Consider the following 72,089-nt stretch of genomic DNA (forward strand, 5'->3'; position numbering starts at 1 on the left):
GTCACTGACTCTCACGTAGTCATTTATATACTCCAACTCTCTCATGCACTGCATTTTACATATGAAGCTACTTGGACGTGTAGCACTGAGCTATCCATTCACTCACCAACACACCCATAAACACACTCACCTACCCATACAGCTGTTTCCACATGTATTCTTGAACCCATACACTGAGTGAATAAAGAACTCACACATCTATGCACAAAGTCACACACCTCCCACCCACCCACACACACGCAGGCACCCATACAAATACTCAGGCAACCAATCAATAACCCATATAGACACTCATGTAGCTACTCATCAACCAATGCAGCAGCTTACACAGCAATAGACAGACTGATACAGACATTGACACATTTTAGTCACTAACCCATGAATTCAGTAAGACACATTTAATCATTTACTTATATAGTCAGTCATGCACCTACTAAATCCTCCATCCACACACTTATACACCCACTTATTTTTCAATATACCTTGGCCAATATATTTATAAAACATATTTAAACTTTACAGACATACACAGTCACTAGATGATGTAATCAGTGATGCCATTTGAGATGTAATCAGTGATGTCATCAGTGATGTCACTGACCATGTCATGAATGATGTAATATGTGACATCATTAGCAGTGCATTGCGGGGGGGTGAGTTAAAGTTAGCTCAACACATTATAATGGCCGAATTTCTATGGTTTTGTATGAGTGAAATGTGCAACTAACTATAACGTCCCTGAAACCTATGTTTTTTTCAGTGAATATACATATATATAAATATAAAGCCATAGGAAACTTCTGACACAGCTACAGTCCGAACTGCTGAACGGAATTAGACCAAATTTGGCTGAAAGGTAGCTCTTTGTCCAGAGCGCAGTCTTTCTGTTAAATGATGAAAATCTGTTCAGTAGTTCCTGAGAAATTCATATATTTAAAATAATTAATGCCTGGTGGCAACAAAGGATCCTCGAACCCTCACGATCTCTAGACTGACTCTGATTGGCTGGCAATAGTTCCAACCAGGAAGTGTTGGCAGCCATCTTGTGACTTAGTTGAAACGAGTTGCAAGAAAGAACGTGAAAAGACTAGAAAAGGGGGCCAGGTAGAAACACCCTGACCCCCTAGGCATGCTCAAGGAGTCCCACAGGGACCCTGAAGAATAAAAAAAGGAAACATTTTTTTTGTTTAAAACTAAGTGCGGTCTCCCGTACTTAGTTGTATTGAAGCCCCCGGGTGGGTCAGGTCCTGGGGGCAATGTTTAATGATGATGCAGAGGCCCAGAGGGGCCCCCGCAACCCCAGGTACCGTCACCTCCCAGGTGATTTACCAATGGGTGGGGGCCCTAGTTGGCCCCCCAAGGCCCGGGGACCTCCACCTTCCTGGGGCTACTTTTAAAAAATGAAGTGTGAGGGTCCTACAGCCCCCCACACTGCCCTGGGGACCACATCAAGTCAGTGCTGGGGTCCGTTGTGGGCCCAAGGGACCACCACCTCCCCGGGCTGCACACAATGTGGGAGGGGGGCTGCGTGGCCTCCTTCAGGAGCCCTCTTTGGCCTGGAGAACCGCCACCCCCCAGGGTCAGGTCTTGCAATGTCCTGTGGTGCCCACCCCCAGGACATTGCAGATTGCTATGGCGTCATGCCATCCCATAGCAAACATCTGCTTCACTTCATTGAAGCGAGAGCTGGAAAACAGCTCCCTTTGCCCAAAATCAATGCCGGCTCTCCCAGGAGATGGGGAGCCGACAGGGACCGTGGGGGCATAGGGGCTCCCCCTGCGGTCCCTAACATCATGGCCATGCCCCAGGGGATGGGGTCCCCAGGGCCAGAAGTTGCCCAAGTAGGTGGCCGCACAAGTCCCGTTATATATATATTATTTTTTTGGAGGATTGGCCAGGCCTAGGGGATGGGGTTCCCAGGGCCGATATTGGGCAATGGAAGTCGGGGAGGCAGTAATTATTATTTTTCTCTCGTGGTAGGAGTCTCGACCCTATCGCAGTTCTCAGCACGGCCCCCCAGTGTAGCGTCGCAGTGGATTCATGAATCCATCCTAAACAAAAATGTAGTAGTATATAATTGAGATGGTAGTGTTGCATTTGTGAACTTTTTTTTATAGAGCTAGTGCGATTGAAGTTAATAATCATATTAAAGTTGCTAGAGTTAGTTTGAAACAATAGAAAACATTTAAAATTGAACGTTAAATTTGAAAAGTGTATTGTGTTTTAGTACATTGAATTCTTGCTTTTGTTTAACAAATTCACAACGGGGTCGCGAATCTGGAAAATATTTAAAAAGAGTATTTATGTTAAAAAAAATATTAGCTGTTGGGTTATAGGTAAGGGTGGGCGTCAAATTCTGTTCCGCTTGCGGAATTTGCAAATGCGAAGATTTCCATGATCTGCGGCATAGCGGAGATTATTTTCATGTTCGCGGTCGAATTACCGGGATCCCTGCGTTCACCGGCGAGTTTTCTGATCCGTTCGTGTGTGCCGCGAGATGTTGGTAGCCGGTCGCGCAATCATGCGAGATTTTGCGATCCCGAACACGTCATTCACAGCGCCATCGGACACTGTGAGATGTCTGCGATCGCAAACACGTCATTTACCACCGTGTAAAACTTCTGTAAATGATGATTTGAATGAGAAAAATCTCCTCAGATTGACATTTGGCTGCCCTTTTTTGTGCAAGGAGTCCTTTTTAAAAAATAAATTTGGGGGGAGAGGGAGGAAGTGCCACAGAGTCTCCAACATCCTGCTCCTGTCCAGCAGGCACCTCCCACTGCTTTTTCCATCTCCTGTTCATTCTGCCTTTGGATTTTGAGCTGGAAGGATCACTCTTTGTGTCTGCAGCATCATTATTTGAGGACTTTTGAATTCGATATTTTACAAGTAAGTTGCTGCAACTACAATTTTGGTACTTATCATTATTTTTTTTTATTGTTGTGGGTAGCCAGTAGGCCCAGAGCTAGTCATGGGTGGGTGCATGATGAAGCAACTGTTCCTTTGGTGTGTGTTGAATTTATTTCAAACATCATTTAGGGCATGGATGGCATTGGGTTGATGTGCGAAATGTGTATCTTTGGGGGTATTTCTGTTCTTCTTGGGTGTGTTAAAAAAAATGCCTTTGTTGTGTGTGGTATGTTGTTGTGTACCTTGCAAGCATTGTTTTTCAGGCCTCCTGCTTGTTGCTTGTGATTTTGTGAGTGTCCATGTGGCTGGTGACGATTTCTGGTGGTAGTTTTTAGTGTGCTGCTTTTGCCATATAGGCCCGAATGTTATTCGTTTGTGGCCTAGGCTTCTTGTTGTTGTGGGCCTGGCCATAAGGCTGGCAGCCATTTTGAAGCCAGGCTGTGTGCTTCTTGCTATGGGCCTGCATTGTCTGTCTTCATTTTCTTGTAGTGTGTGGGCCTGGCCATGTGGCTGGTGGCCATTTTGAAGGCCGGTAGTGGGCTTTTGCCATAGGCCTGCAAGCTTGTGGCCTAGTCTGCCAACAGGCCTTTCATCCAGTAGGCTCAGAGGTAGTCACGGGTGCATGATACAGCTGTTGCTGTGTGTTCTGTTGAAGTTAAACAACATTTAGGGCATGGATGGCCTTGGATTGAATTGCAAAATGTGTATTTTGGGGGGTATTTCTGTTCTTTTTGGGTGTGTGTTAAATAAATGCCTGTGTGGTGTGTACCTTGCAGCCCTTGCTTAGCCCAGTGGATTTTCGTTTTTGCATTTTATTGCATTAAAGGCAAAGCAGTGTGGTTAAGCAGCATGTATCCTTTGCCTGGCTATTATAGGCATTTTGCCAGTACATTGTTTCCAGGCCTCCAGCTTGGTGCTTGTGATTTTGTAAGTGTCCATGTAGCTATTGGCCATTTCTGGTGGGAGCTAAAAGCAAAGAAGCCATGAGAAGAACATCAGTGAAATATTGCATTTGTTGTAGTGGTTCAATTACTACTAGTACAAACAAACAAATAAAAGATACAACTTAGTGTAGCCATTTGTGAGACATTGTTCTTCTCATGGCTTCTTTGCTTTTAGGTGCACAAAAAGACATAGGAGGAGGTGTCATCATCATCACCCATTGTGCTGCCAGACAGAAGTCCTGCTGTGCACCACGTCATGTCCACGTGTGACCACAGACATCTCTGCAACTTATGCACCTGCGTCCTGCTGACATCTGAAGAAGATGGCCCCAAAGAAAGATAGCAGGTCCTCCAGTACCAAGAAAGTTGTCGGTGAGAAGAAGGAACAGAAAAAGGAAGTGGCACTTACCAAGACTGGTGTGCCACCCCAGATGTTTTTTAGGAAACAAAAAATTACGCCTGCAGCAGTGTTGTCCGGGGACCAAGCTGGGAGCAGCACCTCTGCATCAGCGGGCCAGACCCACCAACCTAGGCCCAAGTCCATGAGTGTCGCAGAGGTATCCAGTCTACTAACGAGCAGCGATGTTGAAATGTCATTATCGAAAGTAGTACACAATCAATGCAGGCAGAAACTCAGCAGATAAGTGGGCAGCAGCAGGCACTGCAGCAGGCGCAGCAGCCGCAAGAACAGCAACAGCCACAAGAACAGCAGTAGCCGCAAGAATGGCAGCAGCCACAGCCCACAATAGTTGTTGTTCCTCCTGAAGTAGGGGCATTTCAGGAGATCGAGCTTCCTGCAGACAAAGAGGGGCAAGCCACTGTTTCAGAAGATCCATTGTCTTCCAGACCCCTAGCAAAGAAAAGGAGGGTTAGTCCATCATCTTCATCTTCAAGCCCCGCTTCTGATGATCTTAATGCCACTTGGAAGGCAACAGCTCAGTCTGAGAGTGATGCATGCCACAAGACAAGGCAAGTGAAAAGGAAGGTTCCAGAAAGCCTTACAGTTATGGAGGTAGATCTACAAGAGGGGGATGATGATGATGAGCCAGTCATCACGAGCATCACTCCCGGCCCCGAGGAGATGTAGACCAACATTATTATCCCATCCAAAATCGCTGCGAGGTATGCAGCACGGATACCTCCAACACAGGTAACAACAACACGACCTCCAGCTTCCATATTTGCAAAGGCCCGGCAGGGACCTACATCCAGCTCAACCACCACCTCAGTAGGTAATGGTAGTGTAACTGCAGAGAAAAAATTCCAGGCACACCCTCCAGTTCATCTGGTATTGAAAGTGGCACATCCAGCAGTGCCAGAAAGTTCTCCTCCCCAGTTTGGGGCTTCTTTTTGGTTAGCAGTAAGGAGGAGAACATTGCCATATGCTCAATTTGTCGACAGGCTGTTAGGCGGGGTAAGCTTGGAAAAAACTATGGTACCGGAGGCCAAACAAGTCATCTCAAAATACACCACAACATCCAGTGGGAGGCTCACCTACTTTGCTTAGAAAAAAGTCAAACTGAACCCATTGCTGTTGTTGGGGATGAAGAATTAGGGGAAGATATGATCGCGGTGGAAGGTGAACAAGAGGGAGACATTTCTAGCCCTGTCCCCAGCACTGTAGAGGTACTGCCCACATCCTCAGCAACATCTCAGTGGCACTGCAGTAAGAGTCATACTCAGAGTCAGACTGAGACACCAAGGCGACCGAGTATTGTAATGAAAACAAGTTCGTCGTTGAGCCTAACTGGGTTCAAGAAAACAGCTGCCCCACAAAGTAAAAAAATACAGCCTACCATTCTCAGCATGTTTAGGTCTGAGGGGCAGTACGAACGCAGCCACCCAACGGCACTGTTGTACAATGCGAAGCTGGATAAAATGTTAGCGCTGGACCTTCTCTCTTTTTCATTTGTGGAAGGGATTGGGTTTCCTTGAATTTGTGTCAGCCATCTGCCCTAAATGAAAGGTTCCCAGCCGGTCCTATTTCGCAAGAGTTGCTGTTCCAGCACTACCTCACGATGTGCTGGAATTGGTTGGACAAGCATTGAAGCAGAGTGCTGGTCACAATATCCACCTGACAACAGATATGTGGACCAGTTGCCAAGCCACTGATTACATGTGCATCACTGCACACTGGGTCTCTTTTGTGGGGGTTAGAGATAAGCTATCTGAAGTAGGTGCTGTTAATACAGCTGAGATCTTTAATGCTACTTGGAAACATGCAACCGTAGCCATGTCCGCCATGGAGAAATCTCATAGTGCTGTAAACATTTTGGAAGAGTTTCACAGCAAGGTCTTTGAATGGCTACGCCCAAGAGGGCTTCAGATTAGATTTGTTTCCACAGATAATGGCAGTAATGTACTTAAGGCCATGCAGCTTGGTTCCTATTTCAGTGTGCCGTGTTTGGCGTACGGCATTAACATTATAGTTCAAGACTTTCTGAAAAAAAGAAGCCGTAGTCAGCAACTTACTGACCACCTGTCGAAGAATAAGCACTAATTTCAGCCATTCTTTTAAAGCTAGGAAGCAGCTGAGGTCATTCACATGACTATAGAATGCCAGTCAAAGCACTCATCCAGGAGGTGGCAACATGTTGGAACTCAACTTATTGCATGCTTGACCGTCTGTTTGAGCAGTACAGACCAATCAATGAATATGTCATGGGAAGAGGGGATGCTACTGTGAAAGGCATGACCCTTCAGATGGACCAATGATGCCTAGTAAAATGCCTGACTGAGATGCTTCTTCCTTTCGAGGTCTTCACACGTGAATTCAGCAAGGAGGACTGTACTATGGGCCAAGCTATCCCACTGTTGCAAATGCTAGAGCAATAGTTGAAGGAGGTGTCTGAAGTGTACAAAGGTGTAGATGAAAAAAAAGAACCATATGAGTTGGTGGAGAGCTTATACCGTCGCTTAGCTGACAATACAAGGGTGCAAAATAAGATTTTGGCACAAGAACATTACATTTGTGCCACAATTCTGGATCCACGGTCCAAATCGGCACTGAAAAGTAATACATTAATTCCTTTTTCTGAAGTGGATGTTGCCCGGTACAAAACTTGGATAGCTGAGGCAGCCAGTAAGTTGGAAAATGAACGGCTGGTAATCAAAAGCCCGCTCCATACACCCACAACCACAACAAGTACTGCAGCAGTGCATCTGGCGTCAAGTTCAACTTTGGAGCCTGAGAGCAGTGCGTTTGGCTCAGAACACTCACCAAAACTATCGACAACAGCTAGAACCGGATCATCAGCCCCAGTAAAATCAGTAAAGGATTGGTATTTACAGCAAGGACTTGCTAGGTCCAGTGCTGATGCTAAGACAAAAGGGGCCGAACAAAGTGTAGCACCCTTGAACATTGAGCGGATGGTCCAGGCCCAGTGCACATTGATCAAAGCCCATTGCGGTATTGGTATGGGAAAAGGGGACAATGGCCACTGCTCAGCAGACTGGCTATAAACTATCTGGCTTGCACTGTCGCAAGTGTCTCTTCTGAACGTGTTTTCAGTGCTGCTGGTTCCATTGTAACAGTGAGAAGGACCAGTCTCTCAGCGAAAAACGTGGAGAGGTTAACCATGATCCAAATGAATCAGCACTTTATACCACCGAATTACACAATACATAAATCAACACAGGAAGATGAGGACTTCGGCTCAGGTGAGGGAAGTAGCGTCTTAGATTATGATTACCTACTTCTGGTTGAACCCCCTGAGCTTGAAGACGAGCTACACTTCCCTTACAACTAGACTTCACTTCTTACTGTCTTTCTCCCTTGTTGACTTTCATTTGTGTGTCTGTCTTTCTGGTTGGAAACTTTGAATCACAACAAATCCATCACCACGGTATTCCAGTCTTTTATTGCCATATATGAGTTTCAGCTTTCTGCATTTCAGTCCACTCCTCCGAGTCCTGCTCCTCCATCCTCCTGAATCGCCATAAATCTATTGCCCTCAAGCCAGATGATTAGCATAATAGAAGAAAATCTTGCCTCGTTGAGTCCCTCCAAAAGAAGTGGAACATGATGATGACTACTATAGCTATCCTCCTTTCCGAGCAGAGAAAGACTGCCCATTAACTGAAGATGAGAAGGAACAGGTAATGAACCAAATGATGACATGCATTGGACGCTGACTGAGTGGTTTGTGTTGTTGTTGTTTGTAGTGCATGAAGGTATTAATTGTGTACTATTATCTAATCTACACACTAAAAGTAACTCAAGGCAATGTTTGTTTTCCTTCTCGTTTTTTAATAACAAATTTGTACTTCTACTGAAGGCCGATCCATTGCATTTGGAATATGGAAAGGGGACTCAATCTGTACAATGCACACTGAGTTGGACAACACCATGATGATGACCACAGTGACATAATATCTTCGCAGTCACTCAGTAGGATCCAAGATGATTGATGGAATAACTCAGGGTGTTTCATGAGTGGAAAAAAAGGTAAACAAGTCAACAACAACAACTGCAGACCTACATGTCTGAGTAGTGGTGGAGTCGAGTGTGGTGGTATGACTGAGAGCGGTGCATTGAGTTAGTCACTTAATTTGTAAAATGCTATGTTGCTGTATATTATGTGCTTTGTCTGCCTCTGTCCCCCCCAAAAAGTACGCAAAATGGAGGAGGGGTCACAGCGGGTGCCATGGGGCTGCTGTGTCCAGTTGTTGTTGGAGGTTAATGCTGGAAACAGACTAGAGTAGACATGATGTATCCATGCCACCTCTGAAAGTGTTCTTGTTGCACTCCACCGTAATTGATGCTTTTTTTTTCGACTTGATCTTCAATATGCCTTTTGTTTTTCCATCTACATTTACAGGCCGGTCCTTACCCTGTGCTATACTGGGAAAAAGAACTCACACTTACCTGACCAATAAATCTGCATCTGCCAGGCAGGCAGTAGCGTCACCCAAGATTGATGGTCGGAGCGTCCATGGAAGGGAGGACCAAGAGGAATGCCGAGATGCAACTCCCCATTTTGACAAGGATAACATACAGTAACAATATCAACTTTCATCATCTTTTAAATAATTTGAATAATTTGTTGTCTTCAATCATTAGTACTGTGTGTTGTTGTTATTAGTATGTTTGCTCTCTGCTTATAATTCAATCTATTCCTACAGCTATTCTTGAATTTCCTTTGCTATCTTTAATAGTAAGCCCGTGTAGGTACAACAGAACAGAAACTGTATGTAATTCGGGTCTCTGAGGGCATACAGGCAAGGCAAATTGCATAATATACTGCTGCCCTGTACTGTCTAATTGTAGTTAGTAAGTACTTCATTAACCATCAAGTTATCATCATCAACATGCATGCATTTCCTTTTTCTCCCTTAACAGATTTATGGATATGGTTGTCTGCCAAGATTGTTTTTTCTTTTGTGGTCGTCCATGCGTACTGTTTTTCTTTGTAAAACCTTTCCCTAAACCCCCTTCCCAACCATTCATCAAACCCTAACCCTCTTCCCCCGGGCTGTGTGACTTATTGAGGTGTAACTAAATTAAATGGACACCAATATTTTATCACACGCTTGCTGGTGCAGATGTGGAAAAAGCAACACTAATTCAATTTCAAAGCAAGGCGAGGATCTTCTTCTGCTTGTCTACCCATGAGCAGTATATATTTGCGAGGTAATTTTTTTACCAAAGGAACCTAATCCATCAGTTTTAATTGCCGGCATAGATTGGATTTGTTGTCATCCTCCTACACAGCACTAATGGTTATGCTTGTGTTGAGTGTACTGTAGGTATGCCTAGTCGAGGGACTCGACACAACTAGAGTTTGTAACTCTATGTACTAGGCTATCCGCACCGCCATTATGTTTTATTGGATTTTTGCACATTATTGTTTGGCAGTAAGTTCTGTACTGTACTTCGTTTTACTAGTCCTCCAACAGTCTCTCTCAGGCGACCTACTGTCTCATTTTCTTTTTTTGCAAATGCTACTGCCAGTGTCTACTACTACTACCACCACAACCAATGGCATGTTGGAAAAGAAAACCATCATCTTCATGCAGCCATCACTGTGCCTAAGTTAAACAGCACAAGTAAGAGAAGAAGTTGGGGGAGGCATATTTAATAATGGGAATTTTTTCATTAATTCAATTTCACACACCCCTTTGAGTCCAGTTGCAGAATGCATATACTCGGAGGAGAGATTGACAGTACTAGTAGGACAAGTCACTGAGTGAGGAGAACCGCATCTATCTGTTTGTATCTTACAAAGTCAGCCAATTATTCAAATTAAACACTGGCTGTGGCCCTGCACCAGCAAGGAAACAGTGTGACGTAAAACAGTAACCCCACCCACAAAATATTAACAACATCGTATGTAAAGTATAAATATATAATTTAATCCCCTAACAAAATCAAACTATGTAAAAAAAAAAACAACACCTGACCCACCCCTCTCCCAAACCCCAACCAATGTCCGGAACGAAAAAGTCCAATTGTCCAACGAAAGTTAACCCCAACGCCTGATTCCCACCCATCAAAAGAAGAACATGGACTTGCTCCTCTAGCCGAGCGATGCGGCGCTACAACACGCGCAATTACATCCACGGGGGGCAGCATTGATGTAAGATGGGCGGTGGCGGGCAGCTGCAAGACGGTGGCGCCATAACGCCGGAGTGGGCGGCTGGGACCCGGGACATTGGAGGAGGCTGCTGCTGCCTCCTGCTCCTCCTCTGCCAAAATCACCAGCCACCAGTATTTCCTTAGTATGGCCTCCAGCTTCCGGCGCCGGGCCTTGGCTGCCAACTCCTTCCTGTCGGGTTTCCCTTTGGAAGGAGTAGCTATATCAAGAAAAAAACACGACTATTGTAAAGTATACTCTTAGCAAAGCACTGCAGTAAGACAAATTAATTCTACACATAGTGGCACAGTTGCACTAGCAAGCACAGTGCATAACATTTGTGGTATGTCTCTATCCTCCCACTTCCTCGGCCTCTAACATTTGTGGGAGTTTCAGGCATTCAACCACCCATGCATCTGATTCCTATCAGCCACCTATGCATGCATGCATCTCATCTATCCTTCTCTGTCAGTCATAAATATTAACTCTCGCCCGTCCTTCTTCCTTCCACCCTTCTTTCCCTTTTCTTTAAACCCATCCATCAAGGTCATCTGATCTGACTATTAGTCTTCTCCATAAAACTTTCACAGCTGAGTTGAAGTCAGATAGAAGAGGCCATTGGTTACTCAACGCTCCCGCCGCTAATGCTTTTACTAATGCTAAGTAAAGGGTGTCTACAACCGTTCACAACAACATCTTACTTAATATGTCTCAACAGTACAGTATGCCGTACACCCTTGCAGTGAGTGTAATGCGTTGTCAATAAGTAAGGATTAGGAATATAACTTACAATAACCTGCCACTGCTGTTGGCTCACCCCTTGCAGCTCCTCCTGCAACTGCCACCTCTTCTCCTCCCTCGGCAGCCACGTCGCCTTCACCACTGGCCCCGGCACTGGTGGACGGTAGTACGCCTAGAAAAAACAACACACATTTTTTAGATGCCATATACATCTCCCCCTATTTTTCACTAGCAAGATTGAAAAAAAAGATAATACATACATATACAACAGACATCACTAGTACAAATCAGGTAGTAGAGTAGACACTAATAGAGTTATATGGTGCCTAGGGTCATTCAAGTCTTTGTTTAGCTAGCCCGAGCCATGCAACCATTCTACCTTTGTGTCTTTTATTTTTGCGCACGTTACCTCGCAGCTTGTTGCGTAAGACGACTTTCAGTATACATGAGCTCATACTGCTACAGTATGAGCGCTGCGTACAAGGTTGAAAAACAAGCCACTTTGTTACGGAGTTCTGGTGTTAGTCCATATTGCTTATCCATTAAAATGCTACACTTTTTGGCACGACTGAGAAATGCTTGCAATATAGTACTGACGCGCACCATTTTTCTATTAACCGCTTCAGTGCCCATGACGAGATGGTCTCGTCATGGAGCGTGGTTGCGCTGTGCCCATGACGAGACTATCTCGTCATGAACCCCGCCCGCTAATGCAACGGCCGGCACAGGGCGGGGAAAGGGCGTGGCACTGAAGGGGTTAACAGAAGGAAGATTCCCTTCTACGAACCAGAGCTTTGCAGAGCTTATGATGTAACCAGTACTAGGTTCTTCTAAGGTGAGGGGTCCCCAGAATTCACTTAGAGATCTTCATTTATAATTTTATATAAACTATCTTCCTAACAAGGGTAAGGTGGTGATTCCACCACTGTTCAGTTGTCATGATTGTGTCTTTTGTCTTCTACTTGTAGTTGTTGTAAGTGTAACAAACTGTAACAATGTTTATTGTTTTAATCTTATGCATTTTGCTGTTGGTGGTGCATTATTGAAAAACATACAGAGCTTGTCAGTTGAAAATAAATCTTTTGAACTTATATAGACTCAGTGGTATTTGGTGTGGACAATGTGCATGTGCATTGCTTCTGCAACTGAGAGGTCGGGAGTGTTCTAATCTGGGTTGTCTATTCATTCACTATGGGGAGTTCGGAGAGCTAATAGTAATGAGACACTGTCTATAGCTAGTCGGTCAGGGGATTATAGTGGGCTCTCTGATTGAGGTGTGAGGAAGGTCCAACCTCCCATCACCAACGTCCTATTTTCTTGTGCAAAGATCTGTATGTGCAGAATCCCTACAACAATAGTAGTATGTCCTATCCTATCAAAAATAGTAAAATCTGGTTGGGCATTTTATTGGTGGGAATTGTCAAAGCCTCAAGATTAAGAAAGCCTCAAGATTCAGAAGACTTGAAGTAGTAGATGAGGACAACTCAAAGGACTGGACTCAACGGCTAGAGCTATTGGTGAATCAGAGTTTTATTTAAAAAAAAGCATTAGGAAACAGAAACAATAGTTCAGAAAAAATAAGGTGCACGAAAAGTTAGGGAATAATAATTATTAATATTAGCAACAGGAAGACTAACTGGGGCCATCCGCAGAACCCTCGATAGAGGAGCGGTCCTGGTTCTGTTCCTCCTGTGCCTGGTGTTCGTGGCCAGCTGCTCCCGCCGACTCTGACCCAGTCTTGTTGCCCCTGGATGCTGATCATGAAAGATATAAGAAAGAAAGAGACAAACATTGATTATTGGTGTGAAACAAATAAAATATTGGTAAAAACGGTCAAAAAAACATTTATGGAAACAACAATTGCAATAAAATTGAGCTATCTAATTTGGTCTACTAGTAGTATCGGGGGATTTTTGGACTGACTAGTTATTATTTATCAACACTATTCCAACACTAATCCAGTGTTCCATTCTAATTCCAGAATACCAACTAAGCCTAAGTACCACCTGACCTAGCCCACTTCTTCCAGGTGGCACAATTTTCCACTAAGTCTGCATTTCCAGTTATTTTAGTCCTCAAAAATGCATAAATGGTGGACAAATTGTTGTTTGGTTGCTGCTGATGTTCTGCTAGTGCTAAGCCTCTATTACCACTCACTAAACAAACTACAAAAGGTTCTACTAAGGACTGGGGTAAGCAGCACGTGACGTAACAGAAGGTGCGTCACGAAGACCAGTAAAAAATTACCAACTCATACTAATAAGTAACTAAACCTAAGTATCAATCCACCACTATCTCTTAGTGACAGGAGGGCAAAGGAAGGACTAGACTCTCTAGCATTATCTAACTTAAGTTCTCTAAAAGAAACTCTTACATAATCACGCTAAGTGAGCGCAAAGTTGCAAACAAGTGCGATTAGTAGCACCGAGCACCTGTGTCATAACAATCACAGAAGATTTTTAAACGTAATTTACCTGCAATGTAAGCAGCAGCATTCTTGCTGGTCGGTAAAAAAATATATTTGCAATATATAAAACAGAGCAGAAGAACAGACACAAAGTAGTAATATTAAATAGCTACTCACCAAGCCCCGGGACCTCCACTCCTAGCAGGTCCTGGTGCTGGTCCAGGATATTATACCACCGGTGGGTCAACTGGTTTTGGGTGTGCCTGACACCAGAGCAGCGAAACACTGCCCTGTGCACCTTTCCCCAACGCTGCCGATGCTCCCGGAGCCCTACTCAGACCCAGGCCTGCCACCTGCTGCCAGGGTTAAGGGGAGGTGGCGCTGGACAAAAAAAAACTGTGCGGCCACCTCGGCCTCACTGAATAAGGCCCGTCGCTGCACCTCGGGTTGGCGCCACCGTCCGCAAGGAAGGCGGTTGCTGCTGTGGCTACGGCTACGAGCCCTGCAGCCCTTTACCTTGGTTCCGGGTAGTAGGACAGGGCGGAAAAGAAAAGGTAGGAATGAAAAAAGTAAGTAAAAGAAATGAAAAAAGTAGGTAATAGAAAAAGAGTGAAAAAGTATTGAAAAATACACAAAAAATTGGAAAAACTCAAAATATAGAATCAGGAAAATAGAGAGATAGATAATAAATAAAAAAAGTTCAAAAAAAGTTTCCACAAACAAAGGATTGAAAAGATACGGGGAGGATTGAAAAGCTGGTCCAGAAGCATAGCAATAGAGTGAAAAACAAGATGTCCACGCCCATTGCGACCGCGGGTGCAAGTTTGCGTGATATTTTCCCATCGAGCGCGCACAAAGCATCGCTAACACGTAATACGCGTTCCAGAACAGGAAATACTTATCGTGAGCAGGCGGGAGCATGCAATACGCGACCCGGAACAGGAAATAAGCATTGCGAGCATGCATTACGCGACCCGGAACAGGAAATAACCATCACGAGCGGGCGGGACAAGTGAAAAACAAGATGGCTGCGCCCATTAGCGACCTCATGGGCAAGTTTACGATCGTGAGCACACAAAACACATCGCGAACGGGTGGGAAAAGCAAGGATTTAAAGCAATTTTGCGATAATTTGATTGGGCCAGCTACGCAAATTCCGCCCACCCCTAGTTATAGGGTGGCTCTAAAAAGAGCTGATGTGTTCATTATGACTTTGTTGGAGTAACATTTAAGTGCGGATGCACAGTTTAAGGTTGTTGAGAAACACTCTATTTGCTTCATCTGTGAAATGAACTCCATCACTTCTGTAGATGTCATGCATATCAAAATGTAGATTGTTGTTATAGATGGAGCCCATCCTATGGTCTCTGAGGTAAGCAGAAACAGCTTTATTGACTTTCTTCCTAGCTTTCTCAATCTGTGGACAGAATTGATTTGACCACTTCCATTTCTGTCTTATAATAGAGTATACAAAGACAGTTTGAGGACATCAATTGTGCAAAGGTTTCCTTCATTAGGATTTCCAGCCCTATTCCAGTCAAGGTGCCCAGGTTATTGCCACCACAGTGCACAATCATGAGGTAAGGGGGTTGGAGATGCAAAAATGTATTAAGCAAAGGCATCAATTGGTGCCACTTTGATCCTCTCCGTGCAATCCATTTCATATCCACATTTTGAAAACCTAAATCTTTGTCAATACCTCTGTGTTCAGCATACCTTTTACACCAGAAAACACAAGTGTGCTCTGCAATCCATAATGCAAGCATTCTGGCGGGATGTTTGGATAGAATGAAAAGATGTCTGCAGCTGTGGTAGTCAGTTGGTAGAATGAGAGGTATCTAAAATAGTGGAGAATATGCTGTTTTTGAGAAAACCGATAACTGATTGGTTGGTCATCAACATTGTGCACTCAAAAATAGGATGTATGGTACTCTCCTGAAGGAGCATGTTCTGATTGGTTATTAAAAAATGTTTGAAAGGTACGGTAGATAGGATAAAGTATTATTTAGCAAAAGTCAACCACACCTGCTATTTGCATTTGTAAGTTTGTGTGCTGAATTTGAAAATGTGGTATACTTGCAATATTCTGGTACAGTTGAATGTTAAAGAAGGTGTTAATATGGAAACTAGGACTAAACAGCATGGGGAACTTATATATAAGTGATATGCTACTAAATTAAGTTTTCCCAAATCAGTAGTATGTTTAGAAGTAGTGTGTTGTTAAAACATAATACTAGTATTATTGGAAATAGGTTTTTTTACTCTTGTGAGGGTTTGCGGCTCCGTCGCGACGCTACTCTGCAGCACCGTGGTGGAGTCGCGACTCCAGTAAATTACATTGCCAGTTAGGGCACTTTTAGAAGACACTTATAAAGGGATAATATGTCAAACCAATAGAAATGTGTTTCAGAATTTGAAATATTAAAGGAAGCATCTTGATTTGTTACTTACATTTATTTGTGTGCAGAAAGAGAGGAAAAGTTTGCCATTACTGGTTTTACCTTGTGGAGGGTGGTGCATTACATTTATTGTGTGAAAAAGATAATCTTTTCTGAGTTTCTGATATTTCATACTCTGCAATACTATTTGAAAGATGAGATACAAATTTTTAAGGTGTGTTTTGTATTATGTAGTAGTGCTTCACTCTTTGTAGTGATATCTTTAACTTTGAAAAGCACTATTTTTAAAGTTTGGAAATTATTAGAGAAATGTGATGTTTGAAATATGTTACGAAATGTGCAAATGTATATTGTAGTTTGTTTCATTGTACTGTGATGAAGATTGAAATAGGTTGTGTACAGTAATATGTGTGCTTTGGTAAATGGATTAGTGATTATGGTATTTCGTATGAGTCTTTGAAAAGATATAATTGAAGTACGCCATATAAATGTAGGTGTCTGCTTGAAATGAGAAGTGCAGTCTGTCACATTTAAAGGACTGCATGGTCCTGTGACTGAGGTATGTCTCTACTTGTATACGTATTTTCACTTGTGTTATGCATCTGAAGATCCTAGACGTACAAAACACAGGTATACATCTCTTTGTATGTTTCTTTTATATATGATGCCACTAGTAAAAGGTACAAACACATGCATAAATGCTTGCAGGAATATGGTGAGACTTACAACAGTGATATGCAAAGGGTAGCTGTTTTATATTTGACTAGGCCCAACACTCTGAGTAGTTTCTGAATAGTAAAGCTGGAAGAGAAAATTGAGGTTGAAGACATGTTGGTAGAGGGATTAGTGATTAGGCTATTTCGTATAAGTCAGTGGAAAGGTACACTTGAGGTATGCTGCATAAATGTAGGTGTCTACTTGAAATGGGAAATGCAGTCTGTCAAGTTTAAAGGACTGCTTGGTCTAGTGACTGAGTTATGTCTCTACTTGTACATATATTTTCACATGTGTTATACATCTCAAGATGCTAGATGTATAAAACACAGGTATACAACTAGTTGTCTGTATCTTTTATGGATGATGCCACTAGCAAAAGGTACAGACACATGCATGTATGTTTTAAGGAATATGGTGAGACTTAAAAAAGGCACATGCAAAGGAATGCTGTTTTATATTTGGCTAGGCTTAACACTCTGAGTAGTTGCTGAATAATGAAGTTGCTGCACAAAAGTGAGGTTTAAGACATGTTGACAGAGGGATTCGTGATTAGGCTACTTCATATGAGTCTGTGGAAAGGTACACTTGAAGTATGCAGGATAAATGTAGTTGTGTGCTTGAAATGGGAAGTGCAGTCTGTCAAGTTTAAAGGACTGCATGGTCTAGTGACTGAGGTATGTCTCTACTTGCACATGTACTTTCACACGTGTTATTCATATGAAGATGCTAGACGTATAAAACACAGGTATACACCTATTTCTATGTTTCTATTATGTATGATGCCACTAGCAAAAGGTACAGACACTGCATGCATGCTTTCAGAAATATTGTGAGACTCACAACAGTGAAATGTGAAGGGTTGCTGTTTTATAAATGGATAGGCCCAAAACTCTGAGTTGTCGCTGAATAGTAAAGCTGGAAGAGAAAAGTGAGGTTTGAGACATGTTGGCAGAGGTATTAGTGATTAGGCTACTTTGTATGAGTCTGCGGAAAGGTACACTTGAAGTGCGCTGGATAAATGTAGGTGTCTGCCTGAAATGGGAAGTGCAGTCTTTCAAGTTTAAAGGACTGCATGTTCTTGTGACTGACGTGCGTATCTTCTTGTACATGTATGTTCACTCATGTTATGTATCTGAAGATCCTAGGTGTATAAAACACAGGTATACTTGTACTTGCAATGCTTCTTTTATGTATGATGCTACTAGCAAAAAGGTACAGACACATGCGTGCATGCGTTCAGGAATATGGTGAGACTTACAACAGTGATATGCGAAGGGTTGCTGTTTTATATATGGCTAGGCCCAACACTCTGAATAGATGCTGAATAGTGAAGCTGCAGCACAAAAGTGAGGTTTAAGACATGTTGACAGACGTTTTAGTGATTAGGCTACTTCATATGAGTCTGTGGACAGGGGCACTTGAAGTACTCTGTAGAAATGTAGCTGTCTGCTTGACATAGGAAGTGCAGTCTGTCAAGTTTAAAGGCCTGCATGGTCTTGTGACTGAGGTATGTCTTTACTTGTACATGTATTTTGGCACGTGTCATGTATCCAAAGATGCTAAACATTTCGAACACAGGTATACATCTATTTGTAGGTTTCTTATATGTATGATACCACTAGCAAAAGGTTCCGACATATGCATGTATGCTTTCAGGATTATGGTGAGACTTAAAACAGTGATATACGATGGGTTGCTGCTGCATATTTGGCTTAGCCCAACAGCCTGAGTAGTCACTGAATAGTGAAGCTGGAAGAGAAAAGTGAGGTTTTAGACACATTGGCAGAGGGATTACTGATTAAGCTTCTTCGTATGAGTCTGTGGGAAGGTACACTTGAAGTACACAGCATAAATGTAGGTGCCTGCTTGAAATGGGAAGTGCAGCCTGTCAAGTTTAAAGGACTGCATGGTCTTTTGACTGAGGCATGTCTCAACTTGTACATGTATTTTCACATGTGTTCTGCATCTGAAGATGCTAGACATTGCAAACACAGGCATACATCTATTTGTATGTTTCTTTTATGTATGATGCCACTAGCAAAATGTTCAGACACATGCTTGCATGCTTTCAGGAATATATATCGAGACTTACGACAGTGATAGGTGAAGGGTTGCTGTTTTATATTTGGCTAGATCCAACAGTCTGAGTAGTTGCTGAATATGGAAGCTGCAGCACAAAAGTGAGGTTTAAGACATGTTCGCAGAGGGATTAGCGATTAGGCTACTTTGTATGAGTCTGTGGAAAGGTACACTTGAAGTACGCCATATAAATTTACCTGTCTGCTTGAAATGGGAAGTGCAGTCTGTCAAGTTTAAAAGACTACATGATCTCGTGACTGAGGTATGTCTCCGCTTGTACAAGTATTTTCATATGTGTTATGCATCTGAAGATACTGGATGTATAAAACACAGGTATACATCTATTTGTATGTTCTTTTATGTATGATGCCACTGGCAAAAAGTACAGGCATATGCATGCATGCTTTCACGAACATGGTGAGACTTTCAACAGTAACATGGGAAGGATTGCTGTTTTAAATTTGGTTGCAGTAATATTCAGATCAGTTGGTGAAAAATGAAGGAGCAGCAGAAATTTAAGCTTTAAAACATGTTTGCAAATGTTTTAGGGCCATATGTAGGTAGCCTAACATTTACCACTTCATAAATACCGAATTTTGCCTTTTCGGTATTTATGAAGTGGTAAATGATATGTAGGTAAAATAATACCGAATCGGTAAGTGTCGGTATTTTAGAATCGGTATTTACCGATTCGGTAACGGCAACTGGCTTCCCATTCATTCCTATGGGTCTGGAGGCCCATAGGAATGAATGGGAAGCCAGTTGCCATTACCGAATCGGTAAATACCGAATCGGTAATGGGGGAGGGATCATCATGGGTGGCAGGGTGTCACATTGACACCCTGTTGCACCCCTGATTCGTGCATGTGTGCACATGTGGCACACATACATGCCCTAATGGCATGTATGTCTGCCACATTGCACACTTCAAAGTGCACAAAAATGCTTTTTTACAGCTAATCGTCATTTACCACCAACTTTTAGTTGGTGGTAAATAACGAATCCCCACACCAACCACACACTCCCCCTACATATCATTTCAGGATTCGGTATTTACCGAATCGGTAAAATTACCGATTCGGTAATTTTACCGATTCAGTAAATTACCGAATCCTGAAATGTGCCCCCTACATACCAAAAGCCTAAATACCGGTCGGTAACGGGATATTTACCGAAAATCGGCCGTTACCGACCGGTATTAGGCTTCCTACATATGGCACTTAGTGATTAGAGTACTTTCTAAGAGTCTCTTGAATGGTATAGTTGAAGTATGCAGTATAAATGTAGGTGTCTGGTTGAAATGGGAAGTGCACTCTGTCAAGTTTAAAGGATTGCATGGTCTGGTGACTGAGGTTTGTCTCTATTTGTACATGTATTTTCACACGTGTTATACATCTGAATATGTTGGATGTATGAAACACAGGTATACATCTATTTGTATGTTTATTTTATGTATGATACCATTAGCAAAAGGTACAGACATATGCATGTATGCTTTCAGGAACATGGTAAGACTTACAAAAGTAACATGGGAAGGATTTCTGTTATATATTTTGATAGGCCCAACATTCTGAGTAGTCAGTGAATAAAGAAACTGAAAGAAAAAAGTGAGGTTTAAGACATGTTGGTAAATGGATTAGTGATTAGGCTATTTCATAGGAGTCTGTAATGTAGGTGTCTTCTTGAGATGGAAAGTGCAGTCTCTTAAGTTTAAAGGAAATCATGGTCATGTGACTGAGGTATGTCTCTACTTCTACATGTGTTTTCAAACACGAGATGCATGTGAAGATGGTATACATGTTCAACACAGGTATACATCTATTTGTATGTTTCTTTTATGTATGATGCCACTAGCAAAAGCTACAGACACTTGATGCATGCTTTCAGGAATATGTTGAGACTTACAACAGTAACATGGGAATGAATGCTGTTTTATATTCTGCCAGGCCCAACATTCTGAGCAGTTGGTGAAAAATGAAGGTCTAGCACAAGAATGAGGTTTTAAAGCTGTTAGCAGGGGGATTAGTGATTACGGTACTTTGTACAAATCTGCGGAAGTTTAAAGATGTGTGTGCTCCAGGACTAAGCTATTTGTACATATTCTCAAATGTGTTATGCATCTGAATATGGTAAATGTCTGAAACACAGGTAGATAACTATTTGTATGTTTCTTTTATGTATTATGGCACTAGAAAAAGGCACAGACATGTGCCTGCATGCTTTCAGGAATAAGGTGAGACTTACAACAGTGACATGGGAAGGATTGGTGATTTAGCTTTCTGGAGTTCTCATGATTGTTCAGTAGTTGTCTTGGCTCTTTGTGTATCTCTATTACTTTTTTGTGCAGTTCGGTTGGTTCTTTCTGCATTTCTGATGCTTGTTTCTGCACTCCTCTTTCTCTTTGTACATCGTTCTTTTCTTTGCACACCTCTGTTGCCTGTTTGTGCACCTCTCTTGCCTTTTTCTGCACCCCTCTTTGCTCTTTGTGTACCTCTCATCTCTTTTTGCATCTTTCCTTATCTCTTTCAGCTCCTCTCTTGCCAATTTCTGCAACTCTGTTGCTTCTTTTTGCATTTCTCTTGCCTTTTTCTGCACCCTATTTCTGCAAAGCTGTTGCCTCTTTGAGCATGTCTGTTGCTTCTTTGTGCTTCCCTTTTGCCTCTTTCAGTATCTCTTTTGCCACTTCTGCACCTTACTTGTGTCTTTTTGTACCTCACTTTCTTCCCTCTTTCCGTACCTCTCTTGCCTCTTTCTACACCTCTGAGTGCATGCTTTCAGGAATATGTTGAGACTTACAACAGTAACATGGGAATGAATGCTGTTTTATATTCTGCCAGGCCCAACATTCTGAGCAGTTGGTGAAAAATGAAGGTCTAGCACAAGAATGAGGTTTTAAAGCTGTTAGCAGGGGGATTAGTGATTAAGGTACTTTGTACAAATCTGCGGAAGTTTAAAGATGTGTGTGCTCCGGTGACTAAGGTATGTGTCTATTTGTACATATTCTCAAATGTGTTATGCATCTGAATATGGTAAATGTCTGAAACACAGGTAGATAACTATTTGTATGTTTCTTTTATGTATTATGGCACTAGAAAAAGGCACAGACATGTGCCTGCATGCTTTCAGGAATAAGGTGAGACTTACAACAGTGACATGGGAAGGATTGGTGATTTAGCTTTCTGGAGTTCTCATGATTGTTCAGTAGTTGTCTTGGCTCTTTGTGCATCTCTATTACTTTTTTGTGCAGTTCGGTTGGTTCTTTCTGCATTTCTGATGCTTGTTTCTGCACTCCTCTTTCTCTTTGTACATCGTTCTTTTGTTTGCACACCTCTGTTGCCTGTTTGTGCACCTCTCTTGCCTTTTTCTGCACCCCTCTTTGCTCTTTGTGTACCTCTCATCTCTTTTTGCATCTTTCCTTATCTCTTTCAGCTCCTCTCTTGCCAATTTCTGCAACTCTGTTGCTTCTTTTTGCATTTCTCTTGCCTTTTTCTGCACCCTATTTCTGCAAAGCTGTTGCCTCTTTGAGCATGTCTGTTGCTTCTTTGTGCATCCCTTTTGCCTCTTTCAGTATCTCTTTTGCCACTTCTGCACCTTACTTGTGTCTTTTTGTACCTCACTTTCTTCCCTCTTTCCGTACCTCTCTTGCCTCTTTCTACACCTCTGAGTGCATGCTTTCAGGAATATGTTGAGACTTACAACAGTAACATGGGAATGAATGCTGTTTTATATTCTGCCAGGCCCAACATTCTGAGCAGTTGGTGAAAAATGAAGGTCTAGCACAAGAATGAGGTTTTAAAGCTGTTAGCAGGGGGATTAGTGATTACGGTACTTTGTACAAATCTGCGGAAGTTTAAAGATGTGTGTGCTCCGGTGACTAAGGTATGTGTCTATTTGTACATATTCTCAAATGTGTTATGCATCTGAATATGGTAAATGTCTGAAACACAGGTAGATAACTATTTGTATGTTTCTTTTATGTATTATGGCACTAGAAAAAGGCACAGACATGTGCCTGCATGCTTTCAGGAATAAGGTGAGACTTACAACAGTGACATGGGAAGGATTGGTGATTTAGCTTTCTGGAGTTCTCATGATTGTTCAGTAGTTGTCTTGGCTCTTTGTGCATCTCTATTACTTTTTTGTGCAGTTCGGTTGGTTCTTTCTGCATTTCTGATGCTTGTTTCTGCACTCCTCTTTCTCTTTGTACATCGTTCTTTTGTTTGCACACCTCTGTAGCCTATTTGTGCACCTCTCTTGCCTTTTTCTGCACCCCTCTTTGCTCTTTGTGTACCTCTCATCTCTTTTTGCATCTTTCCTTATCTCTTTCAGCTCCTCTCTTGCCAATTTCTGCAACTCTGTTGCTTCTTTTTGCATTTCTCTTGCCTTTTTCTGCACCCTATTTCTGCAAAGCTGTTGCCTCTTTGAGCATGTCTGTTGCTTCTTTGTGCATCCCTTTTGCCTCTTTCAGTATCTCTTTTGCCACTTCTGCACCTTACTTGTGTCTTTTTGTACCTCACTTTCTTCCCTCTTTCCGTACCTCTCTTGCCTCTTTCTACACCTCTGAGTGCATGCTTTCAGGAATATGTTGAGACTTACAACAGTAACATGGGAATGAATGCTGTTTTATATTCTGCCAGGCCCAACATTCTGAGCAGTTGGTGAAAAATGAAGGTCTAGCACAAGAATGAGGTTTTAAAGCTGTTAGCAGGGGGATTAGTGATTACGGTACTTTGTACAAATCTGCGGTAGTTTAAAGATGTGTGTGCTCCGGTGACTAAGGTATGTGTCTATTTGTACATATTCTCAAATGTGTTATGCATCTGAATATGGTAAATGTCTGAAACACAGGTAGATAACTATTTGTATGTTTCTTTTATGTATTATGGCACTAGAAAAAGGCACAGACATGTGCCTGCATGCTTTCAGGAATAAGGTGAGACTTACAACAGTGACATGGGAAGGATTGGTGATTTAGCTTTCTGGAGTTCTCATGATTGTTCAGTAGTTGTCTTGGCTCTTTGTGCATCTCTATTACTTTTTTGTGCAGTTCGGTTGGTTCTTTCTGCATTTCTGATGCTTGTTTCTGCACTCCTCTTTCTCTTTGTACATCGTTCTTTTGTTTGCACACCTCTGTTGCCTGTTTGTGCACCTCTCTTGCCTTTTTCTGCACCCCTCTTTGCTCTTTGTGTACCTCTCATCTCTTTTTGCATCTTTCCTTATCTCTTTCAGCTCCTCTATTGCCAATTTCTGCAACTCTGTTGCTTCTTTTTGCATTTCTCTTGCCTTTTTCTGCACCCTATTTCTGCAAAGCTGTTGCCTCTTTGAGCATGTCTGTTGCTTCTTTGTGCATCCCTTTTGCCTCTTTCAGTATCACTTTTGCCACTTCTGCACCTTACTTGTGTCTTTTTGTACCTCACTTTCTTCCCTCTTTCCGTACCTCTCTTGCCTCTTTCTACACCTCACTTGCCACTTTCTGCATCTCACTCTCTTCTCCATGTACCTCTCTTGCCTCTTTATACACTTTTGTTGCTTCATTCTGCACTTCTCTTGCCCCTTTCTGCACTTGTCTTGCTTCTTTCTGTACCTTACTTCCTCTTTCTGCATGTCTGTTGCTTCTTTTTGCTCCTCACTTGCACCTTTCTGCATTATTCTTGTGTCTTTCTGCCCTTCTCTTTTCTCTTTCTGCACTTCCCTTGCCTCTTTCTGCACCTCATTTGCTTCTTTCTAAAGTTCTCTTGCTTGTTTCTGTACTCCTTGTACCCCTTTTTGTACTTCCCTTGCTTCTTACTGCACCTCTCTTACTTCTTCCTGCACTTGTCTTGCTTCTTTCTGCACCTATCTTGCTTTTTTCTACACTCCTCTTGACTCTTTCTCCACCTCTGTTGCTTCTTTCTGTACTTCTCTTGATTCTTTCAGTACCGCTCTTCCTTCTTTCTGCACCCCTTCCCTCTTTTTACACCTCTTTTCCCTCTTTCTGCTTCTCAAACTGCACTTCTTTTGCATTCTTCTGTATTTCTGTTGTTTCTTTTTGCACTTATCTTACCTCTTTCTGCACCTCTCTTTCCTTTTACTGCATCTCTGTTGCTTCTTTCTACACTCTTCTTGCCTCTTTCTTCTAACTTGTCCCATCTTTTTGCATTTATGTTGCCTCTTTCCGCACCTCTCGTCTCTTTCTGTACCCCTCTTGCCTTTTTCTACACATATCTTCATCTTTCTACAGTTCTCTTGCCTCTTTACGCACTTCTCTTGCTTGTTTGTGTACGTCAGTTGCTTCTGTATACACTTATTTGATTTTATGTATCTCTCAAGCTTATTTCTGCACCTTTCTTGCGTTTTTCTGCAACTGTCTTGTCTCTTTAGTACTTCTTTTGCCTCTTTCTGCATTTCTCTTGCCTCTTTGTGCACTTCTCTTGCATGTTTTTGCACCTGTGTTGCTTCTTTGTGCACCCCTATTGTCTCTTTCTGCACCTCTGTTGCCCCTTTCTGCACGTCTCACATTTTTCTGTAGCTGTGTTCCTTCTGTGTGTATTCCTTTTGGGTCTTTCTGATTTTTTTTTCCTTTCTGTCCATTTCTTTCTCTTTCATCACCTTTCTTCCTCTTACTGTAGTTCTCTTGTATGTTTCTGCACTTGTATTTATTTATTTGTTATAAAAAGAATATCAATGTAATTATAAATATTACTTAGTGGTCATTGTGAGTATTGACATGTAATTAATTTGAAATTGTTAATTGATGTGACAAACTATTGAAAATACTGTTTGTTTTTTAGAAATCTCTTTTATTTGAGACACAAAGAAAACATGAAAAGAGAATAGAACAAAGAAAACAGTGCTACTAGAAGAAAAGTAAAAAGAGTGCATTAGAAAAAGAGAAAAATGTTACTCATGATAAAATCTTATCTGATAAGACCTCTAAACTGTTTCTTAAAACAGTTGTAGAGAGATTAAAGAAAGTCAATAATAATGAACAGAAAAACAAAACTTTTCCAAGAAAACAGAATGAAAAGAAGAACTGTCATGGTAAAAAAACATTACTTGTAGGAAATTCATATTATTATTATTATTATTTATCAACTTTATTTCGGTCACTAGGACCATAAAGGGATGCAACAAGTATACAAAAAAATATATCACACATGATAAGTTAAAATCAATCATAAAACAATTAATCTAAAATTGTCAAAAATATTCAATCAACTGTGTTTAGCTTTATACATCGATTACGACTAGACCACATTGCTTTTAAAAATTTTGCAACTGCAAATACAATTGGGGCCGATAAGTCTGTTTTTAAAATTCTAAATGCTGGTAGATACTGCCTAAAGCCAAGATTTTTGAGGAGTGGGACAAGCCAGTAGTTCCTTGCTCTTTGATAAGCTGGACAAAAGAATATGATATGCAAGTCAGTCTCTCGCGAATGAGCACAAGCTGGGCATTGCACTGTAGGCTGGGGAAATGTCCAGCGGTCTGTGTACGCCCTGAGGGGGAGAGTACTATATCGCCATTGCATATATAACTTCCTTGTATACGAAGGGCCGATATCATCAAAGCGAGCTCCAGATGATATGAGTCTTTAAACCCCAGAAAGTGTTCAGATAAGGACCCCTCCCGAACACTCTTGATTAAGACGCGTAAGTTGTGCTCATAGTAAGCCTTGGAGATAGATTTGCGTGAGATCCTACAGCATGCATTTCCTGGATCAAACCACAAATCCGATCTTCCTACTGACTCGCATGTTTGTTTGATATATCTTAGCCATGGGATTTGTACGGCTTTTGCAAGGCGCAGAATCTCTTGAAGCTCAACTCTGTAATTGGATAGTTCCGGTGTGCTCCATATTTTGCGCCAAAAAGTTATGGGTTTGAGTCCCAACTCCTCTGTAATGGGTCCTAGGCCCAAATCTAATCCTAGTGGGAGGAGTGGGGTGCTAGATGGTAAAGCTGCCAATTGCCTTAGGAAGTTGTTCTCCGTAACCTGCAATTTCTGGGCGGCAGTATGCCCCCATATTTCACCCCCATATATCACTGCCCCTCTTGCCTGGGTTTTATAGATTTGGAGGCGGGGACCAAATGGCTTATAGGTCAATCCTCTTGTCATCCTAGATATGCCACCCGTCATCTGAGTCAGTTTCAAATTTGCCTTAGTTCGGTGTGAATCCCAAGTCATAGACTGGTTACTTGTAGGAAATACATATTATAAAAAGGCAAAAACAATTTAAAGAGATACGTATAGGAATGTTTAGAAGTAGAGTAATTCAAAATGTATTAAAATGATTTATATTGATATTGAAGAGAATGAGAATGTTGGATAAAACAATGGTGTTTATGAAAGAGAAAAGCAAAAGAAAAAGACTTGTTAATAGAAGTAACTTTTGTAAAACCTTTACTGGACAATGGAAGCACACTTGCGGTGTTGAGCCTTTCTTTAATGAAGAAAGGTATTTTGAACAGAATACATTATTGCATGCAGTTGATACTAGTGGTCGAAGCCATGAGATGAAAGATGGTTGTCCTATTTCAAAAGAAAAAATGGTTGTAGGAACGTGGATGAAGTAATAGCTGAAGAAGTTCAAGGGAGGCGTACACAAGCTCCTGTATATAAGTGGATCTGTAGTAGCATTTGCAGTATTCAACAATAATCTAGTGACATATTACACACTTTTTATGACAATATGCAAAAAAAGTGTTAAACAGAAGGTTAAGATGGTACAAGGACTAGATCCATGTAAAAATATACTCATTTACAGAGTCATTCTCAAAAAAAGTGTGGCAAAGTACTTTTCATCATTTAAGAATGTTAGCGGTACACCACTCTGAAATGCGGAAGTTAGTAAAGAGCCTCTACTATGTAAAAACACTTGCATTATGTTTAAGTGAAATGAACACTGCTCTTTTGCATTGTATAGTATCAGATGTACAGAAAGTTTATTCAGACCAACAACTTCAAAACCGCAACGGCTGACCGCAGATACTGCACCTCACTTTTTGTTTCTTCTTGATTAGACTGTCCATGCACAAAATTTCCTGTACCTTCGTTGTTTGGTACAGCTACTCAGCAGAGTAGAGAATTGTACTTAATATTGAATGGTGCACCAGAGATATCCTTATCCAAATAAGTAAGCCAGGCAATTTATTATGAATATTCCTCTTTATTTTCTTTTTTGATCTTTTTTCATATTCAACCAAACACATAGGACATCCAGCCAACACATTACATTCAAAGTATCTCACTTGAACTTCGTTAGGGCTGTAAACAACTTATACATATATAAATACAGACACGTAACACAACATGACCTCAAAGTAACCCTGGGCGGAGTTCGTGGAGTTCCGTTATGCGGAACTCCCCAAAGTAGAAACAAAACTTTGCCGCGCTACGTGGAGCTCTGCAAGTGGAGGAGTGCAATAGAAAAATGCTGTTCCCGGTGATTTGCTGTGCCGGATGCCTGTCAGAACTGTTCAATCATCGTGAAAGGCACCATGCACAATGGAAGTGGGCACTGCTTTCCTTTTTGCCACTCAAGTAGATTTTTCCTCGAGCTGCAGCTTGCTCAATGCGAACTAACAGTTTCTCAACACAAGCATACGCGACCACTTGCAATGAGAATTCTGTACCCCCAAGTTGATAAACCTCGCCAGGAGGTTTATTTTCCACGCTCGCGCTCGCCATCTTGATGTTGACGATCACGAACGAGGAAAAAACACAGTGCAAGGTGGATTTTCATCGCTCGAGCTCGCCAACATGACGATGACGAACGCAAGCAAGGAAGAAAACTCTGCTCCGCAACGCGAAGTGGATTTTTTGGGAACTCCGAGGTCTCTGCGTAACGTGGAGTGCAGAAAACTCTGCAAACTCCACAAGCGGAGCGAAGTTCACTGCCCAGGGTTACATCAAAGACTAAACCATGACCAATTATTGAAGAGACATACTATACACGATACAAACGCATAACTGGCACAGACTCTTTTTTCTTTCCACAGGGGCACAGATAACAAAACATAAATAGTACCTACACCAGTGGTGCATCAGTACAAAGGATAAGTGATGAGTAAATATATAGCGTAAAAGATCACCATCCACCATCTCTGTGAACAACGATGATACACATAACAAAAAAATATAAGAAATAATGATAATAATAATATTAGTAAGGCAGTGGCACCCTCATAGCCTTTCATGTTTGTCCCATCTAATAACGGGTATCTACATTACTGTATAATAATCCATAATACCCTAGTGCTTGGGTGATTGTATGAGTGTGCGTGTAGTGCCTGGGTGATTGAATGATTTCATGGTTAATGCCTGAGTGAAATGATGAGTGGAAGAGTTATGGCTGAGTGTTTCTATGAGTGCAGGTGTACTGCCTTGGTGATTGGGTGAGTGCATACATAGTTGCTGTGTGAAAGGATGAGTAGAAAGGTAGTGCCTTGGTCATTGGACGAGTACATAGGTAGTGCCTAAGTGAAAACATGAGTACATGGGTAGTGCCTGAGTAAATTGTTAAGTGCAACAGTATTACCTGGGTGATTGCATGACTGGTTGGGTATTGCAAGGGTGATTAAATGAGTGCATGGGTACTGCCAGGGTGATTGGATGAGTAGATGTGTAGTACCTGAATCACTTAATGAATGCAAGGGTAATGCCTAGATGGTTATATGAGTATATGGGTAGTGCTAAGTGAAAACATCAGTGCAAGAATAGTGCCTGGGTCATTGGATGAGTGCATGGGTAGTTCCTGAGAGAATAGATGAATGCATGGGTAATGCCTGGGTGAACTGTTGGGTACAAGAATGCTGCTTGGGTGATTTCATGAGTGCAGAGGTACTGCCTAGGTGATTGGATGAGTGTATGGATAGTGCTTGACTGAAAAGATAAGTGCAAGGGTAATACCTGGGTTATTGCATTAGTGCATGAGTTGTGCGTGGGAGAATGTATGAGTGCATGGGTACTGCCTGACTGAATGGTTGAGTACAAGAATAGTGGTAGAGTGATTGCATGAGTGCACAGGTAGTACCTGGGTGATTGTATGAGTGGATTTTTAGAGCCTGGGTGATTGGATGAGTGCACGAGTAGTACCTGCGTAAAAGGATGAGTGCAAAGGTAATGGCTTGATTAGTAGATGAGTGCATGGATAGTTCATAACAGAAAACAGGAGTGCATGGGTAGTGACTCCGTGAATGGTTCAGTGCAACACTAGTGCCTGAGTGATTGCATGAGTGCATGGGTAGTGCCAGGGTGATTGCATGAGTGTAGCAGTAATGCATAGGTGATTAGATGACTGCATGTGTAGTACCTGAGTGACTTTATGAGTGCAAAGGTGCAAAGGTAATGCCGGGGAACTTAGATGAGTGCATGGGTACTGTGTGAGTAAATACATCAGTGCAAAGGAAGTGCTTGGGTCATTGGATGGGTGCATGGGTAGTTACTGAGAGAATAGATGAGTGCATGGGTAATGCCTGTGTGAATGGTTGAGTAGAAGAGTAGTGCCTGAGTGATAGCATAAGTGCAGAGGTACTGCCTGTGTGATTGGATGAGTGCATGGGTAGTGCTTGTGTGAATGCACGGGTAATTACTGGGTTATCCTATTAGTGAAAAAGTTGTGCATGAGAGAATGCCTGGGTAGTGTCTACGTGAAAGGATGACTGCCTGGCTGATTGGATAAGCAGTGTGATGATAGTTTTCAAACTTTAAACATTTTTTCAGGTTATCATGCATATTATGTATTCTTAACTTTCAAGAAACTTAGATATATCACTCAGTAGAAATATTTTGGAGTAGTATTGTACTAAACAGCATTAAAACTCTTTTCAAACTTCAACAGTAGCTACTATAAAGAAGAAGAAAAACAGTTATTTAATGATAATATATTGCAGAAATTATAATATATTTTTAAGAACACAACATAACATAAATTTCGAATTACATAACATTTTCAGTTTCCCTTTTTTTGCTGTTCTTGGATTCCACTTAACTTCACCATCCACAGTGATTTCAATGTAATAGCATCAGTGAACAGAGGGGGAAAAAAACAATCAAATTGATAGTAGAAAAATAAACAAATCAGCGTAGAGCATCATTTTCAATGAGTAGCTATGTGTTTTTCTATCTACACTTTGTTAATTACTTCCTTCGTCTAAGTTAACTCCTTTGTCTAAGTTAACTCTGATATTTATCTCAAATACATTTGCCAAAATGTAAACTCTCATTTACATCTGGTACAACATAGACAACAAATATATAAACTATTTGCTTTTAAACACAATTTTCCAAACACAATATTAATTAGCGAAAATAATTTTCCAAACACTAATTATAAATACTAATAGTTTGCACTCCTGTCTACTTCTGTTCACATCGTTCCAATAGGCTGAATGATGCACTCAAAACTTTGGCTTCAATAGTCACAAATATTAATTTGGTAATTCATAAGGCAATCTAGGTTTGAATTCCAAGTGGGCATCATTGCAATGTGTCCGTCCTTTATTACACTTTAAATACACAGTTTTGTATCTAGCTGTTGTAGTAGGTCCATCATGGAAAATAATAGCATAAACACAAAACAGTTTCATGAGTATCAGTTCCAGATGTTGGTGCATTCTTTATCCATAACAGCTTGTGTATATAAGCAGCACCTCGGGCTTGGTACTCTTTTTGCCAAAATAAATCTATAACTCCTCCAAGAGGAGGAATATTCTTATTGCAGATAAAGGACATCTTACTTTGAAATATATGGTTAAAATATCTGCAGACATTTACAGGTTCCAAAGAAACAGAGTTCTCCAGGTGTCTTCAATTCAACGTTTTGTAACGGTCTAGGCTTTTCCGATACTCGTGGAATCTTGTACATGTTGGTTTTCTGTTCGTTCTCATGTTTTGTTAAATGCAAATTGTTTGTTTATACATTGACCATATATGTTTACTATGCCGGCTACACTCCGAAGTAACATGGTTTGAGTTGTTCACACCTTCACAGTTCTATGAGCACTATGCTCACTTCTGTGCTGAGTATTGATTGAATCCTTCCAATATGGTTGCCGTGTTGTCCACTTTGGGGAATGACATGGACACAGTACGAATTCCATCAACCAATCAGTTGTGTCGGTGTTAATGGGACAAATAGCACAGGTTTATAATTGCTGACGCTCACGTTTAAAATATGGTTGTGATATTTGGCGTGCGGACGGCATTTTTATTCTAGAGGTAAGAGATATTTACCCTTGAAGTATAATATAACTACCATGTTAGTTTCCACACACCTTGATGTTATAGACTTCTTTCCTGAGGTCAATGTTTACTACCGTGTTATGTATCCTTTTCAACATGCTGGCTTATCTATCGGATTTACCTGTAGTCTTAAACTTTTTTGAAACACTCAGTCACTGGATGATATCATCATTGATGTCATTTGAGATGTCATCACTGATGCCACTGACCATATCATGAGTGGTGTAATATGTGATGACATCAGCAGTGCATTGCGGAGGTGTGAGTTATAGTTACCTCAGCTAACTATAATGGATAAATGTCTCTCATTTTGTATGGTTGAAATGTAAGCCTAACTATAATGTCCCTGAAGGGGAACAACCTTTACAACGCAACTTTTACAACGCACTACACTTACAACGCATTTTTTACAACGCAAAATCCATTACAACGCACTACACTTACAACGCATGACACTACAACGCATTTTTAAAAACTACCTTTACAACGCATTCCATTACAACGCGTACCATTACAACGCATAATATTACACTACACTATCCAACACTTACCCTACTGTTGCACCCCCTGGAGTTAGAATAGCAATTTTTACCCCTATACTATCCAACACTTACCCCACTGTTGCACCCCCTGGAGTTAGAATAGTAATTTTTACCCCTATACTATCCAACACTTACCCTACTGTTGCACCCCCTGGAGTTAGAATAGTAATTTTTACCCCTATACTATCCAACACTTACCCTACTGTTGCACCCCCTGGAGTTAGAATAGTAATTTTTACCCCTATACTATCCAACACTTACCCTACTGTTGCACCCCCTGGAGCTAGAATAGTAATTTTTACCCCTATACTATCCAACACTTACCCTACTGTTGCACCCCCTGGAGTTAGAATAGTAATTTTTACCCCTATACTATCCAACACTTACCCTACTGTTGCACCCCCTGGAGTTAGAATAGTAATTTTTACCCCTATACTATCCAACACTTACCCTACTGTTGCACCCCCTGGAGTTAGAATAGTAATTGTTACCCCTATACTATCCAACACTTACCCTACTGTTGTACCCCCTGGAGTTAGAATAGTAATTTTTACCCCTATACTATCCAACACTTACCCTACTGTTGCACCCCCTGGAGTTAGAATAGCAATTTTTACCCCTATACTATCCAACACTTACCCTACTGTTGCACCCCCTGGAGTTAGAATAGTAATTTTTACCCCTATACTATCCAACACTTACCCTACTGTTGCACCTCCTGGAGTTAGAATAGTAATTTTTACCCCTATACTATCAAACACTTACCCTACTGTTGCACCCCCTGGAGTTAGAAAAGTAATTTTTACCCCTATACTATCTTATACTCACCTTAAATGCAATTTAATATTATGCGTTGTAATGGTATGTGTTGTAAAGGTAGTTTTTAAAAATGCGTTGTAGTGTCAGGCGTTGTAAGTGTAGTGCGTTGTAATGGATTTTGCGTTGTAAAAAATGCGTTGTAAGTGCATGCGTTGTAAAAGTGTACGTTGTAACAACATACATCCGTCCCTGAAACCTGTGGCTTTTTCAGTGAATATCTAAGGTTTTTTAAATGCTAATTCCTAACTATAACGTCCCCGAAACCTGTGCTTTTTTCAGTGATTATATCTATATATCAAATCAAGTCAAAGAAAACTTTATGCAATTGCCATGTGAAACAATCATAAAAGCAAATAAAAAGACCACAATTATGTTCATAAGTTAAAATATCACACAAGTTATTATTTCAAATTACAGATAAAAAGAGATTAAATAGACATACATTTCCTTTGACTCAAGACTCGTTTAAAAATTTTTAAAATCCTATAAACATTGTGCACATTATCCAGAAGCTGTAATGCAAGGAATGCCGGTCGACATTGCTGGAGCCCCAAAAAGTTCAAGATCGATAATAAACAGACTTTCCGCGCATCAAGATAAAATTAACAAAAAAGTACAGCATGTATCGTAAACTGTACTGAGTGGTTGTCACAGGTACACAAATCAAGATCTTCTGCTCAATCATTCATTTTAGGGATAGTGACAAGTCTGTGAAAAACCCCCAGCATAAATCTAGTCAATAAAAATCTGTCATAAACACCTGGTACAAAAGTGGAATAGGGTTGAATATTAAAAGTGGTTAAGATAAATTGATTGTACATAACGGTCGGCTTTATAATCTCTGAGGATATTCTGATAGTGTCCAGGAGACTCAGAGCCTGCTTTTTTAGATCCTTCCTTGTTGTGTCAATCGATCTTGGGTTAGTAAAATATTCGAAGTGACCTAAATCTTGTAAGAAGTTCCTAACGTATCTCAGCCAAGGTATCTTCAGGGCCCCTTCTAGTTTTAAAGTGTCTATCAGGATATCTTGGTTTAACTTTGTTTCTTCTGGTCCAGAGCCTGTGCCATAGGAGAACTGACTCTAGTTTTATTAGATCAGAAATATACAGAAGACCCAGCTCTGCGTGACAGATAGTTGCTGATGTACTGTTCAGGACAGATAAAATCTTAGAAAATAATTTTCTGCCCTTTGAATTGGAAGCAGGTCAGCAAAACCCCAGACCCCTGCCCCGCAGGGGAGACACACTTTGCTTTATAAATCTTGATCAGTTCAACTGGTGGTCTCTTACCTAGTTTTTTAGCAAAATTTGTCAGGGTGGTTGCTGATCTTAATAATACTAGTTTTTTTGATGAGACTGCTTGTACCCAAGTATCGTTTTGATCAAAGAGAATTCCGAGTTACGAAAATCTCTTAGTGACCCCGATCTTCTGTCCTGCCACATACATATCCTTGCACTTCTTGCTACAGTGGCCACACTGCATAATGAAGGTCTTCCAGATGTTCACTCTTAATCCTAGATCTCCCATACTTATTGAGTATGGGACATCAATACCGCATTGTCTGAGTATAAAAGTGCTGATATTGGACGTCCAGCTACTTGGGAGAAATCGTGGTTTCCTTGCAGGAGTGTGTCACCAAGACCATTAATATAGAGGTTAAAGAGAAAAGGGGCCAGGACATATCCTTGCCTGACCCCTCTTCTGATTGAAAACTGGGCTGAGCACTCGCCCTATAATCCACAACGTACACGAGCCTTTGCACCAGTATAAAAACACTTGAAGAAGTAAATAATCTGTACATCAACCCCCATATCTTCTATTGTTAACCAAAGTTTACTATGTGCCACACAGTTGAAGGCTGCTGTGAGATCCACAAACGCTAAAAACAACTTTCCCTTCTTCGCCCTTGTGTACTTCCCAACCAAAATCGAAAGATTTAAACTTTGCTCTACCATCCCCAAGTATGGGCAGATATTGTAAGTCAGACAAAAGTGAATTTTCCTCAGCCCAGTCCTGTAAGCGTTCTAGTAATATGCGTCCTACTATTTTTGTCATGGCGTCCAACAAAGAGATTGGTCTATAACATCTTAGATCCTGCCGGTCCCCCTTTTTAAAAATAGGAACTATAGTTGATTCCACCCAGGTAAGTAGAAACGGTGTACTACAGCTAGTAGTAATTACCTGGACAATTATTAGGCCCCAGAGGGAGGTGTTTGATTTGTATAAATCAACAGGTACCCCATCTGGGCCGGAAGCCTTGCCACCCTAACTTGCAGAAAGTACCCGGTTCACCTCGTCCAAGGTAAACTGCAGGTCTAAATGGGGAATCGATGTTACCAGAGTGTGATCCTCTTCACAGTTACGACCCGTCACGTCGAGATTTACCTCGCCATTATACAGTTTGGAAAAATGTTTGATCCATTGTTCTTCTGTAAAGGCGATTTCAATGGACGGTCCTCCTTCATTATTCAAATAAGGCGCTTTAAACACCTTCCAGAATGCCGTGCCATCTTTCTGTAGAGATGCTTCATGTAGGGCCTCCCAGGCCTCATTCTTCAAAATATTTTTTCTATTTCTAATAGCTCGCTTATAATCTGTTCGAGCCTGTCTTACTTTGTCCATTTTTCTTGGGGTTTCATGTAAAGTGTCTTTTAATCTAGAGTATGCAGAGGTACACCCTGAATCAAACCAGCATCGTTGCTGTCCCTTCTTACGTTTCCTCCTGAACAGAGACTCTCTTACTGCATCAGTTATTGTCTTAAAAGAGGATAAGATAGTGTCTGGGGCAGCAGTTTCACTCAGACCAATATTAAAAGAGGAATTGCCTTTAGCGACCACAGCCTTGGTAATTGTGTCTTGGTCTACCATCGACCAGCGCAAAGAATATCCATTTTTTTTCCCAATGGCTATGTTGTCTAACAACTGGTCGCCTCTATCTTGGCTGTTGTGTACAGTTGGAATAAACAGAGCGGAAAGACAGAGGGGAAAATGATCACTCATAGAAATATTATTAACGGCAAATGAGTGAACGATATGCGCATAGCTATTTGATATTAAGATAAAATCTATTGTAGAGTGTAAACCTCTACAATTGAAGGTCCATGGCATAGGGGCAGGGAATGGGCATAGTTCATTCACAAAACCAAAATCAAGACTATAAGTGAATTCATTCAACAGCTCTCCTAGTACAGAGTGCCAGAAATGGGTATTACTTGTCCCATCATCGTTTGAGAGACCACATGAGCTATCGCCTACATTGGGACACAGTGCACAATTAAAATCTCCTGCCAGCACTAACACAGTATCTTTGGACTTGTTATTACTAAAAAATTTTAAGTCACTAGTTAATTTTTTGACTGTGGGTGCCACTTTTTCCGAAGGAATATTATTGTAAGAGTTAGCTAAAGCTATACAATGTTTCCCGCCAACATGAATAACAATCATTTGATAATACACTTCATCTATAGGCATTGTTATATATTTGATAGTTAGACTACTTGATACGTACGTACATAACCCACCCTTGGCCCTTCCGCTCACTCAATCTACAGCAGACATATGGTAAGTCCTGAACCCATTCAGATGATGCACTTCTTTAGACAATGTTTCCTGGAAACAAGTTATCTTAAATTTTAATATAAAGTCCCACCACGTAGTGTCAATCAAATTGGAGTGAATACCAGAGATATTCCAGGAAACAATGTTACAAAGTACTTGGTTGCTAATAGCATTAACTGTAACCGCGTTTCTACCTGGCACCCCTGTTATATTGTTCCATACATGCTTTGTGTCTAGGTGTACTAGGAGTTGATTTGTGCAATCCGGACTTAAGTTAATACTGCTTAAATCTATTTCCTTCAGCTTCCTTGGGACAAGGGGGGGGCAGGCATTTATCTCTCTTTGTGTGGGCCGAGCCAGACTACTGTTCTGTAGACTGGCATGACTGTTCCTTACATCATAAAGGGCAAAAACTAAAAAAAGGTATGGCCGAAAAATCCCATGGACAGTCAGTCTATCTCTTCGAGTGGGTTCAAAATGTCAAATCGGTTACTCACAGGGACCAGATATCAAGGCAGCCTATTCCCTCGGTGGTTCACCTCCATGGGTGAGTACCAGCAAGGTCTGGGGGGTTGATAAAAAAAAACGTAGTGGTAGTATATTTATCTCCTGTGCATTGACGAACCGGTTGCCTCCCTTATCAAGAATTGTCTGCACTAAAAACGGTAAAATAAAGGTTAACACTACACAGTGCCCCCCCCCAAGAGTTTTTTTGGGGTTGCACACCCACCCTATTCAGCTGGCCATTTTAAATTCAGAGGAAAGAATATCATTGATACCAGTCCTTGAACTTAAAAAGTGCAACAACTTGTTCCTTAAGGTGGACCAATGCTCATAGGCATTATGTGAAAGAGATGGAACGTTTGCCAGGACAACCCTATAAGGGGTTGCCTCTGGCGGCAAGTGTACATTTCGTGTTGTATTAATGAGGTTACCATGAGTGGATTTCTGATGATCTAGAGTATTTGAGCCACTCCCCCATCCCCTGAGATAGCTGGCACATTAAGGTCATCTCTATTTTGTAAATAGCCATGGGGGTCTGCTGGTGGGGACCCTGCTTTAAGGGGTAAGTGCCCAATCCGAGTGGGATAATTGAGTGTACTGGGAATAGAATTAATGTTAGTTAAAGTAGTTAGATTCGTGGTTTGATTTTGAATCTGTCCATTAGTAGAGCTACTTCCGGCTTGATCTACCCTTTTATCCATCCCCCTGTTGCATATACTGTCTATTCCTGTGTTTTGACAAGAGGCCGTGTGAACTGTGGTTTTACTGGTAACAAGTTCCTCCAGTTTTGTTAGTCTAGATTCCACCAGAGTTATTTTTTGCAGTATCGGGTCTAATAATACGGACACCAAAGTTTCTAATCTGCCCCAGTAATTTTCCACTTGTCCACAAACAGGTGTCCTCTCCATTACAGCATGTACAGCAGATGCGGGGGGCCTTTATCTAGAGCCCTATCTTTAGTAGTGGATCTGAACTTCCTCCCACTTGATTTCGGGCCGGATTTAGACTGTTTCTGAGGCCCTCACCCCTTCCTTTTTTTCAACTGGGGTTCAATATTGGTTTCAGGGCTCAAAGCAGTTTTCCGTCCTCTGGTAACCACATTGGGCCTGTGAAGTCCACGTTCCGGGTCAGGAGATTTAGGGGAGACTATTTCAACTTCCGACTCTGAATGTTGTGTCAGGCTAATTCGGGGAGAGGACGTTTCATGATTATTTAGGGCATGCAGGTCGACAGGGACAAGTTTGGACTGTGAGGTCAGGGTCTCTAAAGATAGTCTGCATTCTATAAGTTTTATCTCATGCATAAGTGCAGACTCAGCCCTCAATAAGAAAGCATCAAGTGTCCTAGCGACGTCCTGTCCTGCACCTAGTTTACGCTTACTCATGATAGCAACTCAAAAAACGATAGCAGGGAGAAAAGAAGATAGAAAATAGTTCTTCACCACAAAATTGTAGACTGTCCCAGAAGCAGAGAATTTAGGGAGTTGGCCCAGCCCGGTCTCATTCGGTCCAACACGGGTGCAGACGGGCCCGCCCTTGGCCTGGGCTTAGCCCGGGCTTTACCCGGGCACACCCGTGTGCGTCCCACACTGCAGGGTCCTGCAGCTGCCTTTATGTGGCTCCTGGCACGTACAAACACATTGGCGCCTCCAGGCACTATGCACTATGGGGGCTGGAGTCCCCTCTCTGTCGGTACTGCTGGAGGTGCTGGTGGTGGGACTCAAGGCAGCCCGGTTGTGCTCTGTTGTTTCAGGAGGAATGTGTGTAACAGATCTCAATGTGGACAGCCCAATTTATATATATTAATATCAGCTACTGGCAGTCGCAAGTAGGTAGTTATAGTTAGGACCTTGTTTCCATAGGAAAAGCATTTTGACTTGCCTATAACTTCGGTATTGTTTGACCAATCATGACATTTTCCCAAGTCAAGTGTCAAGGTAGGTTCTGGTTGTCATGGAAAGTTTGGGGGTGATCCGTGCAGTGTGGACCGAGAATTTGGGGTGTGAAATAAGGGGGCATTTGTAATGTTAATTCCCATAGGAAACTTTAGCCACAGCTATATCCCAAACCGCTGATTGGACTTACACCAAAGTTGGCAAGGAGTTAGATGCTAAAGCAAGGAGTGCCTTTTGTTTATTTGTTGTAAATCCGTTCAGTAGTTTTTGAGAAATTTAGGTTGAAAATTATAGTGATATCTCTGGTCTTGAAGTCTTCGCGAACAAAGACAAGCTCATGCAGGGAAATGCACAGCTCTGATTGACTGGCAATACTTCAACCAGGAAGTTTTGTCAGCCATCTTGAGACTCGGCTTTACCAAGTCCCGTACAAAAAAGTGAAAATAAAGTTAAGGGGGCAGTGCAGGAATACCCTGACCCCCTAAACCATGGTGTTGGGGTTCCCCTGGGACTCTTGCCATGGCTTAAAAGCATTTTAAAAATAATTATGATGTTCCCAAATTTGCGGCAATTAAAAAAAAAAGCAAGATTGGACTCCTGTGCTTGCTTTAAATTAGCCCCTGGATGGGCCAGGTCTCGGGGGCATACAATTAATATAAGAGGGGGTGCATGAGGCCCCCCTCCTAAGGCTTAACTTTGCCCCAGGGACCGCCACCTGACCGGGGCTATTTTCTATTCTGTAGGGGAGGCCTCATGGTCCCCTCTGCCCCAGAGACCACCACCTCCCCAGGGCTTTATACAAGATAGGAGGGGGCAGCATTCCAACAATGTTCTGGGGTACCCACCACCAGGAAATCGAAGTATGCTATGGTTTGGTGGGAGCACCACTTCATTAAAAATACTCTAGCTTCCACAAAGTGGAGCAGAATTGCTTTTGGACAGAGGGAGCTGCATCTTTGAAGCTCCCTCTGTACAAAAGAAATGTCGGCTTGGCAATACCGCAGGAGGCGGGAGATGACAGGGACAGTGGGGACCTTCAGGCTCCCCTGCGGTCCCCAATGAGGTGTCCATGCTCTGGGGGATGGGGTCCCAGGGCCGAAAATGGCCCGGGAGGGAGGCCACTCAGACTCCCTCCATGTTAAGAAAAAACAAAAAGTCTGGGCTCCCAAAGGATGGGGTCCCTGGGGCCGAAATTAGCCTGGGGAGGGGGTCCGTGCGGCACCCTCACCTTTAAAATGTAAAAAGTAAAGACCTGGCCCTTGGCGATGGCGCATTTTTTTAAACGGGGCAGGACCCGGGGGATGAGGTCCCTGGGGCCGAAAATGGACAGGGAAGGGGGCCACGCGGCTCCCCTTCCTTTCTTTAAAAAAAAAAATTAAAGTTAGATGCAATGGGGATGGGGACCCGGAGCCGAAATCGGACCGAGAGGGGGGCCATGCAGCCCCCCTACCATTTTTTTTTTTATTAAAATAAGTTTACAACAAGTGGCCATACAGCCCCCCCTTCCTAAACAACAGAAGAAAAAAAAGCTGCAACTAGCTGGAGGCCCCACCCCATGCTCTAACACTCTGCAAATGCAACTCCTTGCGCTCTCCTGGTTGGGGAATGAAGTCTCATTGGCTGCTGAGGGTCATTAGGGGCCAACAAGACCTCCTGTTACACAGTGGCATTGCTGAGAGGTGGTCAAAGGCCACTCCCCCTTTCTCCACCACTCTGCAAATGCGCCTTCCGGCGCACTGCTGGTGGGGGAATTGTGTCCACTCTAGTGCACTCCAATCTATGCCACTACAGTTTATGCCATTCTGCTGTATGCCAATCCACTCTATGCCACTCAGTCTATGCATCTCCACTCTAAGACCCTCCACTTTATGCTACTCCATTCTAGGCTATTACACTTTATGCAACTCAACTCTACGACACTACATGCTGCACTTTTCCACTCTACTACACTCCATTCTATGACACTCCACTCTACTGTAGTCCTCTGTAAACCACTCCACTGTATTCTATTCCACTCTACACCAGTACAATGTACCTCACTGTACTCATTGCCACTCCACAGTATGCTATTACACTATATGCCACAAAGGACTACCTCCTATATACTACCCATCTCCATTCTACAGCACTTCACTCTACTGTAGTCCTCTGTAAACCACACCACTCTATGCCACTCCACTGTACGCAAATCCAATGTTTGTTATTCCACTCTTCGCCACTCCACTGTGAGTACTCCACTCTACACCACTCCACTCTATGTTATTCCCCTCTATGCCACTCCACTGTAGTCCATTCCACTCAATGTTAGTCCACTGTATGCTATTCCACTTTATGCCACTCCATTGTATGTCACTCCACTCTACATTATTCCACTGTTCACTACTACAGTGTACCTCACTCCACTCTACCCCACTCTACTCTATACCTCTCCACTGTACGCCTCTAATGTATGCTATTCTACCCACTGGCACTCCATTCTAAGCTACTCAATGCCTCTCTCCACTCTATGCTATTCTACTCTTTGCCACTCCACTGTAGTCGACTCCACTCTGTGCCACTCCAATGCACGCTATTTAACTGTATTCCACTCGCCAAGGACTATAGCGGCATTACTCGTCATTACACCTTGCTGTTTACTCAGAGGATACCTGCTGAGATTATTGACACCGCAACCGATTGATGACTATATATCGACACTAGCGACTGATAGTACCTGACCTGGGTTTACATTGTTCATCATATCAGAGGAATGCTGTCCACGATAGAGGCAGACCAAACCTGTTGTATTGAATTTAAATAACCATCCATGAGAACAGAACGTGCAGCGCATGGAGTGCTACCTTACTTCTTGGCAGAGCCCTGGGAACTACTCGTACCAGCAGACCCTGGGGGCAGAGTTACACCTGCAGCAGCCCCTCCCTCCGGCAGCGGACTTAAGAGCACCTCGCGCCTCCCGCTTCACGGGACGCGCAGCGCACGGAGTGCTACCTTACTTGTTGGCAGAGCCCTGAGAACTACTCGTACCAGCAGACCCTGGGGGCAGAGTGACACCTGCAGCAGCCCCTCCCTCCGGCAGCGGACTTAGCAGCACCTCGCGCCTCCCGCTTCGCGGGACGCGCAGCGCACGGAGTGCTACCTTACTTGTTGGCAGAGCCCTGAGAACTACTCGTACCAGCAGACCCTGGGGGCAGAGTGACACCTGCAGCAGCCCCTCCCTCCGGCAGCGGACTTAAGAGCACCTCGCGCCTCCCGCTTCGCGGGACGCGCAGTGCACGGAGTGCTACCTTACTTGTTGGCAGAGCCCTGAGAACTACTCGTACCAGCAGACCCTGGGGGCAGAGTGACACCTGCAGCAGCCCCTCCCTCCGGCAGTGGACTTAAGAGCACCTCGCGCCTCCCGCTTCGCGGGACGCGCAGCGCACGGAGTGCTACCTTACTTGTTGGCAGAGCCCTGAGAACTACTCGTACCAGTAGACCCTGGGGGCAGAGTGACACCTGCAGCAGCCCCTCCCTCCGGCAGCGGACTTAAGAGCACCTCGCGCCTCCCGCTTTGCAGGACACGCAGCGCACGGAGTGCTACCTACTTGTTGGCAGAGCCCTGAGAACTACTCGTACCAGTAGACCCTGGGGGCAGAGTGACACCTGCAGCTGCCCCTCCCTCCGGCAGCAGACTTAAGAGCACCTCGCTCCTCCCACGGCGCTGGACGCGCGCGGGACCCGCCAGGCTAAGCCCGGGCAAAGGGCGGGCCGTCTACGGCCGTCCAAGGCCGACAGAGGCTGGGCTGGGCTACCCCTCTTGTTTATCGGCTGTGAAACACCTAAGTAAGACTTGCTTGCGGCGTCTCGCTGTATTGTATTGCCCTATAGTGTGATACTGCGCTGCTTCTTATTGTTACACCATGACTACCCGTCTAACTCAAAGTAGGAAATCCCTGGTGGGGGGTTCAGTCAGGGGGACTTTAGACCATTTTATCACCAGGGCTGCTACAGTTTTAGAGCAGGAGATAGCAATAACTGAACGTTGTTTGTCCCTGGAACCACTCTTTCAAAAACGTTCATCTCTAGGTCATATTGTGAACGCTGTATCACCCACCATGATTCCTATCCCAGCTACGGACTCTGCATCTGGCATGGACCCTATCTCGCAGTAATACGATGCGACAGATTCATCCCTTGCTGCCAAGGTTAATACTAGGCATACTCCAGATACTCAATATATAACTGACAACTCAATTGAGGATCAGATCCCAATTAAAAGCGTAAGGAAGACAAAGAAAAAGTCTTCCAGGAGTAAACCTAGTATCGCCAAAACTCCTGTTAACCCAATTTTGCAAACAACAAAACGAAGGAAAACCTTTCATATACCTCCCCCTAAGTCCATTCTCCAAACCAAGTTGACCTCAATATCCCTAGATTCTCTGCAAGAACATACTCAGACATGCGCGCCACATTCTTTCAATCTATTATCTGATATTGAGCACCTGGTGAAATCATTACTTTTCCCATTAGTGGAGAGAATTAAAAACATCGCCATTCAGCTAACGTCCCTGGAAACATCTATTGCTTTACTTACTGCACCCAATAGGGACTTAAACACCAACTTTGCAAAAAATCCTACTCATTCCTTAAACACTGGGCATATTTCATCGGATCCAAAATTAAGTCAGCTAACACTATCACCTAGAAGGGCAAATTCACCTGCCGCTACGACTATATTGGAGAATAGCGTTCCTGGCAAAAACCACTCTAGAGTCATGCAAATGCACAAATCTGCAGATTACCATCGTGATAATGCTAACATACAGCCGTCCCAGCTTGGTAAGGAAGGAATGACCGATCATATTGATCTGCCTCCAGAAGCAGCCCCATATGTGGTGATACTCTCTGGCGTTCCTGAATTGGTCACGGGTAAATCAGAGGGATATCAGGAGCTTAAAAACAAGGTGGTCCATTGGCTGAGTAAAAAAAGGCCACTTCCCAATGACATCAATGGGGAAATACTCCATGTAAGTAGACTGGGATGGGTGGGTTATAGACCAAAGGACATCAAGGGAGACGTGATCATTATAAATTTTAGAGACCGCAGAGTACTGCGTCATATTGTAGATTGGTACACCCCATTTAGTGGTGTAGGCATTTCGACACATGCCCTAAGCTATTTTTACCCTCGCTCCCTCCTGTTAAACTCCCCGAAGTTGCATCCATTAATCACGGCCAGTGTAGAACCTCTGCACTCGTCTCTCCCAACCTCAAACAGATATGCCATTCTTTCCGGCTTGGACGACTTAGACTGACTCCCAAATGCGGAAAATGAGACCAGCAAAACTGTCACTCGGAGTCTTCCCCAAATCATTTCAGACATTGATCCTTTACATCATAAGATTATCTCTACGAGTCCCCGTAAATTTGATACAAAGATAAAAATACCTACTGATTCCCACCCCTTAAACTTTGAGCATAGTTCATTAAGCGATGGTTTAATTTCTAACCCATCTCTGAATCAACATCAGATCAATGAAACATTACGCTCTTTAGTTTTTTCAGCTTCTTGCCAGTTACAGGATACCACTGAGCACCCCAAGAGTGCTATGAGCGGTAACACCGGCATTAAAAAGAGCTCCTCGCACGAAAGCTTATTGTCTTGGAACGTGGCAGGTCTCCACGACAAATTGACGAACCCCTTATGGGTCCAAATTGTTTCCACTTTTAGCATTATCTGCTTACAGGAAACATGGAATACTAATGAACTCAATCTCTTAGGATATAAGACCCTACACACCCCAGCACTCCCTAGCTCACACGGCAGGAATAGGGGCGGATTAGTGACTTACATATCCGTAGAATCCAGAATGTTACATACAAATTTTATTGGGACTGATAATTATCAGATTATTTCTTTAAAAGGCAGTCGTTGTAAAAACATCACTCTGGTAAACTTTTACAATAACATCTCTAGTTCTTGTTACGACCTGGTCCTTAATGGCTTAAAGGAAGACTTAATTAAAGTTGAGTCCCACCTTCAAAAGGACCTGCTGCTCATTTGAGTAGGTGACTTTAATTGCTCTCTGTGTCCACTGAGCAATGGAGGTACTTGTGGCCTGGAATCTATCCGAGTTGACACCACCTCCCATTTTTTGCATACTAAACTAGGCGACCTCCTAAACGGCTTAATATCCTATTTTAATTTATCCTATATGAATGAGCTGTGTAATCCACCGAAGTGTTTTAAACCTACTTTTAATGGGAGAGGCTGCCACTCTATAATTGACTATACCTTGATATCCACTAGGTATTCAGAGTTTATATCAAACTGGGAGACATTGGACTGTGCTATTAGTGATCACTACCCATTAGCGGTGACCCTTAAACTAACTATAATTGCTGATGACGATCCAAGGGTAAATTTGCCCCATACCCCGCCACTCACTTTAGGATCTACGACGGGGTTTTATCTTAAATGGGACAAAGTAGTTCCTCCAGTGTTTCTTAACTCTTTGATTAATAACACATATGAACATTTACAGATATGCCTGTCCACCCAAGAAAGCCCTCAGGCAATTAGGCATACCTTCTCCGTCATTTTGGCAGAGATTAAGAACTTACTCTCTAGGGCACCGAGGAAAACCTCACAAGGCAGCACAGGCTGGTTTGACAGGTCCTGTTCAAAAGCCCTGAAACACTTAAAAACTACTTTAAAAATCAAACCTAGAAATCAGCTGGAAATACGGCAAGCCAGACAAAAATACCGTGCAGCGCGGGTGGTAAGAACGAAACAGCTAAAAGCAGAGGCCTGGCTAGCTTTACAGGAAGCTTCCAATAACAGGGACAATACCGCCTTCTGGAAAGCGGTCAATGCTCCTTTCCTGGAGTGCACACGGGCTGCGAAGATTGAGATGGCTATAACCGCTGAAACCTGGGTTAATCACTTCGGCACACTATACGATCCAATAGATCAAACAGCGCCAACAGATAGTCTGGACCTTTAACATAACCATTATAAAGAGTTAGATGCCCCCACCCTTTTTCCTTTAGATCTCACTTTTGAATGCGCTGAGGTGCTTACGGCACTGAAAGAAAGTCCCTCTGGGAAGGCTCCTGGTCCTGACTGTGTACCTATTGATGTTTTTAAATCACAGTTGGACCTGTGGGCTCCTTTACTTACCAACGTTTTAAACTCTTTAAACAAAACACGTTTTATTGACACATGGCCTGAAGTGGTAGTTGTCCCAATTTTTAAGAAAGGTGATAGGAACAACCCTTCTAATTTTCGCCTTATTTCATTGCTTGACTCTCTAATGAAAGTCGCAGGGCAAATTATTTTAAACCGGATTCATGATTGGTTGGGCGAACAAGATATAATTTCAAAATCACAATACGGTTTTAGACAAGGTAGAGGCACCATTGAGCAAGGTTTGAATTTGACCCTTATCATTGCCAAGTACACCCAAGCAAAAAAAGGGAACCTTTTTGAGACTTTTGTAGACCTTAGTTCTGCATTTGATTGCGTCGACCATGAGCTCCTTTGGGAATCCCTTGTTGAGATTGGTATAGAGCCCCCTATCCTCGCATTCATTAAAGAGCTTTATAGGGGAGCATCAGCACGTGTCAGATATGGTAGACAGGGAGAGTGTTTGGATAGGTTTTACATTAAACGAGCGTAAGGCAGGGATGCATTTTAGCCCCCTTACTCTTCACTCTCTACATAAATTCTGTCGGCAAGTATCTGAATAAAATTTGTCACGACTACCCCATCATCAACGGGAAACCTATACCCATATTGCTCTACGCGGACGACGCTGCAATCATGTCACAGACCCGCATGGGCCTTCAAAGAGCAGTAAATGATTTTACTGAGTACATGTCACAGAGAGGCTTAAAAATCAATGCGTCAAAAACTTTTACCATGTCTTGTGGCCTGGGAATAGGGAAAAGACAATGCTCTGTTTTTATAAACGGCAGTAAGCTTGAAAGTGTTGACAGGTTTCCCTACCTGGGCATTACTTTCGAGAAGAAGGGCTCCTGGCGGGCTGCCGCCCAAGCTAGAGGAGCTGCATTTTCTAAAGCCATAGGAGCCTTGATCAACTTCTCAAAAAAACTGGGGGGACGTCCAATCACCCCCCTATCACAGATTTATCGTGCCAAGTGTGTCTCGACTGGCATATACGGATCTGGGATCTGGGGAATTGATCAGTCAGTTCACATACAGCACGCCGAGAATTCATTCCTGCGCTACCTCCTGGCCACCCCACGTGGTACTTCTGTTTTTGTATTACATCATGAACTTGGCTTGACATATATCACGGACATTATAAAATCTGCTCCTATTATTTTATGGCACAAAGTTTGGACCACTCCCGAAACACACTTTAATAGGGAAATTATTATGGATTGTCTCAGCTTGAATGGGGCTGACCGCCTCAAATGGTTGAACTACGTTAGAAACTTGTCACGTGAAATAGGGTACCCAGAATTTTTCACTGATCCCTCTACATTAAGCAACATACCTAGAGTTACCTTAATGCGATTAGTCGCCACTCATCTGGCTAACCGCCGTTGGCTCATTGAAAATTCTAAGCATACCATGCTGGAGTACCAACTCTACACCACTACTGAAGGGATGCAACAATATCTATCCTTAATTCCTTCCCCATTTTCCCGTATGCTTGTGACTCGTTTTCGTATCGATACCTTTTTTAGACTGTTGACATTCCCTAATCAGAACTGTTGGTCGAAAAACTTGGAGAAATGCCCATGTGATGGTCTGTCATTACAATCTAATATCCATTGCACTTTATGTTGCAAGTATTACCATTTGCAAAGGGTTAATTATTTGAAACCATTGCTCAAATCCTGGGGATTACGTTCCTGCAGGGCAGCTTACCTTAGAATGAAAGCTTTAGACAGCCCATTAGCCATCGCAGTAGTTTCTTTTTACCTGAAAAAGATTGTAATAACAAGGGCTTCTATGCAGCCATAGATGATAAATGTCCTCTCCTATGCCATGTATCTTTTCTCTCCGCCAAATGAATCAGATAAGGGCTGCTCCTACACTAAAATTATGTTCATTATCATTCCTTTTAAATTTTTACGTCATTTATGATGTCTTAATATGTTCTTATTGTACTTTTATGACAATGTTTTTACATTTCGAATAAAGGAATTTTGAATTTGAATTCTGTATTCCACTCTACTGTACCAATCTCCACTCTATGCCACTCCACTCTACACTATTGCACTGTAAGCCACTACTGTACTCCATTTCACTTTAAGCCACTCCATGCCACTCTATTCCACTGTACTCCACTCGACTCAATAACACTCCACTCCATGACACGGCACTCTACACCACTCTACTGTATGCAATTCCCCTGTATGCCATTCCACTGTACACCGCTCCACTGTATACCATTCCACTCTGTGCTACTCCACACTATGCTATTCCACTGTATGCAATTCCACTGTACGCTAAAATTTCACACGCTTCCTCTCCACTCTACTCTACTCCACTCTATGCAACTCTACTATATAGTATTCCACTGTATGCAGTTCCACTGTATGCCCCTCCACTGTATGCCACTCCACTCTACTCCACTGTACTCTGAGCCATGCAAATCTACGCCTTTTAACTATATGCTCTTCCACTATACGCTACTCCACTGTATGGTATTCCATATTGCACCACTCCGCTCTATGCTATTCCATTCTACACCAGTCCACTCTATGCCACTCCACTGTACGAAACCCTACTATAATTTATTCCACTTTACACCACTTCACTCTATATTCTTCTACTCTATGACACTACATCTACCTCCCTCCACTGTATGTCACTCTATACGATGCCATTCCACTCTACTCCATGGTATACTATTATATTATACCACTCAATCACTCACCTTTGATTTGTAGTGTATGGCTAATCACCCACAAGGGAATCCAGGCACTAGGTTCTTGCTAAGATCATACAGATTGGGTGTAAAGAGTAACCAAGCGCTCCAACAAAATTCTACACTATTTGATACTGGTACTAACAGTACCCTGCGGTGCTTTCCAACTCGGGGAATAACACCCAAATCCCCAAAAGCTCAATCAAAGATTGAATAGATTATTCACTCATGCTGACGCACACGCAAATTATTATAAATCGCAATATGACATTATATCAAAGTAGAACAATGATCAGTTGGGCTTCTGTTGTTCCTTTTATTCTCAATAAATCTTCTACTCCCAACACGTTTTGTCGCTATAAGGATTGACCCAAATGACTTCCTCAGGGATGGAAGTAACACAAATCCTGAAATTGGAATACATATTATTTTTACACATGATATCATAAGTGAGCCCAAATTACAAACTCGTGCAGAGGGACTATTCAATGTGCCTCACAAATCGGGTAACAGAATGTTCAAGTGCTCAGTGATTGTGCACGTGTTAACACTTCATTCCACTGAATTACTTTCTCCTGAAATCAAGTGATAGCTAAGAATATTTTCATGTCACATATTCTAAACATCCTCATTAATAAGTACACATGATTCATTGTGGTGTCAGGTGCCCATGTTTCAAAAATTATTATTTTAACTCACCTTGGATTTGTAGTGCATGGCTAATCACCCATGAGGGAATCCAGGCACTAGGTTCTTGCTAAGATCAGTTGAATAGCCAGGTCTTGATTCCCTTTCTGAATTCTGTGAGGGAGGATGATGTTCAGAGGTGAAGGAGAAGGTCATTCAAGGACTTGGCTGCAAGGTAGGAGAAGGTGCGCCTTCTACTGCAGCTTCGGTGGCTGAGGGGACATTGTGTGAGGGCGAGGGAGGCAGAGCGCAGGTACCTGGAGGGCTGGTGGAAGTTCAGGCAATGGTTGATGTGCCTTGGTCATAAATGGCCTTGTAGGTGTGTGTCAGAATCTTGTTCTGGCATCTTTTCTGGATGGGGAGCCAGTTGAGGTTTGTGAGGGGGGTATGAGTCTGTTTGGAGAGGTTGAGGATGAGTCTAGCAGCTGAGTTCTGTATTGTCTGGAGTCCCTTCAGGAGTTGGGTGGGGATTCCTGTCTAGGGTGTGCTCCTGTAGTCTAGCTGGCTGGTGACTAGGGCTTGAGCAACGGTTTTCCTGGTGCTCAAGAAGAGCCATCTGAAGATCTTTCGGAGCATGCAGAGGGTGTGAAAGCAAGCGGAGGAGACTGTGTTGTTCTATGCCACTCCACTGTATGCTATTCTACTGAATGTAACTACACTTTATACCACTCATCTCTATGTATTCAACTATATGCCACTTCACTCTATCCCACTCCACTGTAAACCATTCCAGTCTATGTTACTCCACTCTACACTACTCCATTCTACTCCACTCTACTGTACTCCTCTACAATCTACGCCACTCCACTCTACGCCACAACACTTTACACCACTCCACTCTATGCTTCTCTACTCTACGCTATTTCAGTGTATCTTACTCTCCTGTATGCTCTCCACTGTATGCCACTCCTCTCTACCCCACTACACTCTATGCGACTCCCCTGTCAGCTGTTTCACTGTACGCCAATAAAGTCAATGCATCTTCACTGTATGCCACTCCACTATACACTAGTGTACTCTATGCTATTCCACTTTACATAACTCCACTCTACCACACTCCAATCCACACTATTCCACTCTCCACAACCCTAATCTATTCCACTTCACTGTATCGTATTCTATTGTATGCCACTCCACTCTACGTCACTCCACTGTTTGTTACTCTACTCTACTCTACACAAACCACTCTATGCTATTCCAGTGTATGACACTCTGCTCTACCCAACTCCACTCCACACAACACCACTGTACTTCACTCACCAACACTGCATTCCAATCAACAAAAGTATAGGCCCCTCCACTCACCACACTACACTCCACTCTATAGCACTCTACTGTACATAAATGTACTTCGGACAATTTCAGTCTACAGCACTCTTCTTTACTATGTACCACTGTAAGACACTCTACTCTACTCTACAACACTGTACAAAACTCCCTCTGCACCACTTGATCCCTCTTTGCTGTATTCTACACTGAGATACTACTCTACTTTACTGTACCTCACTACTGCACTGTATGTCACTCTACTGTATACTACTTCATGCCACTCAACTCTACAGCAGTCTATGATGTCACTCCACTCTTCCATAGTGTACCACACTCTACTCTACTCTGTGCAAATCTATTGTACAACACTGTAATCCACATTGTGGCACTCAACTCTACTCTATGACATGTCAGTCCACTCCACTGTACCACACACCACTTCACTCTGCAACACTTTACCTTATTGTATGCTACCTCGGTCCATTCTACTCAACGCCAAATCACTCTGATATACAACACACCACTCCATTCTATGCTATGACATTCTACTGGACTTCACCCTACTCTACTCCATTGCACTTTACCCCACTCTATGTACTGGCACTGTACAGCATCTTACTCTACACCACTTCACTCTACCACACTCTATTCCATTTTATACAAATCCTCTCTACACAACTCTACTACACTCTGTGCCACTATACCACAATGTATTCCACTCTATGCCTTTTTACTACACTGTACCATGCTCTACTCTACTACACTGTACAACACTCTACTCGACTCCATGACACTTTCCCCTCTATGAATCGCCACTCCACTTTTCCATGGAAGACGCCACTCAAGTTTATAACAGTTTACTCAACTCTACGCTATGCCTGTCCACTCCACGCCTCTATACTGCACTGCACAACACTGAACTCTATGAGACTTTAGTGCATGGCATGTTATGTCACTCGCACTCTACCTCTCTGCACTGTACCTCACTCCACTCCACAGCACTCCCTCCACTCTGCATCACTCCACTCAATACCACTACATTGTATGCTAAACTACTGTATGCCACTTCATGCTACCCCAATTTATCCTACTCCACTTTATAACAGTACACTGAAGAACACTGTGTTGCACTGTACTGTACCAGACTCCAACCAATGACACTCCACATAATGATATTAAACTCTACAATTTGAAACACATTTTTATTTTAAAAATAATTGAAATTCAATGAAAAAAAAGGTTAAACCTTTGGAGATAGTTAGTAAAACTTGATTTATTCTTTGTATACAATTCAAGCTTCAACTACATTAACATTACAAATTCTAAACTTTTAGTTATACAATAAATGTAAAACTTAAGAACGCCCTTTAAATTAATATGCATGTATTTATTCTTTATATACAAACCAAACTTAAACTACACAAAAGTTATAAATTCTAAAGCTATACTCGTACCTTTAATTTGCTTCAATTCTGTTTACTAAGTTTTATCAAACAATACAGAGTTAAGTAATAACATTTCAAGCATCCATTATCAAAGCTGAGTCTCAATAGAAGGCAGAGTAATCACAATACGTAACAAAAGCTAAGTAGTATCAACAAACAGTTGGCAAGGGAGTTCAACAAAGAGGAGAGCAAAAAGGTATATTGGCATGTTCAGCCAGGAGGAGGTCATTAAAACCCATTCATTGTGTATTGTGTATATAAAGCGGGGGCTATGCCCAACAATCATTATATTATGGGACCAGCATGGGTAGCACATTTGCACAGAGTGTGGCAGGCCTTTATGTCTACTATTTGGGAACCAGCAAAATCCTGATACCTGATAACCCTTTCATCATCCATGTTAAGACCTGGAAGCGTTATATAGATGACGTCTTAATCACCTGAAATGTGCTTGAGAAACAGCGATGGAATTTCTAATTTTGTTGAACCACTAAAGCCAGTACCCAAAATATCATCATTGCTAAAGCTAAGAAAAGGGCCCACAACAACAGGGTTGACCTAGCCTTAGAGGCTGTCTAGTTCACACATTCCCTAGGACACAGCCACAAGTCTGTCAGGGTACATTAAGGGAACTACATAGGCCTACTGGGCACTACCCTTGTGGGTCTGCTCTCTAAATGGGATTTACGAAGTCTGACAAATTGCAATTCAGAGATAGTAGTCTACATGGTCAAATGCACACGTTAACTCCGTTACATTAGCATGACCAGTAGGAAGTTGAAAACCATAATCTGCGAACATTGCAGTAATATAATATGTAAAACAAAAACTACAAAAATGGCAAAACATTTCAGTAGAAACTGTCAGAAAACTGATTATTTGAACTGGGTTATTTTGGAACAATTGGAAAACTTTAGTAACTCAGAGAGTATCTTCTTTGAAAGAGAACATTGCTGGATGTATAGACAGAGGACACATAAGACTGATCTCAATGATGAGATCACATGGAATTCTTTTAGTTAATAAGACTAATGTTTCTTTTGACACCTCAGATACTCAGCTCCGTCTCCCCAGACCATAACCATTCTGCTCATTTTTAACAAATCTCATCTATTTCTATTTGCCAATTATGTGCAGGTAGCTTTAATCTGCCACTTAGCAAAAACTTCTAGCACCATATAATGTTATGGCAGTCCCACCTGGGATCCAGGAAGTAGTTCCACAAGGGTGGCCATCTTGTAAGGTTTGCGGTCTTGTGTTTTTACCGACTTGGTCAAGGAAGGCGGTTTGTAAGGATTGTGGAACGTGAGGGTGTACTTAATCCCGGCTCAACCCTACAATCAGTAATATGCAGACTCCGGAGGAGAGGCACAGGTCTTGGACCGAGTGGGGACCCACGATGATGTGAGTACATGGCTATTTTACCCAAGGTAGTTGCAGTGTAGTACTGACAATACCAACTATGGCAAACTATTTACAATACCAATTCTCCTAACAGTGTGCAACTTTTGGGCACACTACCCTCTGGGGAACCCTGTGGGGCACCAGGCATCCACTAAATAAGTAGGCATTCAATTTAACTATCCATAAGGGTGTGTAGCTGTAGTACACATTGAACCTCTCATGTATTGCTTGTGTTTGCATTGTTTTCACCTTGCTTGTATCGGCATAGAAGACACTGAGACATGCACCAGCTTCTGGTTTAACATTATGACCTCACGGTACACACAGTACTTTTCTGTTTCTTCTGCTTCTATATGTCATACCAGAACCATGTTTTGGACCATACTTATGGTTCTTTGCTGTGACTAAATGTGTTTCCTATTTTCAGTTGGACCCTCTTCTGAGAACCGATATTATGGCAGAATTCCAGGTATGTGTGTGGCATGGTATGCATAATGTTATGTTATGTTATGTTATGTTAGTTGCATTTTAATGCGCACAGCTGCTCCAGCGAAGGAGCGTCCTGGCGCAGGGAAAGGTAAACACAACACAACACTAGGTCCGGTAACAAAAGCAAACAATAAAAGCTAGAAACAATTAAAACAGGAAGGTTTTCAGGGCCCTACGGAAAGACATTAGGTCATTCGAAAGGCGGATTTCCAAGGGGAGCGCATTCCAGAGGGTTGCGGCTTTCACGCGGAAGGAGCGACCCCCCATCCGACTAAGTCTGAAACGGGGGACGACCACCAAGGACTGTCCAAGGGATCGTAGTGAGCGGGTAGGAACATAGGGAGAGATCAGTGTATTGAGTATTCCGGGTGCCAACTCTCTCAGAATTTTAAAAACCAGGCAGAGAGCCTTGAATTGGATACGCTTGCATATCTGGAGCCAGTGCAAGGACCGCAGGGTGTTAGAGGTAGGGCAGGTTCGAGGCAGACCAACCACCGCCCTAGCCGCCGCATTCTGGACTCGTTGTAAACGAAGAATCTCGGCTTGGTTCGCTCCTAATAGGAGAGAGCTGGCGTAATCCAACCGCGAGATGATCATTGCTTGAATGACCAGCTGTCTTGTAGGAGCATCGAAGAATCGCAGCAGGGGTCTTAGCCCGCGTAGTACTCCAAAACAGCAGGCCGCCACTCTCTTTGTATGAGGCACAAAGCTTAGCGTGTGGTCAAGCCATACTCCGAGATTCCTGAGTTCCAGGACAGGGGCCGGCGCTGATCCCAGCTCTGGAGGCCACCATTCGTCCCCCCAGTGGTCCGCTTCCCTTCCAACGATCATCACGATCATCATTAAATTAATAACCAGCCGCCCTTTCCTAAAAAGGAATTAATAGGGACATACTGATCTTGACGAAAACTACTGGATTGGGGTACATGGGAGAAACTAGTTAAACATACTTAAGGGCCAAGGAATGATAGTAACTCCAACTAGCCTGTCATCCCCAGAGTTTAACTTTGTCATACAGACTCGTGAATAAATACTGATTTGGGCACCACCTAGGCATTTTAAAAGATTAGCTCATATAACTCCCACACCCTTTTTCCTTACAAAAGTGCTCCCTTGTAAGTTGAAAGGTCGTAGCATGCCTGACCCTCAGAGCATCGGGAAGAAATCGATGTTGAAGCATGATACTGGATAACATTCAGTGAGTGAGAGTTCCTTTAAGAAAATGGTATTTCCCCTATATCTAAGGAGCCCACCTTAGATGACTCAGATTTGTATTGTCTCTTGATTGTAACACTATATGAGGAGGGTAGGTCAAAACCTCCATTTCCCTCTTCCCTCCATCTTTTGATTTTTACAATGATCATCATATACAATCCCTTAAAGGGGGGTGAATGCCAGAGGTGGAATGTGGAAGAAGAAGCTACTTAACTCCACCCAGCGAAATCTAGGTGAGGTAACAAGGAGGCCAACAAGCGCAGCATTACATACAGAGAGAAACAACAAAGGAAACATGTCTCTAGCTTTTCCGGGGAGGGAGCAGCGATGGCAAAGGTGAAAGGGGAATGCAGGGGGGTGGCATTGGGGGTTAGGGCATCCCAAGTGCCACAGCCAAGCAAGGCCAGAGGGGGACTCCCGTGCTACAGCAGTGGTCACTCATCAAACAGATGGAGGGCCTTAAGCCTAGGCGGACTAAACAATAGTTACTCCATCAAGGTCATTTAGTCAACAAGGGGCTGCACAGGGCTGCCAGTGGTGCATGAGTTTTTTATCTGATAGAGAAAGTTTATGGGACATATGCTCAGTGGCCAACAAATGCCAAAGCCATGTGAACAATGTCACTATGGAAGGGACAGTGAGGGAACTCCAGGCTAAAGCGATGAGATGCTTCTCTTCTCCCGTCATATTACCTACGAGGTACTAGTCAGCATAGGTCATCACTTCAAGCGTTAAATGTTGTACTCCCAAAATAACTGTACCATAGACTGCCAGATTCGGGAAACCAGGTGGAACGACACCTTGTAGCCCTCTGAACTCAGAACTACATCAATGCCAACATACCACACCTACAAACTTTGCATCATCCTTAACAGCAAACTCACCATGAAATGCCACATCATTGCAGTCTCTTCTGCCTGCTCCCACACCCTCCGGATGCTCAGAAAGATCTTCAGAAGGCTCCCTGTCAGCACCAAGAAAGCTTTTATTCAAGCCTTAGACACCAGCAGGATGGACTACAACAATGCCCTTTATGCAAGAATCCCCACCCAGCTCCTGAAGGGACTCCAGATCACCACCCAACTCCTAAACAGACTCCAGATGATACAGACCTCAGCGGCCAGACTCACCTTTGACCTCCCCAAATAGACCCACATCACCCCCCACCTCAGGAACCTCCACTGGCTCCCCATCCTGGAAAGATGCCAGTTCAAGATGGTGATGCATGCCTACAAGGCCCTCCATGACCAAGGGCCAGCATACATCAACCACCACCTGAACTTCCATCAGCCCTCCAGACACCTGCACTTCAGCTACCTCGTCCTTGCACACACTCCCCGCATCCGCTGAAGCTACAGTGGGAGACGGTCCTTCTCTTACCTCTCAACCAAGTCCTGGAACGACCTTTCCCTTCACCTCTGAACATAATCCTCTCACCCAAAATTGAGAAAATCATTCAAGACCTAGCTCTTTGACCAATCCCAGCAAGACCAAGTACCTGGATATCCTCTCACGCCACGCTCTATAAATCGGAAGTTGGAACTATTGGTGTCTCAGGGTGTCCAATATATTGAAGTCAGCTTTGTATTGCTGAAAGGCTTGATTGCTTGTCCCTGGAAGAGATCTTGCTGGATCCTCCAATTTCCTTTCTCTTGGCCAGGAAAGGAACATGGGTGTGAAATCAGAGGTGCACGCAATAGAGGTATTATAGGTGGGGAAAGCACTCAGGCCTCTCCCTAAGGTGACCCTATCCCATATTTCCTGTACTGTCCTGGTCAGGGTCACTATACATGCACTGCGAGGATGGTACTGTTTCAGGGATGAGACCAGGTTCCACAGTGGTCTACATGCCACTGAACAGTCCATGTGAAAGCTGTGTTTTTCATTCTCCCTAACCACCCACTCTGAGATGAAATGCAAGTAAGCCGATGAGTAGTAATCTAGAAGGTTTGGCACACAGTACTCCCACAGTCCTCTGGGAGCATGAGCAAGGTATTAGAAATTCGAGGTTGCCCCCTTTCCAGCAATCAAACTATATGTGCTCCCTTACGCGCAGTGTTCCACGTACCTGTTATGTTTTGCTTTTCTGTCCCACTCATCCACACACAGGGCCTAACAGCCTATCTCAAATAACCCAGATCTGCTTCAGAGTGGTGGTCTTGCATGACTCAGGACTCATAAAGACCTACAGGCAACAGGAGACCCATCATGCTTGCACCCCTCCAGTCCTACCTGTCATAACTTCAAAATTAACTCACGGCCTGCATGGATGTCACAGAACTCACTCACTACACAAATGCCCTTGTACATCACCACGGGTCATGTGGTGCTCTCCTCGCCATGCCTAAATGCACATCATGGGCCACACAATGTCCACTAGAATGTCAAACCTTCCTGGCCGGGGGGCATCTCAACATTGCTTTTCAGATGGTTCCTTGACTAACACACTTGAGTAGTGCATTTCTCCAAAAATCTTTTACCCACCACCTGACAAACATGATGTCATTCTGCAGGAAATCCGTGACTCCAGAACCGCCATCAAGCACTGCATTGACTCCTTATCAACTGACCTTGGCCAATGTGATGATCAATACAAACTACCCTATATATCAAGTTTCTGAAGTTGACTTCCTCCTGTCTGTACTAGGTTATCTTTAGCTTCAATTCTTCAATGTTGTCAGTAGGCTTTCCCTCTCTTCTTATATATCTTGTGGACTGGTACTGTAAGACTAAGAGAACTGATTTTAGAACAGGTACTCTACTCTGAATATTGCATGCTGAAGTAAGCTGTCACGACTTGCTCCATGCGTTCTTGTGTCCACCACCAAGGGGCTGAACTGTGGGACTCTCCAGTGTTCCAATAAGCTCCTAGACCCTCCCCTTCATGTACATACTGACTTCCAGCCATTTGGACTCTACTTGGAAATGGATATCCATTCCCAATCCATGCCAGAAACTCCATTACCTAGAATTCCCTGCTCACGGCTTCGTCTCCACCCCTGGAGGCCAAGAATGGGTGGAGGAATTCAGCTTACCTGTGGCTGGCTGCTGCTAGCCTGCTCACACCTGAGGCATGTGATTACTGTGAGCTCTTTTAAGCCCCAGCTCCCTTCAGGACAAGGTTGGTCATTGTAGCTGTGTACCGGTGAGACCGACCCTTGTTTCCATTGCTTCCTGAGCTCTAGTTATTCCTTGTTCCTGAACTGCAGCACTTTCCCTTGTTTCTGAACTAGCACTGCCTGAAGTGCGACCTTGACTTCAGAGACTTAGCATTCCTTGTTCCTGAACTGCTGCTGTTTTCCTTGTTCCTGAATTAGCACTACCTGTAGTGCTACTTTGAGTCCTGAGCCTTAGTATTCCTTGTTGCTGAGCTGCAGCAGTTTCCCTTGTTCCTGAATAATTAGCACTGCCTGCAGTGCTACCAAGACTCCGGAGCTTTATCTCAATTCTAATTCCTGCTCCTGACCCTTAGCATTCCTTGTTCCAGAGCTAGAACAGTTTCTCTTGATCCTGAACTAGCACTGCCTGCAGTGCTACCTTGGCGTTTGAGCATTTGCTCAATTCTTGTTCCTGCCCCAGCACTGCTTTCAATGCTACTTTGTTTTCTTGATTCCTGAACCTGCACGATTCTAGCCTCCCCTTCTGTATATCATTTTCCAGTCCCTGCCTTTCTTCCAATTTCCTTGGTTCCAGTAGCTAGTTTACTGTCTTTCTATTCCTGCTGTCTTGCTTCTATTACCTTGTATGTTTGCTACTTGCTTTCAGCCAAGTGTGCCCTGTGAGTTCCTTTCTTTCCTGTTAAGCACTCCTCCTTGCTAGCTCTTGGTTTATTATGCGTGTGTTTAGTTCTACCTCCTTGCTGTTACTGCCTTGCTTGTTCCTGTTAGATTGCCAGGATCCGTCGGCACAGCTGACCACCTAGGTGGTGTTTCTTGTTCCCTGTGAGCATTGTCTTTGAGTTACATTTTTAACATCACCATAGGTATCAGCTCCACAGACCCTTCCTTTGCATGCATATCCTATTTGTGGGTATTTGCAGTCAGTATCTGTAACAGCAATTGTGGGTTATGAACTTACTGAGCCTCAGTCTTACGGTGTGGAGCTCCTGAGTGCTTTACCCCACATTCCCTTTATTGTTAATGTTGTATGATCTATATGTCTTGTACGTTCGTCCTGGGTGTAGTTAGTCTGAATGCTAAATTGCCTCCTGAGTGTCCTTCCTTTCTGAGTCTTAGCCATCTTGTTCACTTGTACAGGCTTGCCCTTTGGATCCCTTTTTCTCCTCTGACTCCCTGTGTGATCCTGGGCAGTGTTGTAGAACTCTTTCTGTGTACTGTATGGTTTCTACCCAGTTCTCAGTCCTTGCCCAAGTCCCTGACTGTGTTCCCGACATAGTCTGGGACAGTCCCTGACATAAGCTATTCTATGAATGTTTTTTGAGAAGGCATTTTTTTTTTCATGCTCATACTCAAACAGTAAACCTAGAGAGTGGCCATGGTCAAGTGAAGACCCCCTAATGCCGTGTATGTATTATCGTTCATTTACATATTAGCATTCAAGCAGTTTGGATGACATTGCAGCATGGCTGCAAACTAGTATGAGGATTGTCCCATTGCATTTGCTCACCAAGACCATATGTCCTTCATTGACCAAATATGAGGGGTGGGCGACAATTTCCGCTCCGCTCGCGGAAATTGCGACAATTCGACATTTTCGCGTTCCGCACGGAACGCGAAAATGTCGAAATTTCCGCGATCCGAGAGGGAACGGAAATTAAATAAAGCAGGGCCCGAGTTGAAGCTCAAATTCAGTAACGCATTAATCAGCCAAAACATTCGTTAGCGTGGAGGTGGCTTAGCAGATGTGCCTTCTCCCCATTTCCACCCTGAAATGTTAGCTGATATACTTGACGGTGGTGTTTGCATCCTTCATTTTCTCGAGCGCAATCCTCGTGTAGAATTCGTGAGCGTGGTTAAGCATATGTGCCTTCTCCCCATTTCCACCCTGAAATGTTAGCTGTAATACTTGATGGTGGTCCTTGCATCCTTCATTTTCTCGAGCGCAATTCTCGTGTAGAATTCGTGAGCGTGGTTAAGCAGATGTGCCTTCTCCCCATTTCCACCCTGAAATGTTGGCTGATATACTTGATGGTGGTGTTTGCATCCTTCATTTTCTCGAGCGCAATCCTCGTGTATAATTCGTGAGCGTGGTTAAGCAGATGTGCCTTCTCCCCATTTCCACCCTGAAAAAATAGCTGTAATCCTTGATGGTGGTCATGCATCCTTCATTTTCCCGAGCGCAATCCTCGTGTATAATTCGTGAGTGTGGTTAAGCAGTTGTGCCTTCTCCCCATTTCCACCCTGAAATAATAGCTGTATTCCTTGATGGTGGTCGTGCATCCTTCATTTTCTCGAGCGCAATCCTCGTGTATAATTCGTGAGCGTGGTTAAGCAGATGTGCCTTCTCCCCATTTCCACCCTGAAAAAATAGCTGTAATCCTTGATGGTGGTCGTGCATCCTTCATTTTCTCGAGGGCAATCCTCGTGTATAATTCGTGAGCGTGGTTAAGCAGATGTGCCTTCTCCCCATTTCCACCCTGAAATAATAGCTGTAATCCTTGATGGTGGTCGTGCATCCTTCATTTTCTCGAGCGCAATCCTCGTGTATAATTCGTGAGCGTGGTTAAGCAGATGTGCCTTCTCCCCATTTCCACCCTGAAATAATAGCTGTAATCCTTGATGGTGGTCGTGCATCCTTCATTTTCTTGAGCGCAATCCTCGAGTAGTTCCTGTGCCAAGGTGGTTCCTTCTCCTTGTCTGCCTCAGAGACACTGCTCTGACCCTTTATAAGCAAGAGGCATGTGAACTGCTGGAAGCCCCGTCCGTTTGGCCGCGCCCCACACACCAGCGGTGGGCAACGTCTTCCTGCCATTTCCCCCACTATGATGGACAGCTGACTCGAGGGTCCCCGGGGCCGTCGACGCCGTGGCAACATTACAGACACACATGGTCACTGTAGACAAACCTTCTGGCCCTATACGCATTTGTAGTGTAGGAAAAGTACTATACATTTACCCAACGAGGTAGCACTTACTGATTAGCCAGGAGAAAGTACTCCAGTTGAGTAGAGGTATTGCACAAAACTGTGTCATCTTCTCGGGCAAATATGCAGGGCAGGATTAATTCTGGCACGATGCTCCTGTCACAAACCCCAACCGGAAGCACTAATCTCCGCGATCACGCGAAATATCGCGAGATCGCGGAGATTTTGTGCCGTTTCGCGATATTTTGCAAAAGGCACTTCCGCAAATTCTGCCCACCCCTACCAAATATGCCACCCCTTCATTGCACTTCAATGACGCATGAGTCATCATAGCTCTGCCCCTCCATTACGATTTTTTTTTTGTTGGCTTGACTACCTGCCTTTCAAACATTATCAACCAACAAAATGCCCAATGTGATATTTTTGATAGAAGATACTGCAACTGAACAGTAGGGGTGGTTATATTTTATTAAAAAATAATAATAAGCGTAGGCGTATCTGGCATCTAAAATTTGTAAAAAAAATTGTAGCCACACAGACCACCAGTTCCAGGGCTAGTGGCAGCACCAGAGGAGCGGATGCAGCGGTGGTTGGTGGGGGAGTCCAAGGGGTGGCAGGGATGGGCAGTGGTAAGTCATAATGCTTGCTCATTTACAATTACTAGTATACTCACTGCAAGGGTATCGTGAATCCCCACTTTATCAGCTATAGGGGGGTTGATTTCTTAATGGCCTCTTCCATCTGCATCTCACAAGACAAAAGCTCGTAATGAACGCAAAAAAGATGTGTTGATAAAAAGGGAAAAAAGGATGAAAAGAGAAAGGATTGGTGAAATTGTATATGAGTGAAAAAGTGTGTGGTTGGGTGACAGGATGTTTAGGTGTGTGATAGGATGCATGGGTAGATGAAGGATAGATGAAAGGATATAAGGGTGAAAAGATGTCTGCCTGGGTGACTGAAAAGGGTTGATGGGCGGAAGGAATTCTTGGCTGGGTTAAAGTATGGTGAATGAAAGGGTGAATGAGTGAAAGGATGCATGGGTGGGCAAATTATTAGATTGGTGAAAGGATGGTTGAGAGCCATGGATAGGTGAATGAATGTATTGATGAATATATATTGATGAATGGATAGATTTGAATGGTGAAAGACTGGATGAGAGAATGTTAAGCTTAGTGAGAGTCAAGATGGTGTCAGCGGGAATCTACGCCGCTCAGCCGCGCACGCCGTGCATTTCCACTATCAGCTATGCAGACTGACCAGCGATGCTGAGCTTGGGAGGGAGCAGGACGCAAGTGATTCGGGTCCACTTTCAAGCTAGTGGAAGTGCTAAGGGCACTGACAATCGCTGTGGATTCGCCACTCTAGGAAGAGCGCTACATTTGCTTCTGAGTCACTGGATACTGTGCTATGGTTGCCCTCGTGCTCGCTCCGATATCTTTCACACTCGCGCTACCAGCAAGAAGACGGCAGCGGAGCTCAAGGATGTCATCTAAAGGCGCCAAAATCAGGAAAAGCAGCAACGTCGGACAATCCGATTAAAGGTAAACGAGAGTCTAACAGCTTCAAAAGAGCTACGGGGAGATTTGGGGGTGGTGGGGGTGCAAGTGAGGGCTCTCAACCAACTATTGTAAAAATGTTCACTGGACCCAAGGCACCACCACTTATATCAGACATTGCTTTAGACATTGCTTTAAACTCTACACCTCCCGCTGAGCTTGAACTAGACAGCTCACTCGCAGAAACACAAAGGAGCCTGAACCTTGAACCAAAGCCTACCGTGTTAAAAGTAAGCTGCCCTCTTGTACAAAATGAGATAACTCATTCCCTTAGCGAGCAGCTGGAAGATCAAAGTAGCACAGAAGGACTACTGGCCTCAGTGAATCTATCTGCCAATTTAGCTTCTATTATTCCTCCTACAGAAGATGCTGTTAGATCCATTTCACACTCAGGTTTAAAGTCATTTCCGGACTCCGCCTTCTCAGTCTCCTTAGTTTGGGGCTCTGCCATGCAGACGGTCAAAACCGAGACTGGGTCAAAATGCCTAGCAGGCATCCAGGCATCCCGGATTATATTCTTGGTGTAGAACCTAATCTCGGCCTACGAGCCCCCTGGACCCCAGAGCTCAATGGCAAAAACTTCTATTCTGTCTCAGACGGCTCTATGACGACCTCTGATGGAAACCAAACTAGCTCAAGTGAAGACATCAGCATCGATCCCTCTAAAAGCACCGGAACTGTGCAGCATCAGAAGACAATCAGAAATCCACCTAAGAGATGCAGTCAACTCAAATGGGACTATTCAGACTCGCAAATGTCCTATCCCCTTTGCGAAGAAGCAGAACAGACTTCAAGCTGGGAAAATGCTAAACCAACAACAGAAAATATGTCAGAACCCTCTTTAGCCTCAATACTAGCTTCTATTAAAGAATTTCAAGAAGAGGTTCACTCCGATAACCGAGCAGCTAAGGGGGCTGCTAAAAAGTTGCAAGGGGGCTTGCGAAAGCTAAACAAAATATACACCGACATCAGTGATTGTGTCAGCATGGTTGAAGGCTGCACAGAGAGTCTAGAAACGGAAGTAACTGCCTTAAAAGAGCAAGGGTCAGCTCATGATTCACGCCTGATGGATATAAGGATGAAAATGGAGGAGCAGTAGAATCGGCAGAGCAGGAACAATCTCCGCCTGCTAAGCATCCCGGAAGGAGTCGAGGGAGATGACCCAAGGCGTTATATCGTGAAATATTTGTGTGAGACCTTCCTGGATCAATCAAACTGGAACTGGGACTACGACGTCCAATGGGCGCATCGCTTCCCCTTCAACTTGAAACAACGACTAAATGGCAGAAGCTCATCTGGAGAAAAACCCAGGGCATTCCTAGGGTCTTTGGGAACTTCCATCTCAGACAATTTGTCTATGATCAGGACCGCCCAAACTCATTGAAGGGGGCTAACGGTGTGAGGTTTTTGCTAAACCTGACTTCTGTCATACAACGGGAGAGCGCAGATGGCATCTGCACCAACGAATCACCTCTTTCCAGCAGCTAGGTGCCCAAGTGTTTTTAATTAATCCTGCCAGATTGAAAGTTATCCTGAATGGGTCCACTCGGATCTTTGTGTCTGAGGTCAAGGCAGGGGAATTCCCGGGGGAGGTCAAAGCTAAAAAGTGAGCAAGTAAAGGCTAGAGGAAATCTACCAGAATAGGAGAAGCATGCCAAGTTAGCGAATAAGTATGAGTCCAATGGAATGCCATTTCCTTATTACACCTGGTTGATGGGGATGTTATTTGCCAGACATACATTCTGGGGCTTTCTGATAGACCATCAGGGGTAGGGAGCACTCTCTTTTATTGGTTATGACCTTGTGGTTATACTTTGTGTTTCTTTCTCACTATCTTAGGCTTTTTTCTCCTTCCTCCCCTTGTGTTCAATAATATATGCTACCAATAGTTCAAGGCCGATATTTTCTCTTATTAAAATATAAGGTGCTGCCTAGAGGCAAGGAGCTCTCACTGACAACCATCATTCAGGGTTTCCCTGATTGTTCTATTTATGGGGGGGAGAGGGACGGGGGTTGGGGGGGTCACTGCACTGTGGTGGTGGGGATCACGTTACTTGAAAGTATGATACTGTTAGGAGTCACTAAAATACAGAAAAAAACGGAAAAAACAAAGAAAAGAGAAACGGAAAAATGTACAAACTGAGTAAACATGTGGCACTAGTAGGGAGGAGTCTTCAGAGCCTCTCGATGTATCATTACATAGAAAATAAGAATAATGATAAAGTGGGGTACATAAAATGTATGTTGGTCAAATCTGACTACTCAGGGGAAAAACAATAAACAAAAATGTATTTAGTATCAACAACCAATATTCCTTAAAAATCGTGTCAGTAAATATTTGCGGTCTGAATGACACCCTGAAAAGACAGAAGGTAGCTTAGGGTCTGCGCTTACTGGGAGCTGAAGTAATTACCCTTCAGGAAGCACATGTGGTGGGATCCCAGAAGCATCTACTGAACTGTTTGGGGTATAGGGTTATTGGAGGAACCACACAGGGGGCAAAGACAAGAGGGGTAGGGGTTTTGGTACAAAATAGACATCCATAGAATGCAAACAGGATGAAATCTGACCCTCTCGGCAGATGGGTTATTGTGGGTTATTGCGGAATGCCATCTTCCTCCTAATTTAGTTTTTACATTATGTTCTATATATGGGAGCAACACTGACGATCCCGGGGTTTTTAATTGGATCACATGAGAACTCGCTCACTGGTCACTTCCAATTGTCATATGTGGGGACCTAAACATCAACTTACCTAGCAATTGGAAAGCAAGCGATCACTGGCCCTATACAGGTTGAAAGCCCACAGTATATCAAGCCTTTCTCAAATTAATACAAACTCATGGGCTTATGATGTGTGGCCACCTCAAAACCTACTCAGCCGGGCTATACATACTTCTCAGACCCGCACCACTGCCTTGCAAGATTAGATTATTTTTTTGTTTCTTCTTCTTTACTCCAAGATTGCTCTATAGAGATTGCCCCACGATTTCTGTCAGATCATAACCCTCTCATTTTAAACATCAGTGGGCTGGGTATTAGGGGGGAAACCTCGAACTGGAGTTTTGAAAAAGCCTTACTCTATGATGAGGGATATCGAATATATATGCAGGGGTGGATCAAAGAGTTTCTGGAGCTCAATATAGGGTCCGCAACAGTGAGAATTGTATGGGATGCAATAAGGTGGGCAAACTGAGGGGAGACCTTGCAGTACTCTATAAGGAAGAACAAAAAAGAGAAAGAACAACACTTGAAGCTGCAAGATCATATGAAAAAGGCTGAGAAGAAATTAAGCCTGGCAGTTCAATTGGGAGCTGAAATTGAAGCTGCTCAACTTGAAGTTATAGGCAGCTAGGCTGAAATATGGTCAATATTTGCTGAGAAAGCCACCGCGAAATGGGCCTCCACCAGGGAGAAAATATACGAATGTGGAGACCACGTTGGTCATCAACTGGCCCTCAGAATCAGACAACAGGTATCTCCCAGGTGTCTCCCAGGGAAATTCTCTCAATCCAACTTAACTCTGGAGAGATCATGAATGATGCAACTAAGATTCGAAAGGCATTCTGTGAATTTTACCAGAATCTCTATTCCGAGGACAATGTAGGGCCATTAAATCTGAGAGAGGAAGAAAGTTTGGAATATCTCGACCAAATCACTCAAGCGGAGCTCAGTGTAGAAGTTCATGATCGACTAGAGGAACCTCCCGCATGGGATGAGATAGCTAAAGCCCTGGCAAGCTTACCTGATGGGAAAGAGGCTGGTGTTGACTACATCCCGGTTGAGTTCTAAAAAATATGCACCCCTCAATTAAATACTCTTCTTACATTATTGGTAGTTTTTATTTTTAACGGGGCACCCCCACCCACTTCCTGGTCCAACGCCAAGATTATAATATTCCCAAAGAAGGATAAGTCACCACTTGAAATGAGATCTTATATACCAATAACTTTAATTAATGGCGACTATCCCTAAGAATAGAGCCCCTGGTGTCGCAGTGGCAACACAGGTTTATCCCCAAAAAAGTAAGACGGAACACATCCATAGGACCATCACCTTATTGGATGCAGCTCAGGTATCAGGAGACCCGATTTCATTAATTCTGCTCCACGTCGAAAAAGCGTTTGTTCGGGTCTCCAGGGTTATTCCTCTGGGTCATCATGAGAAAGATGTGCTTTGGGCCTAAGGCAATCTGAGCCATACAAGCACGATGTCTCAATCACACAGCTAACATATCTATCAATGGGATAATGACGGAGCAGATTAAAATTTCACGGGGGACTCGCCAAGGTTGTCCGTGCTCACCTCTGCTCTTCGCACTATATATAGATCCTTTTATAAAGGCAATAGAAAACAATCAATCTATTCATTAAGTGAGCAGACTTGGGCTAGAAACTAAAATCATGGCCTACACCGACGGCCTGGCGGTAGTGACCCTTGACCCTCTAAGTGCAGTTAATGCACTAGAACAAGAGGCAAAAAAGTTTGGAAAAATGCCCTTAACCAAGGCAAAACCCAGGTTATTGTAAACAACGAAATGAACTGGGTAGATGGTCGGGCGGTTCTGAAAGTGAAATATTTGGGGGTTACCTTAGCTGCTAACACCGACCTGATAGTAGACGAAAATATGATTCTGCTGGCGACAGAAACTAAACAGACGCTTAAACGGTTAAATAATTTGCACCTAACTATCGTGGGGCGGTGTACTGTCAATAAAAATACCTACTTCCCTAAACTACTACTATAGCTCTTTAGAGATTGGCAAGGCAATGTTCCAAAGATTTGACCAGATGTTCTCCCAATTTGTTTGGGCATACTCTTGACCAAGGTGAGCTTTCAAGCAGCTTTCCCTTCCCAGGGAAAGAGGCAGTTGGGCGCTCCCAAATTTAAGATTTTATTATTGGGCCTCGGACCTACAGTATAGCACTGAGCTGCTTCAAGAACAATCATACACTCCAAATGCAAGTCTCCTGTCTCCATTTCAATTGTTATTGGGGGAAGAGAACTGTGGATGTCTCTGGCGGCAACTCTCATTTTGATATTATAAATGGGTAAGATTTAAGACCTTGATGAGTACTTATAAAGTTTTTTGCAACATCTGTAAAACCTTAGGACTGGGTAGACTGAATTATTACTCTCCCATTAATAACAATTTAAATCTGCCAGCAATTTTTGAGACCTCCTATCTTCAAGAATGGTACAGAGCGGAAATCCTAAAATTGGGAGACCTGATAACTACCGATGGTATTAAAACATTTCTTGAACTCAAAACTGAATATCATCTGAGGGAACAAGAGACTTTTAAATACATTGCCATAAGAGACTTTTTGACCCGCAAGGCTGGGGGGCCTGCTGGATTCTCAAAGGTGGACCTTATTGATAATTACAAAATTCCCACTTTACCTAGGATTGGATTTATCTATACATTAATTAGTCTAATGCCCGATGATGTGCTTATCATCGCTAATAAATGGCAGGCGAAATTGAATATTCCTTATAACATCTTTAATCAGGCCGTGCAATCCGCCAAGAGCGATCTACTATCTGCTAAATTACAGGCACAATTTTATAAGACCGCCTTTTTTTAATATATCACACCTAGCAGAGTTGCCAAATGGGGAACGGGGACAGGAACGTTCTGCCCTAGATGCTCAGAGTTTAGCGCAGACTCAATATACATGTTCGCAACATGTCCCCAACACACACCTTTGATGGCACAGATACAAGACTTTTTTACCAAAGTCCTTTCTCAGGATATCCAGTTAACTCCCATGATTGTTCTACAGGAATGCAAGATAAGATCAGCAGAAAGAGCAGAGGTGCACTCATCTTTGTGGCAATGACCATATTATGTATCTGTATAGCTTCATTCTGGATAGACCCAAATCCCCCATTATTTTCTCACTGGCTGGCCCGATTGATATTGACTTGCCATATGGAGAAGGCTATATTTTCCAGGAAGGGTAACCGGGGAAAGAAGAAGGGCCTCGCTATCTGGGGACCTTTAACTGCTTGGCTTGGATAGATGCAATTATTGGGGTCTCTGAATAGTAAGAATTATTTCATGTTTTTCATTCTTTTTAGTACTCCCTGGTTTACTAAGAATGACCTACTAATTCTACGAATCTGGAATGTATGTGACACCCGAGGGTAGGAAAGCTGTTTGACTCTTAGGGAGTTTATGATAGGGACACTATTTTGTTAACATTGTTTATGCCATGTAGTGCTTAAAAGTATAGCTACCAAATTGATAGCCTTTGTCATGAGACTATGCCTTGTACAATGCAACTTTTATTTCTTTCTCTTTTTATTTTTGACGACTTTAGAAATAACCAGAAACTGTTTGTATTAATTAGAACTTTCTTCACCAGCAGCCAATTCTGCTGTTTTTAACACTGGGGGTGGGGTGGCGGGGGAGGGAAGGGTCGAGGGAATTTTTTATACTGTTCTCTACCTTTGTATCGCCTTTTGTACTTTCAAATAAAAAAAAGAGAATGTAAAGCATAAATGGTGGGTATCAAAGGGTGAATAATAGTATAACTATGCCTACAAATGCCTCCACAACACCAGACCCCAATACCTCAACTAGAGAATCTTCTTCCACGTACCTAAGAAAAAACTCTGATCCGCCAACCTTGCCTTCACTGAAAGCCTGCACATCCGCAGAACCAGAACAGGTGGAGGAACTTTCTCCTACATGGTGGCCAAGACCTGGAACAAGGTCTCTATCGGCATCAGACGTGCCCCCTCCCTGAACTTCTTCAGGAAGACACTCAAGACCTGGCTCTTCGACTGAACGGAGATGCATACCCCCCTCCCCCCCAGTGCCTTGAGACCCTCACTGTGAGTAGCACGCTTTACTATCTCCTGATTGAACAATGAAAGGATGAATGGATAATTGCTTGGATGAAGGAACAAGGGAGCTCTTCTGGAGAGCGGCATGATCACCTACTATGCTTGCTTGGAATGTTTTCAACAAATATTTGGTTCAACGTAGGGGGTATTTCTGTCTACTTCCATGACTCATTGCATTTGTTAAGTGTTTCAGAAATGCATCCCACCCATCGTCAATCATCACCTCCCTGTCCATGGCATTTTGCCAGTGCCCCCCATCAACTGACTGCTGCATGGTTCAATTCGGCACTGCAGTGTTGGCTGTAAAATGTGCATCTGCCTCAGTTAATACAGCATTTACAAATTTTTCAGTGCATGGCAAAGCAAAAACAAGGTATGTTTCCTTTTCCTCTCAGAACTCACTTAGTCGCCTCCTTGTAATTCTCTACTTTATTCTTTTCCAAGTTCTGTCCCAGCCTACCAAAATAATTGAAAAATCCATTCTTGGCATGTGCCACATTTTTCTTGCCAAGTGATTTATATATGTCATGGCTTCCATAATGGATTCATGCCTGTTTAAATGTTTCCCTTTCAAAATTCGTCAACTACAATGACTAACTAAGCTAAAGCGTAGGCACATTATGATGATCAGTGACACCCCACTATTCTGTAGCAAAACCTCTTCTTACCCGGCCTAATCCCTCTAATTTACCCTGTAGTAGAGTAAGTTTAATTTCCTTTCTTTATTGCCAAGTGAATGTATTTGTTGCAAATAATTATATATTGTGGTGGAAGACGAGGCCAGGGAGTAAAGTGGGATTAAGTGCCTTGACTTTTGCTGATGGGATAGTCTGTGATGAGCGTGCCAAGTACAATCTATATATCTCATTCCTTGATACTTTCCCTGTACTGCAGTGCATCATATATCACACTGCCTACTTGCAGCAAACAGTATATCCACATGTGAAGCGTGTGACGTTGTAACATTATTATTCATTTGCCTCTTTGGAGTCATGGTGAAATTGAAAGGCATTTTGGAGAATTAAAATAAGAATATTGTCCATTTCAGCTGTCCAAGCTGCAGACAGTAGTTAAGTACCAAACACCGCCGAGATAGGTAACATGTCTCCATTAATTTAGTACAACAAGAATACTTGTACTTTTATTTTTCCACACAAGGTGTCTTTTTTAGTTTTTTACTAGAAAGTCCTTTAAAAGAAAAAAATAACTTTTAAAAAACTTTTTTTAAACTGGTATGCTGTTTATTCTGCCTTAATTCCTTTCAGCTAGTCAGTGCATTTGCCTTTTATGGGAGAAATGTGTGGGTTAAAAATGGATGCGACTCTAATGACATCAAATTCGAATAGCCCTAGGGGACCATTAATTAACCCTGGGCATAGTTGGTGTAGCGGGGCTACGTGGAGGTCCAGGAAGTCGTGGACAAACTCCGTGGAACTTCGCTCTGCCACCCACCTCCACCCCCCTATTAACAATTAACTCTACAATAATTAATTAAAAGTAAATTAAAAACCACTTACCTGTACTGCAGCGTCCCAGGGCTGCCCTCCTCCTTTTCCTCACCGTCTCTGGTGATCCTTGAGAAAACTGCGCCCGCACATTTCTTCTGAGAAATGCGCGAGTGTGTGCGCATGCGCTGTTTTTGCAAGGATTACCAGAGCTGGTGATGGAGATAGGGACATTTGTTTGGGGAGATGGGAGGACCTGTTGTGGTTATAGAGCGTGGGTTTACTATTGTTGAAAGGTTCAATAAAAATATTCTTCTACTTAATGCCTGAAGTATTTTGTTTGTTTTACTTTTACTTTGTACTGCTGCTTTTTTGTACAGCCTGCATTTAATTTAATTTTCAAACTGTTTGTGTACAGTTAGATATAAGTAGTTATACCCATGTCCTACTACCGTCTGTAGCTATATTATCGATTGAACAT

The sequence above is a fragment of the Triturus cristatus genome, chromosome 10 (assembly GCF_964204655.1).
Source record: "Triturus cristatus chromosome 10, aTriCri1.1, whole genome shotgun sequence".
Taxonomy (NCBI): domain Eukaryota; kingdom Metazoa; phylum Chordata; class Amphibia; order Caudata; family Salamandridae; genus Triturus; species Triturus cristatus.